This window comes from Marmota flaviventris, chromosome 2 (assembly GCF_047511675.1).
Source record: "Marmota flaviventris isolate mMarFla1 chromosome 2, mMarFla1.hap1, whole genome shotgun sequence".
Lineage (NCBI taxonomy): Eukaryota > Metazoa > Chordata > Mammalia > Rodentia > Sciuridae > Marmota > Marmota flaviventris.
This window is the reverse complement of record NC_092499.1, coordinates 178,789,821-178,859,565: the sequence shown is the minus strand read 5'-3', so window position 1 is coordinate 178,859,565 and position 69,745 is coordinate 178,789,821. Positions and strand designations below refer to the sequence as shown.

At 47.4% G+C, this 69,745-nt stretch overlaps 2 protein-coding genes and 1 long non-coding RNA gene across 7 annotated transcripts in view; 2 read left to right on the top strand and 1 right to left on the bottom strand.

Annotated features, from left to right (window-relative positions):
* Nucleotides 1–15,895, bottom strand: part of Dnmt3b (DNA methyltransferase 3 beta) — a 23,452-nt gene extending 7,557 nt beyond the window's left edge. For all 3 annotated transcript variants that reach the window (XM_027945299.2, XM_071608841.1, XM_027945300.2), the window contains exons 1-15: nucleotides 15,736–15,895; nucleotides 14,650–14,711; nucleotides 13,076–13,180; nucleotides 11,705–11,833; nucleotides 11,003–11,209; nucleotides 9,401–9,559; nucleotides 6,655–6,762; nucleotides 5,626–5,770; nucleotides 3,606–3,731; nucleotides 3,424–3,468; nucleotides 2,250–2,329; nucleotides 1,880–1,992; nucleotides 1,253–1,436; nucleotides 705–789; nucleotides 131–276 (exon numbers count right to left, since the gene is read on the bottom strand). In XM_027945299.2, the coding sequence (XP_027801100.1) occupies nucleotides 131–276; nucleotides 705–789; nucleotides 1,253–1,436; nucleotides 1,880–1,992; nucleotides 2,250–2,329; nucleotides 3,424–3,468; nucleotides 3,606–3,731; nucleotides 5,626–5,770; nucleotides 6,655–6,762; nucleotides 9,401–9,559; nucleotides 11,003–11,209; nucleotides 11,705–11,833; nucleotides 13,076–13,180; nucleotides 14,650–14,711; nucleotides 15,736–15,895 (1,854 nt within the window). The remainder of the gene's footprint in view (nucleotides 1–130; nucleotides 277–704; nucleotides 790–1,252; nucleotides 1,437–1,879; nucleotides 1,993–2,249; nucleotides 2,330–3,423; nucleotides 3,469–3,605; nucleotides 3,732–5,625; nucleotides 5,771–6,654; nucleotides 6,763–9,400; nucleotides 9,560–11,002; nucleotides 11,210–11,704; nucleotides 11,834–13,075; nucleotides 13,181–14,649; nucleotides 14,712–15,735) is intronic.
* A 14,346-nt stretch (nucleotides 15,896–30,241) lies between these two features.
* On the top strand, nucleotides 30,242–38,561 carry LOC114100562 (uncharacterized). The gene is made up of 3 exons (XR_003584093.2): nucleotides 30,242–30,492; nucleotides 37,163–37,470; nucleotides 38,332–38,561. It is a non-coding gene; the product is annotated as an uncharacterized lncRNA (long non-coding RNA).
* A 5,396-nt stretch (nucleotides 38,562–43,957) lies between these two features.
* Commd7 (COMM domain containing 7) lies at nucleotides 43,958–64,126 on the top strand. Of its 3 annotated transcripts, XR_011706754.1 has the most exons (12): nucleotides 43,958–44,085; nucleotides 51,053–51,106; nucleotides 51,195–51,297; nucleotides 51,887–51,915; nucleotides 52,032–52,101; nucleotides 59,346–59,402; nucleotides 59,479–59,516; nucleotides 60,282–60,372; nucleotides 60,548–60,597; nucleotides 61,230–61,353; nucleotides 61,677–61,725; nucleotides 62,565–62,604. XR_011706754.1 is itself a non-coding variant. In XM_071608840.1 (11 exons), the coding sequence occupies exons 1-11, from the start codon at nucleotides 44,002–44,004 to the stop codon at nucleotides 62,639–62,641; spliced, it is 702 nt and encodes a 233-aa protein (XP_071464941.1). In that variant the 5' UTR covers nucleotides 43,961–44,001; the 3' UTR covers nucleotides 62,642–64,126. The 3 variants fall into 3 exon arrangements, 2 of the variants coding, with proteins under 2 accessions (XP_071464941.1, XP_027801057.1); XM_071608840.1 differs by lacking the exon at nucleotides 61,230–61,353 and having other exon boundaries at nucleotides 43,961–44,085; nucleotides 62,565–64,126; XM_027945256.2 differs by lacking the exons at nucleotides 51,887–51,915; nucleotides 52,032–52,101; nucleotides 61,230–61,353 and having other exon boundaries at nucleotides 43,964–44,085; nucleotides 62,565–64,126.
* The last annotated feature ends 5,619 nt before the right edge of the window (nucleotides 64,127–69,745 follow it).

The window sequence follows — 69,745 nt, the reverse complement described above, 5'->3', positions numbered from 1 at the left end:
TGTGGTAAGTAAAAGACACAGGCTCTCTTCTACCCGAAACCCCGAGGCTCACATGGGAGTAGGGGACATTCAGGGTATAGGGGGCAAACAAGAACAGAGACAAGCCCACCCGGGGAGAGGTGACCCTCACATTTTTCTTTGTGATGTTCCTGACGTCATTCACATATTTGATGTTTCCCTCGTGCTTCACGGTTCCAACGGCGATGGATTCCTCGCACACTTCTGAGGCGACATACTTTTCCACTTTAATGCCCAAGTCTTTGAGGACCAAGTAACCTGCACGGGGAGAGGCGGGCACTTGAACACAATGAGAGCAAGGGCAGAGCAGCTGGCTGGCCACGGCTTCCTGCCCTGGCAGAACAAGGACACTCCTCGCTACAGTAACTGGCAGTGTAAGAGTCAGCGCAGGCGAAGGCCACGGGGCACCAGGCAGAGGCTGTGTCTACTCCATCTGTTGGAACTGAAAATTGGAAAGAGCCAAGACGGTGGTAACTGTCACCTGACTGATGGACAGTATATTTGTGCAGGTGGATTGAAAAATTAGATGCCTGCATAGAATTAAAAAACACTAAAACAGGACTCAGAATGAGGGAGAAGGTAGAATAGTAAGAGAAGCCACGGGCAGGGCCCCTGAGGACATCCGAGGCCTTGAGACTCCCTGGCTGCTCACCCTTGTGGAAGCAGAGCCTCCCTAGTGAACTTACCTGTGGCAATTCCATCGAATAGTGACAGGACTCTAATGGGCCGCCTTTTGGCTGCGGGAATCGCAGGGTACAACTTGGGGGCCTCCTGCCAGATAAGGAAGGAGGGTCACAGAGGTGAAGGAGCAGGGGGAAGACTCAACCTCTGAGGAAGGGAAGGGATGACTTTCAGAGGGTTCAAAGCCGGCTGTGGCTGCCACAGAAGCTTTGATGAGAACTGGCAAGGGAAGACACCATGTGCCACCATGCCCGGGGCAGGGAGTGGCCGCTCTATTCCCAGGTAGGAGGCCCGGCCAAGCACTAAAGGACAGACCCTCAACAGCAATTATCTAGGTGCTCTGGCTAAGAACAGGAAAAAACTATAAAGAAAAAAATAATTGAGATGTCCCAGGATTCCAGGTCCACACTGAGAAGCCAGGGACAAAGAGGCCTCCTTCAGAGCAGGCTGCCTGAGGCCCTGAGAGGCCACTTTTACATGATCTGATTCCCTTAACACCTGCATTCTTTTGAAGGCTATCTTCAGACCAGTGGCCCTGGGGCCTGTGGCTTACGTATTCGAGCCCCATGTCGCTGGTGAAGAAGGTCTGCAGGCGGACATTCCAGTCCTTCCGGCGCCGCAGGACTCCGTGGCAGCGCTGGGGGAGACACATGTAGCAGCTCCAGGGCTCCTGCAGCTTGGCGTCCTCCGCTGTGCCCTTGCCCACCAGCACCTCCAGACACTCCACACAGAAGCACCTGTACCCAGTGGCCAGGGAGAAGCTCTGTGACCAGGACGCCTTCCCTAGGTAGATGGCAACTCACTGCCTAACAACTTCAGCATGAACTGCAAGGTCCCGCATGATGTGGGCCCTTGATTCAAAAAAGGACGAGTATGCTCGGCACTTCTTATAATTCCTACCAATGGACAAAGCTCCAGAGAGGGAGTCTTCCCTGAAGCCCCCTGACCCACTCTTCCCCATGGGGCAGAGCACATCCCTGTTTATCCATTTCTAGTCCTAGGACAACTACAATCAGCATGGCACACGATGGCTGTGCTCACGACTTCCACTTCACCTTAGCTCTCGGGGTGCAGGCCTGAGATTGCAAAAACAGGCAGCTGTCCCAAGACTGCAGGAACTGCAGGGTACAACTCGGGAGCCCCGGGGCCTGAGGATGTGCCCATAGGGCCCAGTGCTCACCGGCAACAGCTTGTGTTGCTGCAGAGAAGCAGCTCACGGCCCTCACAGCACACGGTGCAGTAGGACTGATAACCATCGTCGTCGTACATGTAGAACAACTCAAGGAAGCGATCCTGCAGTCATGGAGAAAAGTCCGTGAACAAGTCAGAGGTGGCCTGGTATCCTTTAGGGGACAAAGGCTCTGGTTTGCAAGCCATTATAGATGAAGCTCTCTACTGGGCCACCCTCCCCTCCAAAAGGAAGACTGCAGGGCGCTGGAGACCTGCGAGACTTTCACTAATGCCTGTGCAAGTACCATCTGCAGAGAAAGGACCTGGAAGATTCTGGAGACAGGAAGAGGCAAGTGCAGGGCAAGGGGAGGAGGACTTACCCGGCACGTCTGGCAAAGCCCCCCCTCAAAGAGCGGGTGGAAGGACACGGGGTTTTTTCTACCACAGGACAAACAGCTATCTGTAAGAAAGACAGGGCCACAGGTTATGGCAATTACAGCTGCAAGGCCAGTTTGAGCAATCACTGCAAACTTGCAGTGTGCCCATCCCAGACCCTGGGCACGCCAGGCTCACACACACAAAGGGCAGGCCAAACTGGATAACAATAGCAGCCCCTCCCACAGAGGAATATGTTTTGAGGACCTGGTGGGACAAGTTGGCCATGGTATGGCAGCAATTTGGGAGGCTGAGATAATCAAGGCCAGGCTAAAAATTACCCCTATACAAGGGCAGAAATTTGGTGCAATAGCACTCCTGGGTTAATCCCTTTTTCAGGGAGGGGGGGTAATAACACTGAAGCATTTGTAACTCCAAATAGCTTTTGATGGCTGAGGATAGGAATTGCCCGTGGCATTTCCTATACAACACAGAGCTGTAATCTCTGAGCCCAAGTCCCCACCAATATGCTATTTTTGTCCTGGTGTCCTATCAGTAGGTCTGAAGTGTTTCAGTGACTTCTTGCCACAAACCAATCCTTCTACAGTAAAAGGGTCTCAGGTTATATGGATAACTATAGGTTGAAGGTTCCAGAGTGTCCAGGGATGCTCCAAAACCGGGCTTTCCCTGGGCTAGGGACTATCTTTTTCCTACTCAACACACATCTGTGGACTAAAGGCCACCGGGCTGAGGAAGAAGGGGCTTGCAGGTACTTCCTCCCGTTCATTAGGTCTGTATCATTAGGTCTGTTCTGTGTCTTGAATCCAGAGGAAGTTCCCAGCTAGCACATGCTGAACAGAGTCACTAGAGAGTGACAATGACAGTGTGTGCCCACCATTCACCTAAAAGCTAGTTCCTGGAGGAACTTGGTTTCAGGCTGTCTTGGCTCAAGTGCCTGCAGTTGCATTCTCTCATCACACCTCCCTGCTCGCTCAATTAAAAATATTTCTCAATTTAAAAAATTTTTTTAAATTATCCTACTCAGTCTGTACAATGTTCCAAAAGGGACACAAAGGAGGACAAGGAAGCCCAGATTTGAGCCCAGAGCTGTGGGAGAACCCAGGCAGGCCTTGGGTAGTACCCAGAGGGGAGGTAGATGGGGGGGGGGGTCAATGTTACCTTCCAGATTGTTCTTGTTGTTGGTAACATCAGAAACCATTTGTTCTGTTGAGGAGAGAGGGAGAACGTGTAAGGAGGTGAGCTCAGGGACAACAGGGTTGTGTTCTCATCTGCACCCTCCTTACAGGGTGGTCCTCACACCTGCCAGTGCAGACCGTCACCTCCCCTTCCCCAACAATCACCTCGGCTCTGATCTTCCTCTCCACGGTCCTTGCCATTGTTATAGCAGTTTGTCTTGAGGCGCTTGTTTGGGGGACAGTGGTCAGAGGCAGCTGAATCATCAGTTGTGCGTCTTCGACTCTTGTTTTCTGTGAAAGGCAAGCAAATAGCAGCCGTGGCTTGATTGGAGGAGGATACAGGATAGGTGGGCCCCCAGGCAGACCACACTGTGCTGAAAACCATCTACACCTAGGGCATCACAGGGGACTTAACACTGGGTTGACATGTCCATGACAGGCCACCAGAAGAGGAGCCAATCTAAAACCCTACCCCAGGTTGCAGGATCTTTCCTATGTGGGGGGTGAAAGAGCATGTCCTCTTGGACTCGCAAGAGGAAGTATAAAATGCAATCCACAGCTAAACCCTGACACATCTACAAGTGCTGTCCAACACGCTGCCCAGCAGTCACATGTGGTAACCAAGCATTTGAAATGCAACCAAGTGACTGAAGAATTTCCTTTGTCTTTGAATATCAACTGAAAATCTGGTAACTCATTTAAAAAAAAGTTCATTTGATATTAATTTGACATCTAAATCTACATTGGAAATGATTTGGTTAAACTGCATTCAATTGACAATTGATATTTGTATTTAATTCATCTATACTGCATCAACATTTAGCATCAGAATCAAGATGATATATACTGTATGCATGCCTACAATCCCAGCTTCTCAGGAGGCTGAGGCAGATGATCACAAATTCAATGTCAGGCTAGGCTACATAACCCTGACTCATAAATAAAAATATAAGGAGTTGGAGTTGTTGCAGCTCAGTAGTAGAGAACCCCTGGGTTCACTTCTCACCACCAAAAAAGAAAAAAAAAATCTTAGAATGTAGCTCAGTGGTAAACAACCTTTGGTTCAATCCCAGAATTAAGGTATATAGGAAAATCTATAAAAATACTTAATTTTTAAGAAAGTACTAAACAAAGGTGAAAAATCAATTTTTATATTACACTACCATTAATACTACAAACGTTATGTTAAAATGTATGAGTACTAAATTTTACATGTCCCCTTTCAATGAAAACTACTAGAAAATAATATGGTGGCTCCTTTGTTTAAATCCCATTCAGTTTTCTATTGAAACATAAAACCCCATTCATTTAACCATCAGGGTTAACTTTGACTCTGCCCTTGAGAAAGAAAATTATATAGCCATCAAAATCATAAGTACTCTTTTAGTGACAAAAATCACAATTGATAAGTGCTTAGACAATGAAAATTGAGAAATAAAGGGAAGGGAGTAGGAATCCAAAAGGGTTCAGAAAAGGCTAAGGATGTGCAACCCAACAAGATAACCTGGGGGAGGGAGTGAGGGGGGAGTGAGGGGGTTCAGATTGAAATTTGATTCTTTTCCAGTGACCATTGCATATGCCAAGAAATTGAAAGAGCAAAGAAAATAGAATATAGATGGGAAGGGAATACCGTGTTTCCTTGATTCTAAGTTCCTACTGCCTGCACGACGCACCTTCGATTTATTAACCACTTTGTAGGGGAAACAAAACAAAACAGAAAACATTAAATGTATGGATTGTTAAGACACATCCTGCATTTCAGGAAACCATGGGTATAATGGAGGAAATATGGTTATTGGAAAAAATGTTTAGGGTGTCACATTTAAGGTTTTCTCCAATGACCAATTTAATAATTTTTTTTCCTTTAAAAAAAGAAAGGATGCTTCCTGCTTATTCAACTTTTTATGAGATTCAATCTCGGTTTTATGTATATGACATTAATTTAGCATGAAAGTGTCTGAGGAGGCCAAGAAAGCCTGGAATGGCCTTCATCTGCGCTAGATGTTTCTCACAGGCCTGGGTTCACAGGACACAGTTCACAGGCCACGGAGGTGGGACTCTGAGGAGTCTGGCTGCAGATCAGCTGGGTGGGGCATGGGCGGGTGGGGTGGCACGGTCTCTCAAGGGCTTCTCCCACCAGCAGAGGCAGCTGGCAGTGGGCGCTGCCTCAGGGACTCATTCCCACCTGGTTGGTTGTTGTTGGGTTTGAGGCCCTCGATCCCAGTGGGCTTGAAGCCCCCGTGGGCCCACTCCAACATGGGCTTCAGCTGGTCCTCCAAAGAGTCTCCAGGGCTGCTGGGGAAGGTCTTGCCAGCTCGTACCCTGGCTTTCTGCCAAGATATAAAGGCAGAGTCTGTGGTGAATGGGGGCGGAGATACTGCTCACCAGGGCGCACCCAGGGACTCCCCCTGCCAAGGCCAACATTCCCCTTGACACTGGACCCCATTCATAGCAGGACAGCTGTCCTGGGCTGCAGCACGTGACCTGGGAAGGAAGAATAGCCTGGGCAGGGAGACAGGCAAGAAATCATGGAACTCGGGGTGGGAGATGGTTAGTATTGTATCTTGCCCTACGGAAACAAAGTATGATCTCTTTCCTGTAGGGAATGAGCTTTCTTTTAACCAGTGGAATCAGAAAAGCTCTGCCACTTTGTGACAGTGGAAGTCTCTGTCAGCTCTACCTTAACACCTCTGTACCTCGTTCAAGATGGATAATGAAATGAAAATGAGAATGCAGTCAAGCATCCTTTATTACGTGGACCATTAGACTTTGCAGGTGTTATTCAGAGAAACTAGCTGGCTCAGGAATGCCACATGAACCAAAACAATGTCAAGGCAAGGTAGGAGAAGGGAGAGCACTTAACAGTTCACATGTGATACCATGGCCCACAGACAAAGTGGCCTGAGGTGCTCTCCAATCTTGGCCTTGAACCACTCCACAATCATGGAGCCAGGGGGAGCTTTGAGGTCTCTGGAGAAATATACTGACATGAATCAACCTCCCACATACACACCCTTCCTGATTCAGACACTAATAATGACAAGCAGCAGGTGGGAGACCTCCCAATTAGGACACCAACACTGGTGATGTTCACCTCCTCTCTGATGGCACTGTGCCCTCCAAGCCATACTTGGCCTCTCAGTGACCTGAGCTAGCTCTCAGTAGACCTCGTTTCCTCCAGGATGAGGACCTCACTCCCCACTCCCCATGTTACCTCCAGGGCCTGGTACATGGCCTTCCTGTATGACACCAGTTTATTGAAGGTGGCCTGGTTAAAATGCTGACTGAACAGCCCTAAGGCCACCAGTTTGTCTGCAGAGACCTAGAAGAGAAAGACATCATCAACATCTACCTAACATCTGTAACTTCAGGAAGGAAGATTTTCACACACTTTATGTGATAGCCCATTCCTGGGGACAAAATTCACAGATGTCAGTCAATCCAGAAAGGAAAGAAAAAATATATATATATAAGAGAAATGGTACACAGAGTCCTGAATCAAATAGAGGCAGCAATGGCACATTCCCCTCCAGAGGTGGGGAACAAGATACTCAGAAGGACAAACCAGGTATATATGTTGAGGTGTGAGGGGCGAGATCATTTTCCCAGGAACAACCCTGAGGCTTGGGTCTGTAATTCACTGTGCATACATTTTGTGTGAGATGTTTTGCTTCCCTCATTCCTGAATATAAGCCTGGTAGTTTTCTCTTCAGCTTTGGATTAAATAATTTCAGATATAATCAATTTGATCATTTAGTTATTTGATTTTAGGTATTGCAACTTGACATGCCAAGTCCCCAGGCCAAGTGGGAAATGAAAGTGTCCCAGGCAGCTGATCAGAGGTACAGGACGCATGTGCAGTGCCGTGGTCCTGAGAGTGCACTCCAAGGCTCTCCTCCGTTTTGTACACAGACTGATCTCCATGAAGAGGTGCGTCCACCATTCCTGTAGAAATGGCCAACTGCTACCAGCTGGAGCCACCCACAGGCATGCACTGTGCAGGATCTCATCCCACAATTCCAACAGTCCCATAATGACTCTTTTTGGCATCAGACCGTATCATGAAAACCATTTTCAATGTCACTGGGTCAAGACAATTCTAAGGAAGTAACCCTCTCTGGACCAGGCACTGCACAGGTGTCCTGTACATGTACATACAATCAGGGGCTTCGAGGCTAAAATAAGCCCAGGACACTTGTCCTTCTGCTCCCTCTGCTGGTCAGAGAGGACATCTTCATGCAGTGTCACCAGGCAGTCACATGTCTGTGATCCGCCTTGGGGAATCTCAGTGTCTATGAGAAGTGGCAGGAAAGAGGCCAATTCATGGAAAAACTAGAAGCTAGAAACCAGGAACAAATTAGATGATAACTCATTCCCACATTTGCTTTCATCTCGCCCAGCTTGTTAAATAGGAACCTCATAAAACCTGCTGGGAATTAAAGGTTGGACCGACTTTTTGGTTGTTTTTGAAAGAATACTGAAGATTGAACCCAGGGCCACATTGTTGGCCTATTTTTTTTTTTTTTTTTTTTTTTTTTTGGGTAACCCATCTCCCTTCTTATTGAACAGAGGCATTTAACCACTAAACTACATCCCAGCCTTTTTTTTTATTTTAACAAAGGTTTTGCTAAGTAAATGCTTACAGCATCACTAAATTGCTGAGGCTGGCTTTGAATTTGTAATCCTTCTGCCCCAGCCTCCTGGGCCACTGGGATTGCAGGCATGCGCCACCAAGACAAGATATTCCTAATTTGAGATAGAGTCTCACTAAGTTGACCAGCCTGGCTTCATACTATAAAATTATAATATTAGAAATATAGGCCCACCAACAGGTAAGCACACAGGTGTTGACTGACATTCCTAAGAGACCATGTCAGAAAAGGTCTTCTTCCTGCACTACTCAAACCAAAATTTTTTGCAGATCTCTTAACTGCACCGCAGGGCAGCGCGGGTGGGTATGGAGGATTGAAGTCAGGGGCACTTGACCACTGATCCACATCCCCAGACCCATTTTGTACTTTATTTAGAGACAAGGTGTCTCACTGAGTTGCTTAGAACTTTGCTTTTGCTGAGGCTGGCTCTGAACTTGCTATCCTCCTACCTCAACCTCCCAATCTGCTGGAATTACAGGCGTGTGCCACGACTCCCGGGTTGCTCAGGCTTTCTACAGGAGATAAAAACGTAATATAGCCCCAGTTGATACAGCATAAATGAGGCCCTGGACCCAGCAGTATTAACTATTGAGGCCCAGCACCTCAATAGTTAAAAATAAACAGAGAATTCCAGCAGAATTCATGGTCAAGGAAAAATTTTTTAAATGGTTCATATCAATCACCAAGAGGCTCTGAACTATAAATTTTTCCTAACTTGCCTCAAGGCAACATAAACCCACCTATAGGGGTGAGGCAGGGGTGCCCACCACACCCCCATTGCAGGCCTATATGAACAGATGGTGACCATCCCTTCTGACCTTTCTATTGAGTACATTTGGGTGCCAACCCAGGAAGATACCCCCTAAAATCTCAGATAGGTATATGATCTGCCCCAGAGAAATAAATCCAATAAGTAAATATAGCCTGGTGAATCCAGGACTTTCCACCCCTTGCTTATCCCCTTTGAAAGTGCAATGAGCTCTCTTGCCATAAACTCAAGTATCTGCTTAGCAGGTGAATACAGGTAAGCAGGGAGTACAGGTAAGCAGGGGTATACAGGTAAGCAGGGAGTACAGGTAAGCAGGTGAATACAGGTAAGCAGGGGAGTACAGGTAAGCAGGGAGTACAGGAGGTAAGCATGGATTACAGGTAAGGAGGGAGTACAGGTAAGCAGAGAGTATAGGAAGATTCTGTCCTTACAGAAGACTGCTGCATCCTTCTGCAGAAAGATCGCAAATTAACTGCCTAAGGAAGGAACTAACACTTCAGATCTACACGACTTGAGATTATGCCTTGCGCTGGACTCACCTCAGAGAACTTGCCATCACCAAACCACTGGACCCATCGCATGCCGGACATGGCCTGGCGCTTGGAGGTAGCCTTCCAAGAAACCACCATGGCTGGCCACCAGGAGAAGCCCTTGATCTTGCCCCATACCAGGTCCCCTATTCCAAACTCTTTCCCATCCTGGAAGAGAAACCACATAGAATAAAAACATTTGTGAAGACATGTCAACCTGGCCAGCTCCTCCTGCCCCTCCACTGACCCCCTCAGCAAAACAAGCTTGGTGCACAGATGTGAGATGTCACTGGTGGGGAGCTCAGACGGCATGCCTAGCATGTGAGCAACCCCGGGCGCATACCCAGCCACAAGGAAAGAAAGGAACTCATCAAGTGTATCCACAGTACAATGTCCTCTGACATAATGCACAGAGTACATCCTGTACCATAAGTACCTCCATGGGAAGGGAGGCTTCACTCAGCAACACTCAATTAAACCATCGTCCAGATCCCTGCATGCATTAAGAAGATGAAAGTAAGCAGTGCTGGCAATCTGGCATATAGCCAGATATAACTCTTGCGATTATAAACATAACTAATAATAGGGCATAACTAAAGCAATTATAGCCGGGCTACAATCAAATGCACAAACAGAAACCACATTATGTACTGTGTGTTAAACACAGTACTTACATCTACGTACAAATAAGTGATGTTCAGAGAATCACAATTCACACAGTAACTCTGGTGCCTGACTTAAAATGTCTCGGGGGAAATGGGAAGGACCATGTTGTATGTAGAAAATTTAGAATTCAAAAATGGTAAAAATGACAAATTGTAGTACCACTGGGTAGTCTTTAAAATTTATCAACAATAGGTCAGGTGTGGCGATACACCTGTAAACCAGCAATTTGAGGTTGAAGCTGGAGGATAAAAGCCTAAACAACTTAGTGTCTCAGCCCAGTGAGAAAGAACCCCACGTAACCCCCCCAAAAAAAATTATCAACAGTACACAGGCGTGGTGGTGACACATGTCTATAATTCCAGTGATTTGGGAGGCTGAGGCAGGAGAATTACAAGTTCCAGGTGAGATTTAGCAGTCGCCCAAGACCTTGACTCAAAAATAAAAACTGGGAATGCCTGAGTGTCGTGTGACTGCCTGTAATCCAGGGGCTCAGTAGGCTGAGGCAGGAGGATCCCAAGTTCAAAGCCAGCCTCAGCCACTTAGCGAGACTGTCTCAAATAGAAAAAATAAAATAAGAGCCTGTGGATCTAATCCCTGGTGCTAAAAAATTAAAAATGTTTAAAAATAAAACCACTGGGGATGAGCTGGGGATGGTGGTGCATGCCTGTAACCCCAGCAACTCGGGAGGCTGAGGCAGAAGGATGGAAAGTTGAAAGTCAGCCTCAGCAACTTAGCAAAGCACTTAGCAACTCAGTGAGACCCTGTCTCTAAATAAAATACAAAAAAAAGGACTGGGGATGTGCGACTCAGTGGTTAGTGCCCCTGGGTTCAATCCCAGGTACAAAAAAAACACTGGGGATGAATGTGGCTCAGCGGTAGCAAAGCCACCAGTGGCTGGTGCCTGTTCTTACATTCGGCATCCTGGGGCACCCGCAGGAGGAGTACCTGGTACTCAGTGTTGTCGGAGTCTCTCCCCTCTGCGTCCACCTGGGAGGTCTCCGAGTTCTCCTGCTGGCTCTCAGCTAGGCTGGCACAGGGGGTACTGCTGCTCTGTGGTGTCACATCGTCCTCCGTGAGGTCGATGGTGAGGTAAGGAGTGGACGGGGATGGCCACGGCGTACCTGGCGAGGCTGTTGACCGCCGCCTTAGGGACTGTGGATGGAAGGACACAGTTTGCGTCACAGCAAAGCAAACCAGGTGATTGGAGACCAGTGATTCCCCCTGTGGCTTCCCAAGTAGCAGAAAGAGGGAAGAAAGAAATTGAGGAGGTTCAAAATCACCCAGGACAGTTTTCAAAGGAAGAAGTGTCATTTAAGTGGTGAAAGTCATCACGACCAGAGAAAGGACAATGACGGGTAAGTGCCAAGAGGCCCCATCTGAGAAGGGGGATCCTGTAACCACCTATTGTGTCCCCACTGGAAAGAGCAGTGGAGTTTTCTGGAACAGAAGACACTGAGGCGACAGGACAGTTCTGGAAGTTCCACCCAAGAGCAGGCCAGGAGAGAAGCCATTCACCCGAGGAGAAGCTTTCCAAAACCCAGGAGAGAAAAGGAAAATCAAGATCCTGAAAAAGAGCCGTGAAGAGAGGACACGGGTCCTGCACCAGCCATGGGTTCTCCCCGTGAACGGCTGGGCAGGGGCACCAACCCTGGTAGCCGGGAACTCCACGGGAGACTCGTCCACGTGACTGCGGCCCTGGCGGCCTCGGGTGGGATGTGGGAAGGACTTGTACCTCTCCCGACTGGAGGCACTGTTGTTGCTATTTCGGGTTCGGACCTGGAAGCAAGACAGGATAGGCACCAGGCCTTAGGTGACTGGAGGTATGGGGACTGGGACTCGGGGCCGCACGACAACCGAGGACACCTAGTGGTTGGAAGGCAGTAAGGAAGTTGATGTGTTTTGCTAGTCACAGCACACAAACCTGGCCAGAGAACAGCAAATGAGGATAAATGCACAATTACCAAAACCACACTTTTTTCCCCCCAAAAGGAGCATAAAGCCAATTATTGTTTTTCTCAGGAAGGCCAAGGCTCTCATCCAGGAAGGAAAGGCCATTATACTACACTTTCTCAAAATGGTATGAGTTTGAGTGTTGCAGCCCAATTCCAATTCTATAAGACTTGATGTTTGGGGCTGGAGATGTGGCTCAAGCGGTAGCACGCTCGCCTGGCATGCGTGCGGCCCGGATTCGATCCTCAGCACCACATACAAAAGATGTTGTGTCTGCCGAGAACTAAAGAAGAAATAAATATTAAAATCACTCTCTCTCTCTAAAAAAAAAAAAAAATTAAAAAAAAAAAAAGACTTGATGTTTAAATCCTGGAAAGTTACTGGAATCTTTGTGTGTCTAGAATGGGGACATAGCTCAGTGGGTAGAATGCTTGCCTCATATGCACAATCCCAGCACCACAAAAAAAATAAAACTGGGATAATTAGCCAAGCAGGCCTTTAATCTCTACAATGAAGTTAAAGGAGGCAGGAAGGCAGCCTCACAACTTAGGGAAACCCTGTCTCAAAATAAAAAGGGCTGGGAATGTAGCCCAGTGTTCCTGGGTTCAATCCCCCGTACCAAAACCAAAACTAAATTAAATACACATATTAAACTGGAAAAATGAGACTATAATCCATGTCTGGAAGTCAGTCAGTCAGTAAGTGTCTGCCTAGTCTCTAGGGGCTGGGGGATCATGAGTGCTAATTGACATCCCATCCTCAGACGTTAAATTCTGAGGTAGAGCCACAGCATCTATCTCCAGAAATGACAAGGGCCCCGGAAGTGACTTGACAGCTGAGCAAGCTGTCTACTCTGAAAATTCTATATCACCCTACCATTTTCAAGAGAGGGCCAAAAAAAGATCTTGAAATCTGCCATAGAAAAGATACCTCCAAACTATGATAATTCGTGAGTCTGGCTGTGATTTCCTGAATTTTCAATACATTTGTTCACCTGTCTTCCATGTCCCCCCAGGGGGATCGACCCATCCCTGGTGGGAATCCCTGGGCTCTGCACATGGGACTTACTGCTGGGCTTGCAGAGCGGGTCCTGGTTTCCCGGAATAGTCTTGGCATCACAGGAGCCTCAGAGCTGTCTCCATCTTCTTCACCATCTGCTTCCCCTGTCAGATCCTTTTGAAGGAATAAGATCAATTTTTCAATGTTAAATCACACAGGCAAAGTAGCTAAAGACTGGATCCCCGGAAACCCTTCATAAAATTAAGCAAAGACACCAAGAAATATTGTCTAAAGGCTTTTGCATTAGTTCGCCACAGGATCACAGGAATCATCAAGTCACAGGAATAAGACTTGATAAGGAAAATGAGTCCCAGAGCTCACCATGATGAGCAAGGGACACCAGGACAGTTTCCACCACTCGAAGCACATGGGGGAAAATGCACGGAAACTGCTCACTGGAGACACTTCTTGATATAATGACAAGAAGCAATGCCACCAACCCAGGATTGTGTCATGAAGACGCTAGTGCAGGCTCCAGCCGCACCCAACATGCACAGAGCACAAAAATTGAAACCAAGAGTAGCCAGATGTGGCTAAAGCTTTCAAAAGTCTCATTTTTTGAAAGAGCCCATTCCCCTTATTTTAGAATTGGAATAATGTTTACACACAGCACAACAGGGTTATCACAAGCCTCAAATAACACAGGCTTAGCTTAGACACAGGAAATCCTCAGATGGATTTCATTACTTTTACTGATAACTAACTGGATAACACAGTAGCATTCCTGAGGCTGTGATCCAGTCTGTCTTAACCCTCCACAGCCTTTGGACACCACCTGGATCCCTTATCTGGTGGACCACCACTAAAACACAACAGATGCCGCAGAAAGATGTATGTGTGCTCACTGTCTGACTTCTGCTCATGACTGTCCCCAGGGCTTGCCATGGGCTTGCCATAGCTCAGCGGTAGAGCGCTTGCCTCTCAGCACCACATAAAAATAAAGATATTGTGTCCATCTTTTACAAAAAAAATCCTAAACTAAGACTAATTATAAAAGGACATAAATAAACAAACATGATGGAAAAAAATGATGTTGGTAAAACTGAAGAAGTAAAATCTTTAATATTACAGCAGTTCTAACAATTCTTTAAAATCTTGTTAAAAATTTTCTTGAGGCCAGATAACCTGATATCAAAACCACAGATGTGAAAACTCACATCTTCTATTCATTCTATTCATGAGTAAATGAATTTCAAAACAAAATCTGCCAGGCTCAGTGGGGCATGCCTGTAATTTCAGTGACTTAAGAAGCTGAGGCAGGAGGATGGAAAGTTTGAGGCCAATCTTAGCAACTTAGGAAGGACCCCATCTCACTAAGGGCTGGGAATACAACTCACCCCAGGCTCAATCCCTAGTAACACAAACACACACACAAAAGAAGAATTATGAATTATGTCATAGCTGTCCAGGTTAAGAAATAATTTCATACACAGGAAGCATTCAGGAAAACAAAACTTCTCAATTTAGTTTGGGGAAAAAAAAAGATTAGCTTCACTTGTCAGTAGCAATTTGAGCCTCAGAGACCTACTGGATGGATAAAAATATTATAGCTAATGTCCTGGAAGGGGAACATGGGAAACTACCTGAGTGTAGCTGATTAGGCTGGAGACCTCCCTCTTGGACAGGCGAGAGCTGGATCTGCGGCCTAGGGAGCAGAGCAGAGTTTAGGAGCAGAGTTTCGGAGCAGGCCCCCGCCCGGAGCACAGCCTTGCTGATGGCTGTGGCTTGAGATCTTGCGGACCATGTTGCCTCTGGAATGAACTCTCAGGCCCTCGGTACTCTTGTCCCTACCATGGACTCATAAGCAACAAGGCACAGAAACAAAATCAGATCCAAAACAGTTCTGAGGGGAGCCATCTAAGTCTGTGACCAAGAACTGCATTTAAATGAGGAAGTCAGGTCCCTTGCTGGTAGGACACTAGCTTAGCATCCGCACCAGGCCCTGGGATCAGATTCCAGGTATCACTAAAATCCATCAATAAAGGCTGGGACAGGAGGATTGCCAGTTCAAAGCCAGCCTCAGCAATGAGGAGGCACTAAGCAACTCAGTGAGACCCTGCTTCTAAATAAAATACAAAATAGGGCTGGGGATGTGGCTCAGTGATGGAGTGCCCAAGTTCAATCCCTGGTACAAAAAAAATAATAAGTCAACAATTCTGCATCTGCCCTTTCAGCCACATGTCCAAAACACAGACATGTGGCTATTAGGGTTAACAATGCAGAAAAAGGCCACTGTCACTCTTGCATTAACAGAAAGTTCTAGAGGACAGCACAGAACAGGAAGGGATGGGGGTGGGTGGTGTGAAAACCAAGACAGGCAGAAGGCCTAGTGAGGTGGTCTGGAAGTGCCACAGGGAGGGTGCTGCAAAAGCAAGCCTCAGTCCCAACCACAGGCCTGGGAGAGGGGCTGGGTCCCACTGTAGGAGGGCCAGAATCTTGGCTTGTGGAGGCAGGATCACCCTATGACTAGTGGCAAAGGACAGGAGAAGATGCTAAGTGTCCCTCCCCTCAGAGTCCCAGCTGAGGGGAGGAATGGGAGGGGCTGAGGCAGGGAGAAGGAGGGGCTTTGGCTGGCCACATCCTCCCTGGGCGGTGATAGAGGGGAGGTCTGTCTGCAGCGCCCACCCAAGGTATCACCTGACCCCCCCGACTCCCATCTGGCTGGCCACCTCTGATCTCAGGTGAGCGGATAGCCTCCAGGATGGGGGGCGAAGGGGCGTCCTTGGAGTCGGAGGACTGGTCACTGCTGGCCCCGTTGATGAGAATGATGGAGTCCTCCCTCCCGCTGGCGCCCTCCTCTTCACTGAGGTGTCTGGTATCCCCCTTCATCGTTTCCTGTGGGAGAAGGCCAGAATGGGTAGTGGAAGGGAGGCAGGGGCACGGATTAGCACAGCCCCCATCTTCCTGCCAGTGGCTTGATGTCCTCAGGCCAAGGGAGGACCCATGACCCAATCTGAGGATGACATCCTACCCCAGGACCCCACCCAGATGGCCCCCCATAGTCTGCCCCCTCACCAAACTCGGAGGCTCAGGACTTGGTTCCATGTGGCCAGGCGGCCCCGAAGGCTCAGATGCCAGCACCCCGGACAGAGGAGTGGACTGGGGCTGGGGTTTGAGGCTCAGGCTGCTCTGTACAAATAGCTGGCCCCTTCAGACAATGCCATTTAGGACCTAGCTGGCCAGGCCTGCCTGCCGCCAGCCTCAGGTCCCTCTGCCCCTGGCCCCTTCTCCCTGCCCAGCCTCTGCAGGGCCTCAGGAAGCCAGAGCATTATTTTCCCTCCTGACCCCTTTGTTTGCTCTCTCCCTTCCCCTCAATCTCCAGGTCCTCTTCCCACCGCCCCCTCCTCCCCCACAGAACCGCTTCTCTCCTCTCCATGGCAGCACAAGCCCCGCCTAACCCCATCCTCAGGGGCCCATTGGTCTGCTGGACTGTCACTCACTCCCCTCCTCCCTCACCAGCTGGGGCTTGGAGTCCCAAGTTCCCAAGAAGAGAAGGATGGAGGAGGCTCAGGAGCAGAGCCTGGGCAGTTACAGGAGAGGAATGCCCCACACCCCCACCCAGGCTTGGCCTCCCCACTCTGTCCCTTCTGTCACCGCAGTATCACCAGGTCAATCAGCTAAGACACCACTTATGGAATGTGGAAGCTGAAGTGTGGCCCATTCCACAGAGCCAGCACTAATTAGACATTTGTTGGACACAAGAGTCTGCACCTTTCTCCCAGGGAGACTGTGGGCTCATTTTATGCAAAAAGAAAACTGGTAAATGAAGTTCATCTCCAGAGTCAAAATTCACATCCAAGCATCAATGGTAGATCGCACCCCGCTCAGTGGTGAAGCACTCTTGCCTAGCATGCATGAGGCCCTGCATTTGATCCCCAGCAACACAAAAAAGAATTTTATCCAAGGACTAGAAATGTGCCTCAGTAGTAGAGCAGTTGCCTAGCATGTGGGAGTCCCTGGGTTCAATAAATAAACAAATAAGAGGGATGGGAGAGGGGTGCCTGGAGTTGTGGCTCAGTGTTAAAGCCTAGCATGCATGAGGCACTGGGGTCAATCTCCAGTACTACATAAAAAAAAAGGGGGCCACTATTGGGTACAGACCATATTTAAAGTCTCAGGGCATGGCGCCTAAATCATTAATTTCCAGGTGGGCACAGTAGCACATGCTTATAAATCCCCAGATTAATTGGAGAGATTCAGGCAGGAGGATCACAAGTTAGAGACTAGTCTCAGCAACTTAGCTAGAACCTCAACATTTTAGTAAGAAAAAATAAAAAGGGCTGGGTGAGGCTCAGTGGTAAAGTGTCCCTGGGTTTAAACACTAATACCAAAAAAATTAATTAATAATTAATTAATTTCAACAAGTCACTGGAGGCCCTGGGGCTGTAGCTCAGTGGCAGAGTGCTTGCCTAGCCAAGTGTGAGGCACTGGGTTTGATCCTTAGCACTGCATAAAAATAAAATATAGGCATGTGGACCAACTACAAGAATAAAAAAAATTTTTAAAAACCCACTGGAGCTGGGTGCAGTGACAAACGCCTATAATCCCAGAGGCTTGGGAGGCTGAGGCAGGAGGATCAAGAGTCTAAACCCCAGCCTCAGCACTTTGGCTACCCTGAGCAACTCAGCAAGACCCTGTCTCCAAAAAAAAAAATACAAAAAAAAAAAAAAAAAGCCGGGAAGCTTGGGGTGTACTCAGTGGTTAAGCGTCTTTGGGTAAAATCCCCAATGCCCAAACTCACTGGCTTTTGTTCTTTTTCATCCACCTTCAGTTTGCAAAAATAGAGCCTAGGAGCCGGGTCTAGGCACTGGGCAAATGGCGCATGCCTGTAATCCCCGATTCAGGAGACTGTCGCAGGAGGATCTCAAGTTTGAGGCCAATCTGGTAAGATTCTGTCTCAAAATAAAATATAAAATGGCTGGAGATATATCTCAGTGGTAGAGTGTCCCTGGGTTCAATTCCCAATACTACAAAAATAAATTAATAAATAATGTTAAAAATTAATGCCTCGGTACAGAGCAAGGCTCTGACTCCCCGATTCCCATCAACAGCTCTAGAGGCTGTTTGAGCCATTCAGCTCCTTCCCTAGAGGCCTGTCTTGGAGAAGCATCCAGATAAGGTCTCACCTGGCCCTACCTGATAACCCAAGCAAGCTCCCTGCCCAGAGTACCTTCTAGAAATAACACCTGGGGCAGCCTGGCTGCGGGCTGTATGGACCCCACTTCCACCAGGGGGCGCTATGAAAGTCAGTAAGAAGAGGTCCGTGGCGTCCCCAGGTGGATTTGCATAAATTCCATTCTTTAGACCTGCCCACTCCCCAAGCTTGGGCTCTGGGCAACTAGACCTCTGGGATTCCCCAGGTGCCCCCAGGAACCACGCCCTTGAAACAGCTGCACTGGCATTACCTGGTTACTGTTTACAACCAAGGAATTTTAAGACAGAGTCCTACACCTGCTGATCAGGATTTTAAGTAGACTTTACCAAGGTCCCTGGGTCATAAGTACACTAGACAAGCGTAGTTCTGATTAGAGATACTGATACACAGCACTTGGGCTCACTCTGCCCTGTGTGGCCCATGAGTCTATATATATAGATCAGTTTCTGGGCTCTGGCTTTCCCCCACACAGGTAACCTCCTCCCCTACCCACCCCAAAACAGGCCTGACCCAGACCCACCAGCTGCTACTCAGCCCTTCTCCCCCACCCCGACCTGAAAGAGAACAGGCTGGCTGACCTATGGCCAGGTCTAGGGAGACCAATTAACCAGAATCTCAGAAAAGCTGCGGGAATGTAATTCGGAATTGTAATTAATTTTAAGCATTTCACCTCAGGCCAAACCAGTGAACTAAGTAAGTAAACTTGAGTGGTCTGGCATGGCTGGTGGGTGGACCCATCTACCACTTCAAGGAGCTCTCTGGGGAGAAGGAGAGCACACAGGTTGCCTTCAGGAGCTGGAGGGTGACAGAGGCTTCAACTGAAGGACATGACTTCTGGTTCCAGGGTCCAGGGTCAGGATGGGTTTCTCAGGCAGTCCCAGCCCCTAACTGACTCTACAAGAAGTCAACAAAAAGTGTCCCTCTTCTTAGGCCTAGGTGGACTAGGCCTAGGAGAGTTCCTCTCCCCCATTTGCCTTCTCCAGGTATATTGCTGCTGTCCCTGTCCCTGCAGCCTGGAAGCAGGGTTCTCCAGTCTCCTCATTTCTCAGACTTTTAAAACCAAAAATGTTGCCCAGGGTCTCTCCTCCAAAAGTCACCTTAGAGACAGAGACATACCAACCTGCTCATCTGGTGTTTTTCAGCACTATGTGTTGGACTATCCTGTGCTTTACTAACTTTATCCTATTTGGCATGGGGAAACTGAGGCACACAACATGGCTGGGGTGTAGCTCAGTAGCAGGTTAACCTTAAGAAACATGGAGTTCTAGGTTAACCTCTAACCCCCAAGAGAGAAATCAGACATAATCAACGTCCAGGGATGTTAAATAAGAACATACAAATTTGATCAAATGCTCTTAGAAACAGGGACACAAGAAATGAGCAGCAGAAATAGCATTTGTGAGCTGGGCACCATGGCGCCCGCCTGTGATTTCAGCAACTTTGGAGGCTGCGCATCACATGGTCAAGACCAGCCTCAGCAATTTAGAGAGACTCAGCAACTTAGTGAGATCTTGTCTCAAAATACGTAACAAAAAGGGCTGGGGATTCGGCACCACTGAGTTCAATCCCCAGTTACCCACCCCCACCCCCCCCAAAAAATAGTATTTGTGCCAGGTGTGGAGGTGAATCCCTACAATCACAGATTTAGGAGGCTGAAGCAAGAGGATTACAGATTTGAGGCCAGCCTTAGCAACATAGAGAGGCCTTAAGCAACTTAGTGAGACCCTGTCTCAAAAAGGGGGGGGGGGGAATAGCTGGGAGTGGCTCAGTGGTTTTATGTGCTCCTGGTTTAATCCCAGAAAAGAAATAACATTTTATCTAATGCTAGATATAAATCTCTCCCTCTCTTCCCTTGTTCCTCACCTTGGCCTCCAACAACTCAAGGTTGGCATTTCCCAGATAATGTGACCAGCCAGCATCACAAGCCACCAGCTTTATCTGATATGAACATCCTGGAGGATAAGCTGAGGATTATACTTTCTGGAAGGAGGTGGTATCTCCCTAAGGGATTTTTCCAGAGTGGTAGACTTGCTGGCTTTAGGACATTGCTGTGCCCTTCAGCCATTATTCACATGAATAATGATTAAGAGATCCCAAAAGGTCCCTGTAGGCAGAAAATCATGCTACAAACATCTTTTTACCCCCACCTCCTCCCCCAAGGCAGGTTCCATTGTCAAACTGCTTTCAACAGACTGAGGAGTTAAGTCACCCAGCAAAGTGGCAGTGCCAAGTCTCATGCCCAGGCAGCCCAGGGCACTTGCCTAACTGCACCCTGACACAAAGCAGACAGGAATTATGAAAGTGATGAGCGCCAGAGGCGGGGTCCACCAGCTGAGTGTTTACTTTCACAGTAGGGGGCTGCCTGACCTAGAGAGGAAATGTGAACTTTGACCCTTTCCCAGAGGCTGGGGTCCAGCATGTGATTCAGTGGTGGGCAGTGGCATTGGATCAGGTCAGACATGCTCAAATGCAATGTGGCAGACAGGGGGAGTAAGTGGCTCCCAATTAGGCTCAACATGGGGAGACCCAGGGACGCCCCCTCCAACCCTGCAATAAAGCTGATGTCATTCATTTCCCATGGGCTGGCACCACAGCAGAGCTAGCTCAGAGCACCTTGTAAATGTTAATTGAATTAAGCCTCACAATGCAGGATGGAGGGTGTCCTTGGGCCTGAAGGGGAGCCTTTGGGATATCTGCCTCACCTCCAGCCACCGCCCCCACCAAGGCAAAGCAAGATCCCCACAGCCCCTAATTCCAACATCCCTTTGCCTGCAGGGCCTGGGCAAGGGAGAGCGGATTCCCAAGTGAAATGAGGGGACTGTCACTCAGGATAGGGGTTAAAACCCTACACCCTGGAGATTCTTCCCCTCTTGCCATTCCTCCAGCTCTGTCTCAGAGGGATAAGCTCTTGGCTGCTGCAGAGGGTGGAGTACATTACCCAGGAGGCCCTTAGCTCGTGCCCCCCAAAATTTGCCAAAGCAGCAGGGCTTCACCCTGCCAGCCTCAGGAGGTGTCTGGGGATTGCTCAGCGCCCCTAGGGCATGATCACAAGCACCCTGTCATCCTATAGCAAAAGGTAGGCCTCAGCATGCTAATTGGAATTCCCAAAGAATTTGCCAATATGGGAAAACTTACAAAATTTGGCTATGAGGATGCTCCTAGCAGCCTTGTGCAGAATAGAGTTGACACCAAAATATAACCAAATGTTGTCATTGACCTAAGTTATAATATTACCTTTCATGAAATTCACAGGGAAAAAAAATAATAATCCCAAGAACACAGACTGAAAAGCTAAGACAAACTAGACTAGAGTCCACTCCTCCCGCCATCTGCCCTTTGCCAAACCAGAGCCTACGACCCTCTGCCTTGCTTTCCCCTGGTCTAAGCACAGCAAAGAGGCCAATATTCTGGAAGGCCAGCTCGAGGCCTCTGACCTTGCAATGTGATGCACCCATTGCTACAGATACCCGTGCAGTGAAGACAACCATTCAGCCTGTGTGAGGGCAACCTTGAGATTGTCCACGGCCAAGCATCCCTGTCCTGTTACACAGGATTCTACACCGCTGGGAATCCACCCTGCCCAAAGCTCTCACCAAGATCCACAAAGTCCTGCTTGTCCCAGCAAAGTCCACAAATGGTCATCAACAGGGAAGTGACACTGGGCAGTGGTGCATACCTGTATTTCCCCAAAGGCAGGAGACTAAAGCAAGGCAAGGCCAATTGGAGGCCAAGTTCAGCCACTAGATCCTGTCTCAAAAGAAAAGGGGCTGGGGATGTAGATTAGTAGTAGAAGTAGTAGTAGAAGCACCCCTGGGTTCAATCCACAGAAAAAAAATAGGAGAGGCAGGCATGGTGGTGCACACCTGAAATCCCAGTGACTGAAAAAGGAGGATCTCAAATTTGAGGTCAGCTTCAGCAACTTAGAGAGACCCTATCTCCAAAATAAAATAACCTGCTACTGGGAGGGGCTATTTTTAGAAAAAGAAATCTGCATAATACAACCCATTTATTAATGGGCCATGTTCTTCTGGACAAATTTTTTTAAAGGATTTAACCTTTATTTTATTTAGTTATTTTGTTTTTTTTTTTTTTTTTTTTTAAATAGTATTTATTTTTTGGCATTTGGCAGACACAACATCTTTGTTTGTATGTGGTGCTGAGGATCGAACCCGGGCCCCACGCATGCCAGGCGAGCGCGCTACCACTTGAGCCACATCCCCAGCCCCAAGTTATTTTGGAGGGGGTTGCTTAGGCCCTTGCTGTTGCTGAGGCTGTCTTTGAACTTCTGTCTCAGCCTCCTACTCAGCTGGGATTACTGATGTGCCTGGCTCCTCTTGTTTTTATGTGGTTCTCACCTGGGCTAGGCAAGGGCTACAACCCAGCCCCTTCCCTTCTGGACAATTTTTCTTCCCATAAAAAATCATGGCTCCGGAGGGTGACTTGTGGGGAAACCCACTGCCCTAAGCCAGATAACTCACATCCAAGAAATATTTCTTCCTTTGAATAATCAACCTAATTATTTGTACCCGGCATGAGGTAGGAATCTACTTCTCTTCCTGAAAGAAAATCAGACCCGTAGAAGGCCTATGTGCACTCCATGAATGTGGACTCACTCCTGTTGTGTTGGTCCTTGCATCTTTTCCTGAGGTGTCGTTATGCGGCTCTCCCTGCTCTGGACTAAAGTGGCCTTCCTGCCTCAGTCTCCCATGCAGATGGTACCACGGAATGTACCACCACACTTGGCTCTGAGCTACTGCCTTCTGCAATGCTGGGGACAGAGTCCAGGGCCTCAGGCATGCTGGCCAATGCTGGGTCACCAGATCTGGTCCTCCTTGCTACCACTTTCAGTCACTCGCAGGAGAGTGACAGGAGAGTGAGTGCTCCCACCTTCCAGGGAAGCCTGTCAACCTTATTGCAGGTTGTTTTTTCCTTAAAGGCGCCTGGGACACCCCTTCCTTTGTGGTTTTTTGTTGTAGCTGGGGACAGAACCAAGGGCCCCTTACCACTGAGCCACATCCGCAATCCTTTTTATTTTTTGAGACAGGGTCTTGGTAAGTTGCTGAGGACCTCTCTAAGTCACTCAGGCTGGCCTTGAACTTGCCATCCTCCTGCCTCAGCTGGGATTAGGGGTGTTCACTCCTGCCCTTGGCTGAGGAAATCTCAGCTTTACAGATAAATGTAACACTTGTAGCTGTTGGTGGGCTTTTTTATATCCGCCCCCCCCCAACAAGAAAGGTCCTGTACATTAAATACTGAAAGGACAAATTTTTTCACAATACAAAAACTAGACAAGTTATATTCAAAGAAAAAAAATAGCAAAATAAAGGTGGACAGATGAGTGAATGGTTTCCACAATCAGCTGACCAAGGAACCCATGGCATCTCACATAAACTTTTTAAAAACTGACCAAATTCCCTGGGGAGGGGTTGAATCTGCCCACCTCAACCTAGCTGTCATTCAGGCCTATATCACTGGCACTGACCTTCTCAGGAGCACAGTAGCCCACACACTCTGTGTCCTGCCAGTTTAGCAGATTCCAACCAGCGGGAGGAAGAGGTCTGTTTTGTGAGGGGCGCAGTGGCCCCTGCCTGTAATGCCAGGGCAGAGGGAGGTTGAGGCAGGAGGACTGCAAAGTTGAGGCCAGGCTGCAAAGTGAGACCCTGCTCAAATTAAAAAATAAAGTGCTGGAATGTGGTTCAGTGGCTAGGCACTCCTGGGTTCAATCCCTTGTGCCAGAAGAAAAAAAAAAAAGCATTTGCAACAGTATTTCACTCTGATAGTTACATAGTCTCAGGTCATAGAGACCAACATATTTAATACCGCCCAGTTACTCTAAACTCCATTCTACTCACAGGTCTATGCAGAACACCCCAAGACCCTCGGGAGCTGGTTTCTTTCTGCTTACCTTCAGGGTCTCCTGTGGAGTGCTGCAACTTCATGATGCTCACAAGGTAACGCTCACTGTTCTGGCTTCCACTGTCACACAGCCCAGATTCAGAGAGCCAGGGCTGCTAGCAATACCACCCCTCAGGAACAGGTGTGTGTGTGGGGGGGGGGTCCCTAGTGAAAGCCTAGACTGGAGCCCCAGCTGTTGTCCAGCTCGCCTACACCAGGAAGCAACTGCTGATCTGCTGAAGCTTACCTGAGAAGGTGGGGCTGCTTGGGGGATGGAAAGGACGAAGGCCCCTCCCCCTCCTCTCCCAGTGCCCTTCCCCAGACTTTTCTGCAGACAACCTCCAACCCTGCTGCCCTTTCCTTGGGATTGGGCCTAGGGAGGATGGCAGCCTGAGAACTCTACTCCCCAGGATTGGCTCTACCCCTGCTGCCAGGCCTAAGTCTCCTAGAAGATTCCTAGCCCTGAGCTGGGCAGGGTGGTACCTGCCTGTAATCCCAGTGGATTGGGAGGCTGAGGCAGGAGTTCAAAGCCAGCCTCAACAAAAGCCAGGTTCTAAGCAACTCAGTGAGACCCTGTCCCTAAACAAAATACAAAATAGGGCTGGGGATGTGGCTCAGTGGTTGAGTGCCCCAGAGTTCAATCCCTGGTATCCCCCCCCCCCAAAAAAAAAAAAAAATTCCTAGCTCTAGAAATAAGACTCAACAGTGGATACCTTTCAAAGGGAAACCCAAAGACAAGTTCCATTTATAGCCCCACAAAAATGTTCACCCTGTATGTTGTTTCTGTGGTTGTTTTGGAGTGGTGCTAGGATTGGAACACAGGGACACCTCCATGCCAGTCTACCAATGAGCTAGATCCTCAGCCCAAATTCGCCAGTTTCTAAGTCCCATAGACAATAGATGGGAATTCTCAGTAAATGTTCAACAATTAAACATTAAAAATAAAAACAAGGGCTGGGATTGTGGCTGTGGTAGAGCATTTGCCTAGCTTGTGTGAGACACACACTCAAAAAAAGTTTGAGTCCATCTACAAGATTAAAAAAAAAAAAAATGAAAACAGGCCCCAGCATGGTGGCACATGCCTAATATCCCAGTGATCTGGGAGGCTAAGGCAGGAAGTTCAAATATCAAGGCCAGCCTCAGCAACTTAGCAAGGCCCTAAGCAATTTAGCAAGACCCCATCTCAAAAAATAAAACAAGCTGGGGATGAAGCTCCTTGGTTAAGCACCTCCTGGGTTCAATCCCCATTACAAAAAAAAAAAAAAAAAAAAGGAAAGAAAATGGGACTGGAAGTGTAGCTCAGTAGTATAATGCTGACCCCACCCAATACCAACACGTGATAAAAATGAAAACAAAAAAATATACTGAAAGCGTAATGGAGACAGGCATGATGGCACACATCTATAGCCCAGTGACTTGAGGGCAGGGGCAAAGGCAGGAGAGCATTGGAAATTAGAGGCCAGGCTAGGAAAGTCAGCAAGACCCTGAAAAAGAATTAAAGTTTTAGAAAGGGTGGGGACATAGGTCCCAGGTAGAACACTTGCCTAGCATGTGTGAGGCCTTGGGTTCAACACCCAGTGCCACCACACATAGGAGATGTAGCTCAGTGGCACAGCATTTACAGACCATGTGGGAGGCCCTAGGCTCAGTTCCCAGCACTAGGGGGGGGGGAATGGAATTTTTTAAGAGACAATTTCAAATAGAGGTGTTGGAAGCTTAGGATATCACCCAGAAAGTATAATATAAGGACGAAGTTCCAAGAAACCTCTCTCAAGTCAGGGGATTCAACATCTGATGGAGAACTGTTATGAGCACAGAAATCTTCAGGGAGATGGTGATCAAGGAATTTCTCCCCTGCCATAGGGAAGGGAGATACACCTCTATACCACCAAGACTTATTCTCCAAACTTGAGATGGAAATTACAACCCTCTTCTGACCCCCTCAGACAAACACCTGGTCAGCAGCAACCTCTCCCCTCTCCCAAAAGGAAACTTTTCCCCTCCAACTTCCCTTTCTCACTGAATTGTTCTACCCCCATCAACCTTTTTTTTTTTTTTTTTTGTACTGGGGATGGAACTCAAGGGTACTTAACTACTAAACCACATCCCAGCCTTTTTTATTTGAAACTTAGCAAGTTTCCTTGCTAAGTTGCTGAGGCTGGCCTCTTAACTTGGAATCCCCCTACTTCAGCCTCTCAATTGCTGGGATAACAGGTGTGCACCACCACACCCAGCTATCAGTCTTTTTTTTTTTTAATGGATACAACACAATGCCTTTATTTTTATGTGGTGCTGAGAATTGAACCTGGGTCCTACTCCTGCTAGGGGAGAGCTCTACCACTGAGCCACAAGCCCAGCCCCCCAGCTATCAGTCTTAAGAACTGCATTTCTAATTTCCTGCTCACAATCCCAAAGGCTGCTCATTGCTCTCACAATTTTCAAAGGCTGTAAAAGACAATTTTATGGAAAATTTAGTTTTGAGTAGGAGGAATAAAAGACAAAGAGCTAGGTTCAGTGGCGCATGTATGTAATCCCAGTGACTGAGTGGGGAGACCAAGCCATGATTGCAAGTCACTCCAAACTTTGAGGGAGACCCTGTTACAAAACTGTATAATAAGGCCGGGCAGGGTGGCGCATGCCTGTAATCCCTGAGGCCCCAAGCAACTTAGTGAGACCTGTCTCTAAATAAAATACAAAAAATAGGGCTGGGGATGTGGCTCACTGGTTAAGATTCTGAGTTTAATTTCAGGTACAAAAAGATTGTGTAATAAAACAAAAAAAATGGGCTGGGGATGTTGCTCAGTGGTAGAGCATCCGAGTTCAATTCCTAATACTATTAAAAAAAAAAAAAAAAGCAAGCAGGGCTGGAGTTGTCACTCAGGGGTAGAGCACTTGCCTGGCCATGTGAGGCCCTGGGTTCAATCCTCAGCACCGCATAAGAAAGGGGAGAACAGTGAAAGTGGGTGAGGAAGGAGGAGAGCACAGCCCATACTGTTGGAATGAATGAATGAAAAAAATCTGTGAGTGAAGTAATGAGACCAGGCCAGGCGCAAGCCAAGCAGGTAAGAAGGGAGGGAAGCCAACTAAATCTCTCTTCTTTAAGAGTGACCTGTCTGCCCTGAAGCCAAACCCAATGGTGACTGCTGGGCCCTAAAATCCAATTGAGATTAAGTCGCTTGCCACTCTGCATTCCTTACAACCTGTCCCTTTGCTTAGGCAAGGCTTACCTGGGTCCTGGCTTTCAGGTGGGATGGTGAGATTATAGGCCATATCCAAATGTCTAATGACTATAAATGACTTTTATTCATATCAAAAAATTCAGGGGTGAGGGGGTAGTGACTAAGGTACAGCCCTTGCCTAGCATGCTCAAGATTCTGTGTTCAATTCCCAGCACCAAACAGCACACACACACACACACACACACACACACACACAAAGTGAATGTTGCTTGATGGAGGGAGGGGTACACAGGTAGAGACAGAGGTAATGAACTCAAGGCCCCATGCTATTAGGCAAGTGCCCTACCACTGAGCGGGAACCGGGTCCCTCAAGGTTTATTGAACCCTGAGCTTCTGACCCTACAGACAATGGGCTTTAAATAATACTAACAATACTTAGCCCCCCTCCCCAAGTAATTTAGTGAATGAGCAACTAAAAGCAAGCTCTAAGATGGGCCTGGTGGCACACACCTGTAATTCTAGCTACTCAGGAGGCTGAAGCAGGAGGATTGCCAAGTTGTAGGAAAGCCTCAGCAACTTTGTAAGACTTTGTCCCCAAAATTAAAAAAGGGGCTGGGGAAACCAGGAGCTACACCTTAGTAGTGGAGTATCACTAGCTTCAATCCCCAGTACTGGGAAAAAAAAAAGCTAAAAGGCCCTTGAATTCCACTTAATCCTCCTGGCAGCCATGCTGGGTAGGAGCAAATTTGTATCCACTTCCCAAGTGGGAAGGGCTCCCATGAAAGGCAATTTACAGTAACAGCCTTGCTGAGTGGGGTCCTTCTGCATGCACCAGGCCACTTTCTCCAGTCAGCCAGCCTCATCTGCATTAGGCTTCTATCCTCTGAAAAACCTTTACTGGATGGGGGTAGGTAGGGAAGTGTCATCACCATGATGCTGAAGCAACTGGTTATTCCCCACAGCCTCAGTTCCTTCACCTGCAAAAGGCACCCAGTGAGAGCATTAGCCCCACCCAAATCCAGTCCAGTCCCCTTGCAAAGGAAGAGTGGCCTGCAAAAGAAATGAGGAATTCCATCCTTCAGCATGTAACCAGAAACCACCCTGAATTCATAACATTTAACAATTTAGAAAAACAAAGCTGATCCCTGATACTGATAAAGGTTGCACCCAGAGAGCTTCAGGTTTAGCAGGTACAATCAGCAGGTAAAATCGATAAGATGTCTGCAACTGGAAGTAGTATGGTCAGCATGGGAGCTTGTCTGGGACAAAGGAATCCCAAGGTAAGTTTTCCTGGAAAAACTTGTCAAACCTCCACTGTAGCAGGTCCCTGGGGCTGCAGTGATGAAGGAGACAGGCTTCTGTGTGTCACAGGGCCCACGTGGCTGCAGGAAGAGAAGGAAGCAGCCTTCCCCACCCCATCTCCCTTGCCCCTCCCTCCTCTTGCCAGCACCCAGCTCCCAATTCTCTCTTCCCATCCCCCAACCTCAGCAAGGGCTGGAGGTTAAGCTATGGCTTTAGAGGATGTGGCTGGCCCCCCAACCTGGTTCCTTTGTCTCAGCTCTCTCCAACCCAGGAGGAAAGGTAAAGATCTCATGGACTCTGCAATTACACCTTCACAGTTGGCCCCAAGCTTGGAAGGGGCGGAGTTAAAAAGGGTCCCAACTCATAAAAAACCATGGCTCTTTCAAATGGGAACAAAGGCGGGCCTTCCTGCCAACTCCCCCCACCATGGACAACGATGATGATTTGGAATAGCTCGCAGAGCTAAGAAAGGCTTGGGGCACCTCCAGGAAGACAGGAAAAGGAAGGCCTGGCAAGGGGTGCCTCCTTCCATCCCCAATTCTCCACTCATACCAACCTAAAGAGAGGGGTTACTGGTCAATAGCACAAACATTAAACTCCCTCATGCGCTGACCCTTTGCCAGGTACTGACTTTTTCCAGTTTCTCAAAGGAAACTGGAGGACTAAAGAGGTTAAATTACACATGAAACTGGCTTCACCTTCACACAATCTGAGATTGGAGTGTTCCTATTTCACAGATGTAAAAGCTGAGGCACAGAGAGGGTGATGGCCTCGCTGAATGAAACAGGATTTGAACACGTGCTCAAAACCTATGGCTCCTTAGGGAAGCCTGCTTAGCCCATGTGCTAGTTAATTATGCCTTATAGCAAACATTTATTGAGTGCTTGACAGATATGGTAGGACTGGGGGTATACCACAGTGGTAGGCCCCTTTTCCTAGCATGCACAAGATCCCAGCATTAAATAAAGAAATATACATTTCAATACGGTGGCAGGAGGCTCAAATCTGCTACCAGGTTCCCTAGGGCCAAAAAGAAGCACCAAAGGCTAGCCTGATGAAGGAGGGCTGAGTAAGGTCAACGTCCTGGGACAAGCAGGAGCTACCTCCGAAAACAATTGCTAGCCAGTCTGCCCAAACCAACATTCTGAACTCAGAGAGGGCAGTTCAAAGTTCGTAGTCTGCGCTGGATTCCCTTTAATCCATGCATCCCTCAGCCTGTGGGCCTGGGCGGTGGAGAAGGTGCAGGAGCTCTGCAAGCCTGGCTCCCAGCGCAGAGGACCGGATGGAGGAAGGCTGAGGGCCCGGCACTCCGGCCACAGGTGAGGCTTCAGCAGGAAAGCCTGCGCCCAATGGTAACTTTCTCTCTCGGTGCTCAACCTCGGCTCTTTGCTGGCTTCCACTTTCTCCTCTAGAACAATAGGGGAGAAAAACTACCCCCAAACGATCACACGGGCACTTAGCTTTGGCGGGGGGGGGGGGGGGGGTGAAAGTTGAGGCCTCAGTGTGCGAGTTTGGAAAGTGGGGCCAGATTCACCCCGGAAGAAGGCTAAGAATGGAAAGTGAGCCCCTGAGGCAGGCGGCGCGGCAGGAGGCACCGCCCCCCGCGGCTGCTCCGGGACCAGGTGTGCGCAGGAAGGCGCGTCCCGGCGGCTGCGCATCGCCTGTCGTGGCTCAGCTCCGGAGGACTGAGGACGCCCCTCTGGCTCACGCCCGGGACCCGCGAGGACACCGTGACCCACCTTGGTGCCTGGACACACAAGCACCACCCTAGCCCTTAGGCAGCGGGACGGCCCCTCTCCTGAATGCCCAAGCCGGACCCACGCCCACCTCCACAGCACAACTCCCTCTTCCTCCTCCCCAGACTCCGAAGGGGTCTCCCCTAAGGCCAAGTCCAGGTAAGGACCCCCCGCCCGGGTAAGATCCCTTCTGGCTCCACTCCCGGGGAGGGCACCTCTTCCCTAGATTCTAGACCCCAGAGAGGCTGCAGCCGCTCCCTGGGGTCGGAACTCTCCCTCCCGGCTCTCGGGGTACCAGGGTAGCCCTCTATGCGTGTCCCCTCCTGGTAAGACAAGCTCCCGTGTCCCGCTTGCACACCACCCCGCGTGGGGTCAGGGGACCCTTCCCCACGCCCCACCCCTCAAGCCAGGTCCGCGGAGCGGCGGGGATCCCTCCCCAGGAGGTCCCGGGAGTCCCCGCGCCGTCCGGAGCCCCGAGCTCGCCCCCACGAGCCGTCCGCGCGGGGTCGCGAGCCTCGGGGGCCGGGACGCTCACCTGCCGCGGGGTTGGCTCGGGCGCGGCTCGGTGGTCGCTCCGCGGGTCGGGACCGGCTGGCGGGAGGCGGCGGGCGGCCGCGCAGGGCGCTGGGCTAGCGAATCTCCGGCGCCGATCGCCGAGCTACGTTTACTTGGGCCACTTAACCCCCGCGGTGCCGGCGGGCGCGGCCGCCCGCTCGCCCGCCTGCCAGGGGGCCGGTGCCGTCGTCGGGGGGCGCCCGGGGCGTCCACGCGGGCCGAGGCGGCGGGGCTGGGGGCGGCTGCTGCGTGGGAGCGGCGCGGGCCGGGCCGGGCAGCTGCTGAGGGTGGGCAGGGGGCGGCGCCGACTCCCCTTGTAGCCCCGGCCCGGCCCTCGCCCCGCCCCCACCCGGGGCCGCCCCCGCCGCAGCCACTCAGAGCCCGGCCGCGGCGCGGGGGGGAGCGGACGAGGGAAATTTGAAATCACTCCGGGAGCCTCCCTCGGCCCCTCCTCCGCGGGCGCCGCCTCTCGTCCCCAAAGGCCTGTTAAATCACCGACGGGGATAACCAGCCTGAAGGGGACTGCAGATACCCAACTCTCCTCCTTATCCAGCCCCCCCACCCCACCCCAGACAGATCTGGATGCGGGGCCCAGAGACGGAAAGGCCCCCTCTGAAGTCACACAGCAAGCAGTCTCCGCTTCACCCTCACCTCCAGTCATTCGCAGTGCCACTGGGGCGCTGCTATGCCTCTGCAGGTCACCCCGCTATGGACCCTCTAACTAGCCCTTCCTCCCTTCCACTCAGCTAGGTCTTTGTCAGCCATCTTTAGCGGAGGGGAGGGGAACGGAGAGAAGAGGCCATCAGGTCTCTGGCTGCCTGGGTTCCCAGGCTCTGCACACATCCTCTCCCTGAGGAAGAAGCCCGACTCCATGAGCACGTCTTGTTGCCTCTGCCGTTAAATGGACATTGTATTATCTGAAAATGGTGCTTCCTAATATTACCGTTCCTAGTATTTATATTTATTTATTTCCTTTATCTGCTAATTGTCTCCATGTATTAGACTGAGGACAGGATCAAAGTAGACGCTCAATAAATAAGTCTTAAACCAGACATGGTGGCACATGCCTGTAATCCCAGGGTCTCCAGAAGCTGAATTAGGAGAACTGCAAGTCAAGGCTAGCTTCAGCAACTTAGTGAGGCCCTAAGCAACTTAGTGAGACCCAATCTCAAAATTAAAAATAAATAAATAAATAAAAAGGGCTCGGGATGTGGCTCAGTGGTTAAGTGCCCTGGGTTCAAGCCCCCATATTAAAAATAAATGTGTTGAGTGAATACAGGAATGATTGACAGGAGAGTCTACAAGACCCTGTAATGAGCTAATGCTGCCTACCTCTTCAGGTATCTCCTGCCCTCTCCCCTCGCTGACTCCATTCCAATCTTCCCTCCTCTTTGCTGTTTGCAGTTTGGACTTGCGCGGCTGTTCCTTCTACCTGGACATTCTTTTCCCAGAGCACTGCATGACAAACTTCTCACCACTCAGTTCTCTCCCAAAAGGTCACCTTCCGGAGAAGCTCTTCCCGACTGCCCCACCGAACCACCTCCCCTCTCCATCACTACTTTTCTATTTCATTCTGATCAGGTAGCTCTTAGAGCTGGCTGAAATTGATTTGCATATTTCTTGTTTACATGGTTCTACATACACATTGTAAAGTTCATTCTAAAAAGGCAGGAACTACATCTGTCTATCTTGGGTTGATGCAAATTTTCTTTCTAGTAATGATGGGGGGAGGGGAAGCCCAGTACCAAAAGGAGCTGGATACAAGTTTGTTGAATGAATGAAGGAACACAGGTTTCCTGCCTTTGGGGCTCTAGGTCTGAGTAAACCCAGCTTTCTCCTTGCCGTGTGTGTGTGTGTGTGTGTGTGTGTGTGTGTGTGTGTGTCTTTCTGTCTGGGGCTTGAACCCAGGGCTCACTCGTGCAGGGCAAGCTCTCTACCACTGAAGTATGTGCCCAGCTCAGCCCTTTTATAAATTTGACTTTTTGGCAGTATTTCACTAAATTGCCCTGGGCTGGCCTCAAATTTGTAATCCTCCTGATTTCAGCCTCCAGAGTACCTGGGATTACTGGCAAATGCTGTTCCTAGCACCTTGGCCTCCATGCATCTCTTGCCAGTTAGTGATTAAATGAGCAAATGGCAAAGACTTTAAGAGTTGCTAAAGTGTCTAAACTCACTGGATATTTCTCTACCTAAGAGCCCAGGAAAAGGCTAAGGAGACTTGAGGAAGGAACTGCCTCAGCACCTGCCTTGTTCCCTGCAGGGCCTGAGGGGGAGGAGCAGCAGGAAATTCTTGGTGTTGGGGACAAACACCCAAAAGTATGTTCCCGCCAGGCTTGGTGGCATCTGCCTATAATCCCAGTGATTCAAGAGGCTGAAACAAGAGAATGGCAAATTGGTTGTCAGTGTGGGCAATTTAGTGAGACTCTGTCTCAAAATAAAAATAAAAATTTCTGGGTTTATAGATTAATGGTAGAGCACTGTGGATTCAATCCCCAGTACAAAAATAAAATAAAATAAAGTAAATAAAAGTGTATTATTCTGGTCAGTTGCTACAGGAAGACCAATAAAGATGATCTCTTCTCTCTAGCTTGCACTCTCTCTCTCTGGTTTTTTTTTTTTTTTTGGTTCTAGAGATTGACATCAGGGGCACTTTACCACTGAGTTATACCCCCAGTCACTTTTTTTTTTAATTTCTGTATGAGGGTTTGAACCCAGGGGTGCTTAACTACATCCCCAGCCCTGTTTGTTTATTTATTTATTTTTGGTGCCAAAACCTGGGAACAAATTATTTTTTATTTTGAGACAGGGTCTCATTAAGTTGCTTAGGGCCTCTCTGAGTGGCTAAGGCTGGCCTTGAACTTGCAATGCTCCTGCCTCAGTCTCCTAAGCCACTGCAATTATAAGCATCCAACGTTTTTTATTTTTTAATTTTAAGACAGGATCTCGCTAAATTGCTAAGACTGGCCTCACTTGCAATCCTCCTACTTCATCCTCCACAGTTGCTGGGATTACAGGGGTGTGCCATCACACCCAGCAAGAAGGGGATCTCTTGGGAGGACTTATGGTTTAGCCCCACCATCTAGGGAAGGTCTATGTGGAAAAAAATCTCTGTGAACTTGGGAGGCCTGGTGGACCTCTGCTTTCTGAACATTAAGCCAAGACCTGCCACCTGGCACAGGATGTCTGTGCCACCAAGGAGAATGCTGGTTCAGATGGCAAGGGGCTGGGTGAGCTGAAACAAGGCAGGCACTTCTGGGGACAGCATAGCCCTAAATCCAGGAAGAGCAAGTATCTGAATGACAGGTGGTCTTGGTCCTGGCACTCAGAAAGGATCATAACCATCAGGAGAATGGGTGGAAGGAAAAATGGCCTGTGGCCTCCCCAGGGCACAGAACTTCAGTTTGCAAAGGCCTTTGGTTGTATTTGCCATCTTATCTGAGCCTCACATCCACCCCACTGGGAGGCAGGGGAAGGGTGTTTGGGGGCCCCATTTCAGGTAAGGGGACTAAAGCACAGAGGACAGAGGGACATATACAAGGTTAATCAGGGGTGAAGCCAGACTTTGAGTGAGAAGCTGCTCTGTGTGGTCACCTCAGCATTTACTTTAAAACATATCCCATCAGATCACAATCATTATAATCAAAAAGGTGATCAATGTGCATTAAGGAGATAAAAATTCTGTGATCTGGACTGAGGGCGTGGCTCAGTGATAGAAGGATTGACTTCCTAGCAAGCATGTGATCCTGGGTCCCATCCCCAGCACCACCAAGAGAGAGAGAAAAAAAAAAAATCATGAATTCTTGGGGCTGGGATTGTAGCTCAGTGGTAGAGAACTTGCCTAACGTGCATGAGGCCCTGGGTTCCATCCTCAGCACCACATAAAAATAAATAAATAAGAATAAAGATATTGTGTCCATCTACAACTTAAAAATATTTTTTAAAAATCATGAGTTCTCTGTACCAGCTTTGAAACCTTGAAACTCTTCTATAATTTAGAAATTATGACCGGGCACATTGGCACACGACTGTAATCCCAGCGATTTGGGAGGCTGAAGCAGGAGGATTGCGAGTTCAAAGCCAGTCTCAGCAAATTATCAAGGCAGTGAGACCCCGTCTCAAAATAAAATACAAAGTAGTGCTGGTTCAATATTGCATTTGTCTTGAATTATACTATCATCTTTTAGGTTTTTATAGCCCCAAGGGCAGGTTAACAGGTTTTTAATATCTATGAAGTGATTAGCACAGTAGATCATAGGTGCTTAATATAGGGCAGGAAGTTTATTTTGGGCAGGATGGTACCAGGGATTGAACTCAGCTGCACAAGACCAATGCGCCACTTCTCCGGTTCTATGTTGAGACAGGGTCTCACTGATTTGCTTAGCACCTAGTTTTTGCTGAGGCTGGCTTTGAACTCAGGATCCTCCTGCCTCAGTCTTCTGAGCTGCTGGGATTACAGGCTTTCACCACAGTGCCCGGCAGATAGGTAGTTTTAATGAGCACAAGACCACAAGACTTGTCTCAATTTCTTCATCATTAAAATGAAGATAATAATTTTACCTACTTCAAAGGGTTATAATGGGAATTATACGACCATTTATATATATAAATGGTCGTATAATTATATATATATGGTCGTATAATTCTCATTATATATATATAATTATATATATAAATAATTTCAGACAGTGCCTAGCTCACTGGAAAATACCATGAAATTGCTGATTAAATAAAAAACTATATTGTTATCAATAGTGAACACATGCTGTTCCCCACTGGGATAGAGTTGAATGTTCTCTTTGCCTCCTCCGGGTGGAGATAGCTCTGTCTGTCCCTTGAGCTCCCTGCTACTAAGGTGAGCCCAGTTCACCTCTAGGTCTACAGGCAGTGTTGGGGACCCTGAACTGTTTTCTAGTTGAGGAAATTGAGGCTCAGCAAGTGGAGGCAGTTTGTCCTAGAGCCACCTCTGTTTGGTGGCAGAGCAGGGAGTGCCAGCTGGAGCCACCCCCCTCTGTCACGTGTGACCCCCCCCCACCTTATGTACTATGCAAAGGAGCTTGCCCTCAGTCCTCTGGCCACTCTAATTGGAATAATAATAAAATTAGTAAGGCTGATTCCAGGGACTGTGGGGCCTGGGGCTTGTATGTGAAAGAGCCCATTGTGAAGTGCCAGGGTCTTAATTGTGGTGTCATTAGCAGCCACCTTCATTTGCAAAGTGGGTTTCTCACCTTTCCTTTTCAACAGGAACACCCAAACCTCTTGTTTTCTCCTTTTTTTAAAAATCCCAAAATGGGTCATTGAACTATTTTATATAAATGTACCTCACTAGACAAGAGCACAGAAGAATATGGTCAGGTAGCATTCATCAGTGTCTTCTTTTCCTTTCTCTGTGTGTGTGTGTGTGTGTTTTGGGGGGGAAGTGCTGGGGATGGGACTCAGGTCCTGGCCCTTGGTAGGCAAGTTTCTAGCCCTGAGTTATACCCCCAGGCTCCTGCAGTAACATTGACATTGACTCATCCACACTGAGGTTCCTGAGAGCAAGGACACTTGTACCCCATACTGGGCATTCACTAAATGTTCCTTCCCTCCCTGGAAGCTCTCTGTCATCATCTCCTTACCCTGCCCTCAGGCAAACCAGCAAGTCACCTGGACTTGGCTTCCCTTAACTTTGGAAGTTCAGACTTGACCTCTGGAGGGAAAGTATGGCTGAGGAGAGGTTCCCAGCCTTGATTCTGTTCTCCTGCTACCTCTGCTACCCCGCTGAAGGAACATGGGCAAGTGTCTTGCCCTCTTTGGGGACCTGCTGACTCTACTGTCAAAAAAAAAAAAGAGGCAGATTGTGTAGCAGGGAATAAGCCCAAAATTCATAGTGCCATCCTTGACTCCTCTCCTGTTACCAGGATTTTGCTTCCTGGATTTGCTCCACGTTCAGGCTTCATCAGCTCTGCACTGATGGGTTGACTGGATACTGACTCCTCCTTTATTTTCCAGTGCTGGAGATCAAACCCTTGGTAGAGGAGCTACACCCCCGCCCCTCCTGCTCTGTTTGAGAATAAACACAGAGGGGATGTGTTCAAACCTCTTTTATAAAACTGTCCTTATTTTCTTTGGGTAATTCCTTTCCCTTCAAGCTTCATGAATTTCATAAACCCAGCATGATGCTGCAAACCAGGCTTGGGTGAGATGCCCAGGACCCTGGGTCTTCCCTGTGTGTGTCCTTGTCTAGAGCCTGGTGATAGTTGACACTCTGTCTGCTGAGCTGCTGTTCATCTTTCAGGCTCAAGTCTGCCTCCTTCCTCCACTTCTCCCCTGAATGTCTTCAACTGAGGCTTCAAGTAAGGTGTTTCTCCCTCAGAAGACCAGACCGTGGGCAGCAGAAGGGAGGAGCAACAGTCTGTCGTGTTCACTGCCCTGTAGCCAGCACCTAGCACAGGGCCTGGCATACAGGAAGTGCTTATTGAAGGTCTAGGGCCTGAATGAAGGAACAGACCCCTCCATCTTTCAAATGATGCAAAAAGAAGAGAAAGTTCTCCAAGTAACAGCTCCCAGGTTACACCCAGTTGTGTTCACAAGCACCCAGCAGAGGTATGCATAGCAGGCCTTGACGGGGGGCTTGGCCAGGCATTCACTTTATAATTGTTCTATAGAGAAAAACAAAGCCAACAATAGAGATCCCAGGCCTCATTTTCTCAGGCAAAGGGATCTCTACCATGAATTTGTAATGAAGGGTGAGATTTCCGAAAAGTGGAGCATTATTATCCCTGCCCTCCACCTTTTTAAAGGGCCCTTTAAAAAATAGATTTCTAGAGGTGACAGTTTTAATGTCCTTTTCCCCAGGAATACCACTTTGAAAATGTATCTCAACAACAACAATCTTGAGATTGAGACAGGGATCTTTGAACCAGCAAACAATTTCATCACCAAATTCTATACAGAAATCAGAGAATTCCAACTTCCCTTGAAGTCCAACAATAGAGGATTATTTTCATTAATTTACCTGTTTAAGGATTAAAAACTAGAAGTGGAATTGACTCCCCCACCCCCACTCCGGCTTCCAGCAAATTCAGAGCCAATTTCTACACTAAGCCACTCAGTAGGACTGCGGCCAGGGCCCTACTTTTGGTCAGTGTCCATCCTACCTGGGCCTGGTTGACTTTATTGATAGAATAAATTTTTTCCAGGTGCTAAAAATTGGACTCAAGGCCTCACGCGCATGCTCAGCGAGCGAAGGCTCTACCACTTAGCCACACCCCTGTCCCTATCTTTTTTAGTTTCTTTGAATCTGGAACAATCGCAGCATTTCCTTATCAATGACTTTTGTGACATAGATGTCAAAAGTCCAAACCAATTGTGTTTTTAATTTGTTATGTGATTTTCTAATTAGGGGACTAAAGATCATAATGAGAACCGAAACGTAAAAATATCCAATGGAATTTTTTGTTCTAGATGTTGATAGAAAGAAGCCCTGGAGCTGGTCAGTGAAATTATCGCCCTAGGCGAGGTGAGATCCTGGCTTCCTGGGAATGTTCGGAATCTTGGACGTCAATATCCTGGTCCCTCCACCTTTGGATCTGAGCATCCAGAGAAACTGGGTCAGAATACTATAGCGCCTAGAGTATTTCTTACAACTATGAATCTACAATTGTCTCAAAATTAAAAGTTGAATTTTTAAAACATGCCCTTTGGCATTTGGATTGTGCAGGGCAGACCTTTCACCTAGGAAAACCTGGCCCTTTGGTGAAATTCCCAGCGGGAGTCCTCGGGGCCTGAAATCTGCTTCTTAATGAACTCCTTTCACTTGCGGGGCGGGGGAGGGGTGGGGAGGTGGGGACTCGGTTGCCCTCCACAGGGACATTTTAAATTGAATGGAGGGAGCAGGGTCCCTCATTAAGTCTCAAATGGGGGCGGGAGGAGGCTCTCTGGAAGGGAGGCCTGGCCCAGGCCTGCATTTCCTGTTGCAGACTTAAGGCATTAACAGTAATCACCTCTTCTTCCTTCCTCTGGCAGTGCATTCTGAAGAACATCAGAACTAGTTTCTTATCTACAGGGGTCCCCCTGTATTCCAGGAGGCCAGGGTTCCAGACCCTCCAGGGGACGCCTGAAGCTGCAGCTCCTACCCAATCTGACATAGACTAGGCTTTTCCTGCACATACACACCTAGCGAAAGTTAATTCATTAATTAGGCACAGTAAGAGATCCACAGCAGTAAAATGATGAGAACAATACTAAGTTATATGAATGTGATCTATCTACCCCTCTCTCTCTCTCTTCCTCTCCCTCTCTGTCTCTCTGTACTCCCTAGAGTCTAAATGTCCTGCCTGTTTTATGCCCTGGTACCTTCATTACATTGTTGTGAAAGTTAAGTTCTACAGGGAATCTTCTAGAAGTGCTTGGTGTCAAGACCTTTGAACCCTTGCTCTTTTTTTTTTATTTTTATTTTTTAGTTGTAGATGGATGCAGCAGTACCTTTTATTTTATTTGTTTATTTTTATGTGATGCCAGGGATCAAACCCAGTGTCTCATGCATACTAGGCAAGTGCTCTACCACTGAGCCAAAACCCCGGCCCCTGAACCCTTGCTCTTTTAAATTTTTTTTTTTTTTTGTACTGGGGATTGAACCCAAGGGCACTTTGCCACTGAGCCACAGCCCCAGTCCTTTTTGTTTTGAGACAGGTTCTTGCTAAGTCACTTAGGGCCTCCCTAATTTGATGAGGCTCGCCTCCAAGTTGAGTTTCTCCTACCTTAGCCTCCAGAGTGGCCAGGATTACAGGCATGCACCTGGCCAGGATTACACTGCACCTGCCTGGCTGCCAGGCTTTTTTTTTTTTGGTGCTGAGGATGGAACCCAGGGCCTTGTGCATGCAAGGCAAGTATTCTACCAACTGAGCTATATCCCCAGCCCTGCCATGCTCTTTTTATAAGACTGAAAACTTAGAATAAGGAGCATATATTGAGCATTTTCCAAGAATCATTTTGTTGTGCTAAGTGCTCCTTAAGCCTTGATTTGATCTTTTCAAGTAGATTCCATTATTGTTTCATTCTATAAGGGAAAAAAGAAATAGAGACCCAGAAAGATTAGCAATTTGTCCAAAGCAATATCATTAGTGTGTCAGGGGGACAGATGTATAAAGGACAGCAGTAACACAATGTGATAGAGTTCAAAATACAAACAATGGTTCATTCTGGGTTTTGATACCAAAAAAAGAAAAGAAGAATATAAGCAATAATAGGTAGGCAATTCAAACATATTATGGTCATTATACATGACATGTATTTAGGTGCTTAAAGCACGAAGCATAGTAGGCACTTAAAATGTTTATTATTAAATATGATCATTATTATTAGAACCTTAAATTTTAATGGGCCCAAGATTGCCTGGGGATCTTATTAAAATGCAGATCCTGAGGCCTGATAGTCTACAGTCTAGTTTTAGTGGTAGAAAGATTGCTTAACATCTGTGAGGTCTGGAGTTGGAGACCAAACACAGGAAAAAAAAAAAAATTTTAAGTGGATCCTAAATAGCAAGTCTGGCAGGCCTGAGATTCTGCATGTCTCCTAAATTGTTAGCTCCTAGGTGATATCCATGCTGGTCCAAAAATCAGAGTAGTGCTAGACTGGGGATATAGCTCAGTTGATAGAGTGCTTGCCTTACATGTACAAGGCTCTGGGTTCAATACCCAGCTCCACATTATATAAATAAATAGATAGATAGATAGATGGCATGGTGCAAGGGAAGAATCCCAAATGTGGAAAAACAAATCACAGAATCCCAGTGACTGCAATGGTAGAAAACAACTGGCAGAGAAGTAGAAGGGTGGTGGTGGTGGTGGTGGTGGGGAGGATAGGAATTCAATCCCCAGCTATAAAGAAAAAGAACAAGAAAAGGACTGGCAGGCAAGAGGGTACCTTGTAACCAGTGTTGGGTGAATACTTCCCTTTTCTTAATTTCCTTCAATTTGATTCCACACATTTATTGAGTATCTCAGCACCTGCCACTATGAGAACAGAAATTAGAGAAATCTAGTGGTTTCCTTAAGGATGTGTTTTTTGTTTTTGTTTTTGTTTTTGGTACTGGGTATTGAGTACAGGGGTCCCTAACCACTGAAAACATCCCCAGCCCTTTTTTTTTTTTTTTAAAGATATTTTTAGTCGGGCTGGGGATGTGGCTCAAGCAGTAGTGCGCTCCTCTGGCGTGCGTGCGGCCGGGGTTCGATCCTCAGCACCACATACAAAGATGTTGTATCCACCGAGAACTAAAATATAAATATTAAAATTCTCTCTCTCTCTCTCTCTCTCCCTTTCTCTCTCTCTCTCTCTTTCTTAAAAAAAAAAAAAAGATATTTTTAGTTATACATGGACACACAATATCTTTATTTTGTTTATTTATTTTTATGTGGTGCTGAGGATCAAACCCAGTGCCTCACACTTAGGAGGCAAGTGCTCTGCCACTGAGCTACAGCCCCAGCTCCTTTAAAAATTTTTTTTTTAAAAATTGAACCCTGGGGGCTGGGGATGTGGCTCAAGCCTGGCATGCATGCGGCCCGGGTTCCATCCTCAGCACCACATACAAACAAAGATGTTGTATCCACCGAGAACTAAAAAATAAATAAATATTTAAAAAAAAAATTCTCTCTCTCTCTCTCTCTGTCTCTCTCTCTTTAAAAAAAAATTGAACCCAGGAGTGCTTAACCATTGAGCTACATCCCCACCCCTTTTTAACATTTTTAGAGACAGGCTTTTGCTGAGTTGCTTAGGGCTTAAGTTTTTGAGGCTGCTTTGAACTTGCAATTCTCCTGCTTCAGCCTCCCAAGATGCTGGGATTACATGCATGCACCATCAGGCCCAGCCTATTTTTTATTTGAGACAGGTTCTCACCAAGTTGCTTAGGGCCTCCCTAAATTGCCAAGACTGGCCTTGAACTTGTGATCTTCTTGTCTCAACCTCCAGAGTAGCTGGGATAACAGGTTTGCACCACCCTGTGTACATTCTGAAAGCACCCTGCTTCTTGGCATCTGTTAATAATTTCCAATGTGCCAGGTGTGGTGGCACACACCTGTAATCCCAGGGACCCCTGAGCCTGAGGCAGGAGGATCACAAGTTTGAGGACAGTCTTGATAACTTACAGAGATCCTGTCTCAAAATAAATATAGCTAGAAATGTAGCTCATGGGTTCAATTCCCAGTATCAAAAAGTAAAATTTTTGGTCACTTGTGCATGGGATTCATTTGTGCTTGTCTGTCTCCCCGAATGAACTGTGACTCCTCAGAGGCCAGGAACTGCATCTAATTTTGTCACTATGGGCTTAATATAGGCTCAATCAACCCCTATCATGGAATCTGGCTCAGGACAGGTGTCAATATTTGTTGAATGAATGATACATGAATTGAAATGAAGACTGAACACAGATTTGACCTCAGGGCAGAAACCTTCTGTTCCTACCCTTCCAGAAGGGACTTTCAGGCAAGAAGAGAGGAGGTCTGTTGGAGAAAGCCAGTCACTCCTTCTGCCCCATCACCCCTGCAGGATTCTAGTGCTGCCTCCAAGCCCTCAAGATGGACTCAAGGCTAGATGAAGCTCTTGGGTTTGGGGGTCAGGTCCCAAAATTCAGGTAGCAAACTTTTGTTTTCTCATATGTAAGAGGTCAATCAGGTCAATACTCAGTTGAGGGCAGGGAGGGATCCCTAAGAAGAGAGAACATAGGCTTTGAAGAGTTTGAGAGCCAGGCCTGGTGGCGTCTGCCTGTGATCCCAGAGGCTGAGGCAACAGGATCAAGAATTCAAAGCCAGCCTCAGCAATTTAGTGAGGTCCTAAGCAACTCAGCTAGAACCTATCTCTAAATAAAACATAAAAAAACGGCTGGGGATGAGGCTCAGTGGTTAAGCGCCCATGGGTTTGATTCCTGGTACCCGACCACACACACACACACAAAAACAGAGTTTGAGGGCTGATTGTGTATGGTGGCTCACTCCTGTAATCCCAGCTGCTTGAGAAGCTGAAGAAGGAACACCTTAAGGCAAGGCCAGCCTCAGCAATTTAGAGTCCCAGTCTAAAAGTAAAAATAGGCTGGAGATGTATAGCTCAGTTGTAGAGCAACTCTAGGTTCAATTCCCAGTGTCCATCTGCCAAAATTAAAATATATATATGGGCTGGGGATGTGCTCAAGCGGTAGCGCGCTCGCCTGGCATGCGTGTGGCCCGGGTTCAATCCTCAGCACCACGTACAAACAAAGATGTTGTGTCCGCCGAAAACTAAAAAAAATAAATATTAAAAAAATTCTCTCTCTCTCTCCCTCTCTCTTAAAAAAAAAAAAATGGTTTGAGGGCTACAAAGATGCTGTTTCAATAACCTCGCTCCCACCTGACCACCGCCAGCCCACACAATCACAGTCCTTCTGAGTAACCTTTGATGGGTCAGATGCCTCTACTCTGCAGGTTCTCAAGTGGTTCCAAGGGAATTCGTTAGAAATGCAAATTCTCAGGCTTCACCTGGGGCCTCCCAGTTTAGACTGGGGGAGGCCCAGCACTTGCCTTAGGCCATGCCCTCCAAGACTCTGATGCCCTGCAGAGTTTGGGAGCTGTGGCTTTCCTCCCTGAGGGCCATGCCTGCTGTGGTCGTTCCCACCTCTAGTCCCAGGGCCTGGCGTCGGGTGGGCATGCAATCCAGGCTGAGGGCTGTTCACGCTAAGTCAGCGGTAGAGCACTTTAGCAGGATTGAGACCCTGGGTTCAATCCTCAGCACTGCAAGAAATAAAAGTTTTGTGAATGATTAATAACAAAGGTGATGACACTGAGAGCAACGAGCCACGATGGAAGACCTCCTGGAGGCGAAGCTCTCAGCTTTCTGGCAGAATGGGCGCCTTTAAGCAGCCACCCGTGTCCTTTTACAGACAGTAAAGAGAGGCCAGGCGCCTTATCCAGGGTCCTGGCGGGGACTCCCGCGCGTGACCGCGCCGCTGCGCAGGGCCCTCCTCCGAGCCGCGGGAGACCGGGGGCGCGCGCGGCCGTGGCGAAAGTGCGGCTGCGGAAGCGCGGCGAGGCCGCCGGAGGAGGAAGCGCGGCGGGGCGGCGGCGGCGGCGGGGCGGCGGCGGCGGCGGGGCCTGCGGGGCGGCCGGGGCCATGGGTCGCCTGCACTGCACGCAGGACGCGGTGCCCGAGGCCGTGGGCGGCGACATGCAGCAGCTGAACCAGCTGGGCGCGCAGGTGGGCGCCGCGGGGCGGCGGGGGCGGGGGCGCGGGGCGCGGGGCCGGCTGCGGCCAGCTCGGGGCCTTTCAGGGCTGAGCCGAGGGATCTCGGGGCTGCGGGGCGCAGAGGTGCGGCGGGAGACTTCTCGGGCGGCCTGCGACCCCGGGAGTGTGGGGTCCTCGGAGGACGACACAGCGCAGGCGCTGATGAGCTGTCCCTCGGGAAACCGAGGGAGGTCAGGGAGCGCGGGACTACAGCACGCATTGGGGACGAGGGGTCTGAGCAGCTGGAGGCCCCGGTCTCCAAAATGTCCAAGGCGAGGCCGAGGTGGAGGCCCCGGTCCTGGAGGTGGAACCGGAAAAGCCTTCTTCTCCCTCTTCTGCAGCTGCCAGCAAAGTCTGGACGCCCTGGTGGCATCTGTTCCCCTGCTTATTAGTATGCCCCTTTCAAACCGCCCAGGCAGCCGAGTTAAAGAGGATAAAATGACATTTCTCACCACTCAGTCTCCGACTGGGTTATAGCTTCCCAGGATGTGGGGCCCTTGTCTTTCCTCTCCTTTCCTTTCCAGGGCTTCCTAACACCCCCTTTGGTGGATCAAAATGGCACTTCCTCTGTTTTCATGGTGACCTGGATTGTAAAGCCAAGCATGGTCTAAGCCTGCATTGTCCAGCAGGAGTAAGTTGGAGGGGTTGGGGAGATAGTTCAGTGGTAGGACACTTGCCCAGCCTGTGCAAGGCCTCTAGCTTCAGTCCCCAGCACCACAAAGGAAAAAGAAAGAAAGAAATTGTAAACCACAGATCTAATACTATGTTTTCTAGTGGCCACAAATATTTATTAGTGTTATTAATACTGGGGATTGAACCAGGGTCAGGGGTTACCAGGGACCCACATCCACAGTCTGCTAAATTGCTCAGGCTGGCCTCCAATTTAATCCTCCTGCCTCAGTCTCCCAAATGACTGGGATTACAAGAATGCCTCACCACAAACCAGGAAAACAAACAAACCCACCCACCCTATTTTTAGATTGGTTATGAGAATAAATTCAGAAAATTATCAAGGAAAAAAGGGGTGGAGTGTGGTAGCACACACCTGTAATCCCAATGATTTGGGAGGCTGAGGCAGAATACCAAATTCAGGGGCAGCCCCAGTAATTTGTCAAGGTCCAACAAAGCAGTTTAGGGAGACCCTGTCTCAAAATTTAAAAAAGTAAATGAATAAATAAAGGGGAAAAAATGGTCCACAGTCACTTTATGTAGGTAGAAATGAAAGCAGTACACACAAAAAATTTGAGCAGTATACAAAGGTATAAGTAAAATGTGTATTTTTCTCATGCCCAGAAATAGTCATTTTAATAAGTTTCTGGTGGGTTTTTTGTTTGGTTCGTTGGTTTTGGCACTTGATAAAGACTGGCCTCCATGGTGCTATCCTCCTGTCTCAGCTTCTCAAATCACTGAAATTACAGTGTGCCTAGCTTAATGATATGGTGTTTGGGGTTTTTTGTTTGTTTGGTGCTGGGGATTGAACCCAGGGCCTTGTGCATGTGAGTCAAGCACTCTACCAGCTGAGCTATATCCCCAGTCCATGGTTGGGTTTTTTGTTTTTTTTTTTTTATACCAGGGATTGAACTTGGGGCACTCGACCACTGAGCCACATCCCAGCCCTATTTTTTATTTTATTTAGAGACAGGGTCTCACTGAGTTGCTCAGTGCCTCGCCTTTGCTGAGTCTGGCTTAGAACTCATGATCCTCCTGCCTCACAGGCATGCATGCTCCTCCTCACCGGATTTTGTTTTGTTTTTGTACTGGGGGTTGAACCAGGGCTGCTAACCACTGAGTCACATCCTCAGCCATTTTTATTTTTTATTTTCAGATAGGCCTTGCTAAGTTGCTGAGGCTGGCTTTTGAGCTTGTGATCCTCCTTTATGGTCCTCCCAAGTTGCTGGGATCACTGGTGTGTGTCACGGTGCCCAGCTGAACAGTGCTTTGAAGGAGGAGACAGCGTTGTGTTAGCATGTCTGGAACATACCTGAAGCATATGTTCCTTGAAGTGAGATATGATCACTTAAAAATTAGTTACTGCTGGGGCTGGGGTTGTGGCTCAGTGGTAGAATGCTTGCCTTCCATGCATAAGACACTAGGTTCAATCCTCAGCACCAAATAAAAATAAAATAAAGGTATTGTGTCTACTTACAACTAAAGAAAAAAAAGACAGTTATGGCAAGGCATGGTGGTGCATACCTGTAATCCCGATGCTCCTGAGGTTGAGGCAGGAGGATTGCAAGTTTGAGACCATCCTTAGCAATTAAGGGAGGCCCAAAGCAGCTTAGTAAGACCCTGTCTTTTTTTTTGGTTTTACTTTTTAAATACATGACAGCAGAATGCATCACAATTCCTATATTACACATACAGAACAGTAAGACCCTGACTTAAAATAAAAAAATAAAAATGGCTGGGGATGTGGCTCTGTAGTTACGTGCTCCCCCATTCAGTCACCAGTATCAAAAGAAAAAAAAGAAAAAGAAAAAGATACATACTATAAAATGGCTCTCTAGAAAATTCACCCCAGTGTGTCTTCTCAACAGTGTGTGGACCTGTCTCCTTCCTTGTCCTTTTGCCCACATGGTGTCCTCCTCAAACTTTTGTGTTTGCATATCTGATAAATGAGAAATGGTTATCTCCTTGTTTTGCATTTCTCGGTCTAGAATGAACTTTCTCTTTCCCCTGTTTACTGGCCCTGGATACTAGTTAAGATTTTGATATGCATGGATAGTCCTGGGTGGAACATTCCAGGGAGAGGCAACTATGCAAGAAATCCTTACTGTGCACTTTGCAATATTTACAGTGTTGTGACTAGGCAAAACTATACAAGGAACTTTCTTGCTGCTAAGTTTCTGTTCCTCATTGAGGTTGCAAATTCTAGGTGCCCCAGGCCGCTTCTAAGAGGGAGCCTGAGAAGTTGAGAATCAGAGAAGGTCCCTTTTTCTTTTGTCCACCCCACCCCCCCCCCCCCCCCCCCCGCAGTACTGGGGATTCCACCTGCTACCTTTGGCTTGCTAGGCAAACTCTCCACCATTCAGCTCCATCCTGAGCCCTTTTTACAATTTTATTTTCAGACAGGGGCTGAGTTGCTGAGGCTGGCCTCAAACTTGGAATCCTCCTGCCTTAGCCTCCCTAGTAGCTGGGATTATAGGCATGTGCCACCCCACTCAGCCTGATTGAAACCAGGGGTGATTAACCACTGAGCCACATCCACAGAACTTTCTATTTTTTATTTTGAGACAGGGTCTTGCTAAACTGCTGAGCTTGGCCTCAAACTGACAATTCTCAATTCTCTTCCACATCACTGGGATTACAGATATATGCCACCATGCCCAGCTGTTTTGCCCATTTTTGATTTAGGTTATTTGTTTTCTTGCTATGGAGTTGTTTGAGTTCCTTATGATTTCTGGTTTGGGGTTTTGTTGTTGTTGTTGTTTGGTACCAGGGATTGAACCCAGGGGTGCTCAACCAGTGAGCCACATCTCCAGCCCTTTTTATGTTTTGAGACAGGATTTCATTAAGTTTCTGAGGCCTTACTAAGTTGCCGAGACTGTCTTGGAACTTGTGATCCTCCTTCCTCAGCTTCTAGAGCACAGGGATTACATGTGAGCACCTCTGTGCCTGGCTGGATTCTGATTATTAACCCCTTATCAGATGATTTGTTTGCAGGTATTTTCTCCTATTCTCTAGGTTGTCTTGCTTCATCCTGTGGTTTCCTCTTATAGATCCCTTTCTTTCTGGGGGATCATGATATCTTGGTAGGGTTTTGAAAGATAAGGAAGATTTGGGAAAGCAGAACTAGGGATGGAAGTCTGAGCAGGCAACACAGCAGATTAGCAGGAAGCTCCTCTTGGGACCACACTGGAGGATGAGACCCAATGGGGAAAGTAGGATTTAGCCTCAGTATCGGGCTGGGTCTAGAAGTGGAAGAGTGCTTGGCATTCTAATTAGCTGACCCAATTTTCACAAAGCTCTGAGTGACATAGGATATTCAGCCAAAGAGCTGACAGTTCCACTTTTTTTTTTTTTTTTTAATTAAAAAGATTTTTTTTTTTTTTTTTGGTGACTACATCCCCAGCCCTTTTTGGTTTTTATTTTTTAGTACTATTATTATTTTTAAGATGTTGATGGTTCTTTATTTTATTCATTTATTTATATGGGGTGCTGAGAATTAAACCCAGTGCCTCACACATGCTAGGCAAGCGCTCTACCACTGAGCCACAACCCCAGCCCCCTTGTTTTTTATTTTGAGACAGAGTTTCACTTTTTGCTTAGGCCTTGCTAAATTGCTAAGGCTGGCCTTGAATTTGCAATCCTCCTGACTCTGGAGCTGCTGGGATTCATATGCCACCATGTCCTGCCAGTTTTACATATTTGCAGGAAAAAAATATTAAAGAAATAAAGGAGGGCTGGGGATGTGGCTCAAGCGGTAGCGCGCTTGCCTGGCATGCATGTGGCCCGGGTTCGATCCTCAGCACCACATACACACAAAGATGTTGTGTCCGCCGATAATTAAAAAATATTAAAAATTCTCTCTCTCTCCCTCTCTCTTTATAAAAAAAAAAAAAAGAAATAAAGGAGTTGGACATAGGGGCTCACACCTGTAATCCCTGCAGTTTGTAATCCCTGCAGCTTGGAACGCTGAGGCAGGAGGATCAAGAGTTCCATGCCAACACTCAGCAACTTAGCAAGAACCTGTCTCAAAAATAAAATGTTTGGGGCTGGGGATGTGGCTCAAGCGGTAGCACGCTCGACTGGCATGCGTGCAGCCCAGGTTCAATCCTCAGCACCACATACAAACAAGGATATTGTGTCTGCCGAAAACTAAAAAAATAAATATTAAAATTCTTTCTTTAAAAAAACATAAAAATAAAATAAAATGTTTGCTAGGCAAGGTGGCGCACACCTGTAATCCCAGCACTCTCGAGGCTGAGATGGGAGGATCACGAGTTCAAAGCCAGCCTCAGCAATGGCAAAGTGCTAAGCAACTCAATGAGACCCTGTCTCTAAATAAAATACAAAATAGGGCTGAGGGTGTGGGTCAGTGGTTGAGTGCCCCCGGAGTTCAATCCCTGGTATCCCAAAAAATTTAAAAAAATAAAACGGTAAAAGCTCAGGTATAGGTTTGGGGATATAGCTCAGTTGGTAGAGTGCTTGCCTTGTATGCATAAAGCCTCTCAGGGCTGGAGTCCTGCTCTTGTGACCTCATTTAACCTCCATCACCTCATAGTCCCCAATTCCCCCCCCCAAAAAAAAAATCACACTGGGCGTTAGGGCTTCAACATAAGAATTTATGGGAAACACAAGTGTTCACCTTAACCAAATAGCACTAGAAAAAAGATTTGCAAGCACAAAACAGCAAGAGACTATTCCAAAACAGCATTATAATAAAGTGTTAGAATTCACTGTTGTTCATTTCTGTATTGGGAGTTGAACCCAGGGGTGCTCTACCACTGAGCCACATCCCCACTCCTTTTTATTTATTTTGAGACAGGGTCTCGCTAAGTTGCTTAAGGCCTCATCAAGTTGCTGAGGCCAGTCCCGAACTTGTGACCCTCCTGCCTCAGCGTCCCGAGTTGCTGGGATTACTGGTACGTGACACTGTACCTGGGAAAATTTACTATTTTGTTATATAAATAAGAAGGTGTTTATTGTGAGCAGTAGTGCTAGGGGTACCCAGAAAATATGGATAGGCAAACAGAAAGTAAAAATTATCCTGTTGGGCACAGTGGCGCATATCTGTAATTCCAGTTGCTCAGTAGGCAGGAGGATGACAAGTTTGAGGCCAACCTTGGCAAGCCTGACCCCAAGTAAAAATTTTTCAAAGGCAACAGCAACTTGGAGAGATGCCTTGGCCAAAGTGCCCCAAACCATGCCTGGTTGCAAAGTGTCTCAGAAGTAGAACACTCCTGGGATCAACCCCCAAATCAGCAAAGATATAGTGTGGAGTAGACCAGAAGAGAGGGAAGCAAAGCAGGGCTGGGCACGTGGCTAAGTCCCATAGCCCCAGCTACGTAGAAGGCTGAGGCAGGAGGATGGCAAGTTCAAGGCCAGCCTCAGCAACTAGCTAGACCCTGTCTCAAAATAAAAAAATATAAATGGCCTGAGATGCAGTTCAGCGGTAAAGTGCCCCAGTACAAAAAAAAAAAAAAAAGAATAGAATATCCAGAGCTGGGTTTACAGGTGTGCAGTAGTGGATATCAGCTCTGGATTCATTCAATTCTCAGCATTGCAAAAAATTAAAAGAAGTATCTTACCACACATAAATGCATTCTCCCCATGGCCCTGGCCATGCTGAAAGTTGAACCCAGGCCTCTACACGTTAGGCAAGTTTGTCACCCTGAACTGTGTTCCCAACCCTTAAGTAACTGCTCTTACTGTTCTGGTGATTTCCCCTTTCAGATCTTTTCTCACTGTGTGTTTGTGTATTTGAACCCCAGAGATCTATGTGTGTCCCTGCACGGGTGCATGCACACAGTTTAGCTCTCTATGTCTCCTGACTATCTCAATAAAACATCTGTGCTTTACCAACAATATGGTGGTGCACTGGGTTCGAGTCTCAGCACCACATATAAATAAAGGTCCATTAACAACTAAAAAGTATTTTGAAAAAATATATATATAGTGGTGCAGATACCTAGATGCTGGTGGTGAGTATTTTGATTGTTTGTAACTTTAAGATGATCAAAGCAGGACTGGGGATATAGCTCAGTTGGTAGAGTGCTTGCCTCAAATGTACAAGGCCCTGGGTTCAATTCCCAGCACCACACATAAAAAAAATAATAAAAAATAATCAAATCAGGTCTTTGGCCAGGTGCGGTAGTGCACACCTGTAATCCCAGAGGCTTTTCTGCTGCTGGTCCTTTCCCTGAAGGGGTTGGATGGGATGTGGCACACTGACCCATAGTAAAGATGGCACTGATGTTCTGTGTTGTTCTCTTTACAGCAGTTCTCAGCCCTGACAGAAGTAATTTTCCACTTCCTAATCGAGCCCAAAGAGGTAAGTATTTTGTGATAAGGACAGTTGCGAAGCACAGGTCAGTAGGTCTGAGGAACTTCGAAAGTGAACTCCTGGTCCCTCTTTTCAGGTGGAAAGGTTTCTGGCTCAACTGTCTGAATTTGCCACCACCAATCAGATCAGTCTGGGCCCTCTCAGAAGCATCGTGAAAAGCCTCCTCCTGGTTCCCAATGGTGAGTAGCTCCATTGGCAGTTGTGGCTGGAGATGTTACCCAACATGCTTTTTTGAGGGGTGGGGGTACCAGGGATTGAACTCAGGGGCACTTGACCACTGAACCACATCCTCAGCCCTATTTTGTATTTTATTTAGAGAGAGGGTCTCACTGAGTTGCTTGGAACCTCACCTTTGCTGAGGCTGGCTTAGAACTCATGATCCTCCTATCTCAGTCTCCCTAGCCCTGTGATTACAGACCTGTGCCACCACCGCGCCCAGCACCTGAGCATTCTTGAGTCCAGAGAGTCATCCAAGTATGCTCATGATCCTCCTGTCTCAGCGTCTCAGCTCCTGGGATTAGAGGTGTACACCACCATACCTGGACCTTTTTATTTTTAATTTTTAAATTTTTTTTAAAACATTTTTAAATATTTATTTATTTATTTATTTGGTGGACACAACATCTTTGTTTGTATGTGGTGCTGAGGATCGAACCCGGGCCGCACACATGCCAGGTGAGCGCGCTATCGCTTGAGCTACATCTCCAGCCCTAATTTTTAAATTTTTAATAATTTTTTTTTTTGTGTGTGTGTGTGTGTGGTGCTGAGGATCAAACCCAGGGCCTTATGCCTACAAGGTAAGCACTCTACCAACTGAGCTATATCCCCAGCCCTTTTTTTTAATTTAATTTTATTTTTTTATTTATTTTTTTTTTAAAGAGAGAGAGAGGGAATTTTAATATTTATTTTTTAGTTTTCGGCGGACACAACATCTTTGTTTGTATGTGGTGCTGAGGATCGAACCTGGGCCGCACGCATGCCAGGCGAGCGCGCTACCGCTTGAGCCACATCCCCAGCCCCTTTTTTTTTTTTAATTTTGAGGTGGGTTTCTCTAAATTACCCAGGCTGGTCTTGAACTTGTGATTGTCCTGCCTCAGCCTCCCAAATTACTGGGATTATAGGCTTGTGTCAGCTTGCTCAAGTATACTACAGATGTTTTGAGGAACAGAGTTTGCCTAGAACAATCAGTAAATGTTCCCAGTGGAAGGGAGGAGGTCAGGAACAGGAACTTTCAGCTGTAGGGATGTTCATTGTAGTACTGTTTATGGTGGAGCAAAATTAGAAACCATCAGATTGCCTGGCAGCAAGGGATTGTTTTAACAAGCCGTAGTCATTCTTTATAGGGAAACATGGTGGTCAAAAACATATACTTCTGGGCTGGGGCTAGGGCTGGGGCTGGGACTGGGACTGGGCTCAGTGTAGAGTGCTTACCTAGTGTGTGTGAGGCACTGGGTTGGATTCTAAGCACCACATAAAAATAAATCAAATAAAGGTATTGGTTCATCTACAACTAATTGTATACTTCTGCCAGGCACGGTGGCACATGCCGGTAATCCCAGTGGTTTGGAGGCTGAAACGGGAGGATTGCAAATTTGAAGCCAAAAGTCTCAGCAAGAAGTGAGGAGCTAAGCAATTCAGTGAGACCCTGTCTCTAAATAAAATACAAAAGGGGGCTGGGGATCTGGCTCAGTGGTCAAGTGTCCCTGAGTTCAATCCCTGCTATCAAAAAAAAAAAAAAGGTATACTTCTGCCAGGCATGGTGGCCCACGCCTGTAGTTCAGCAGCCTAGGAGGCTGAGGCAGGAGAGTCCAAAGTTCAAAGCCAGCCTCAGCAATTTAGCAAGGTCCTAAGCAACTTAGTGAGATCCTGTCTCAAAATAAAAAATAAGGGCTGGGGATGTGGCTCAGTTGGTAAGTGCCCTAGTTCAGTCCCTGCTACAAAAAAAAAAAAAAAAAAAAAAATATATATATATATATATATATATATACACACACACACTTCTGAGTCAGCCAGGTGCCTGATCTCTCCACACCCCTAGAAGTGGCCCTCCAGAACAGTGATCTTCCCTCCAACTAAGCAATTTTTTTTTTAAAGAGAGGGAACATGTACAGATTGAGACCATGTAAATAAAATACTTAGCCCTAATAAAAAGTGGGGTTTTTTTCTATTATTCACTAATTTAAAAGATGCTATTGAGGAAAATGTAATAATATGGAAAACTTTCACAATATATGATTTGTTTTTTCCCTGGTACTGGGAATTGAACCCAAAAGCACTTAACCATGAAGCCACATCCCAGCCCTTTCTATTTTTATCTTGAAACACCATCTTACTAAGTTACTTAGGGCCTCACTAAATTGCCAAGACTGGCCTCAAACTTGCAATCCTCCTGCCTCGGTATCAGGAGTCACTGGGATTTCAGGAATGTACCACCATGCCTGGTTTTATTTCCTATTTTGATAGAGCATCTTGTTAAGTTGAAGGTGCTGGACTCAAATTTGTGATCCTCCTGCCGTGGCCTTGGCACACACCTTGCTGGTGTGTGCTAGGAGTACAGGCACACACCAGCAAGCCTGGCCACTGATCATAAAAATAACAGTTTAAGAACGGAAGGTGTATGTAGCTCAGCGGTAGAGTGTGTGCTTAGCATATTTGATTTGAGACACTGGGTTGGATTCCTCAGCATGGGGGCAAAAAACAAAGTTAGCTGTGGCCATATCTAGAAGGTAGGATTCCAAGTTGGTCTAATTGTTTGGTTTTTGGCTATGTATTGTCTACCAGGTTGCTACTGTTAATATGGAAAATTAACTAATAGTTTATTTAAAGACAGATGTGAGGGCTGGGGATGGAGCTTGGTAGTAGAGCACTTACTGGCCTACCATGCACAGGGGTCCTGGTTTCAGTACTGCAAAGGGGGGGAGGGAAGAAGGGGGAGAGAGAGGAGGAAAGAAGGGGAGGGTGTGGAGGGAAGAAGGGGGAGAGAGAAGGGTAACTTTGAGCCTAGTTTTGAAGAGTGAGTAATTTTGACCAGGCTGAGAGGAATTAGGCCAGCATCCTGAGCCAAACACTGGTGCACACCTGCAACCCCAGCTGCTCAGGAGGTGAGGCAGAAGGATTCCAAGTTCAAGGCCAGCCTGGGCAACTAAGTGAGACCCTGTCTCTAATAAATTTTATTTTTAAAAAGGACTGGGAAAGTAGCTTAGTGGTAGAACATCCCTGGGTTCAATCCCCAGGACCAAAAAAAAAAAAAAAAAAAAAAGGAAGAAGAAACTGGGGGCTTAATTTGTTTGTCCCTGTGGTGGTACCTTCCCTTCCCTTCCCCCCACTTTTTTTCCTGTACCAGGGATTGAACCCAGGGGTGCTTAACCATGAACCAAGACCCTTTTGAGACAGGGTCTTGCTAAGTCATCTAGGGCTTCACTAAGTTGCTGAGGCTGGCCTTGAACTTGTGATCCTCCTGCCTCAGTCTCCCGAGTCACTGGGGTGACAGGCATGCACTACTGCACCAAACTGAAAATCCCTTCTTTGCTTTGTATTATGCTCCTTAGATTCTATGGGGTGAAACCAGAACAGTCTAGAGGTTTCCAATTGCAAAATTTTCTGATCTATTTCTGTGATTCTTGCATTTTTTTTGTCCTCTTGGTTGAATGAGAAATTGAAGTTTCTTTTAATACAGGAACACGTTTTTATTACAAACTTTTTAAATAATGCAGAGCTATGGAGGAGTCAAAAGTGAAAATCCCAGGCTGGGGAGGTTCTCAGTGGTTGAGCACTAACAGAGCACCTTGTTCGAGGCCCTGGGTTCAACCCCCTGTACCTAAAAAAAATTTTTTTTAAATAAATGTTTTTAGTTGTAGATAGAGCTTCATTTTACTTATTTTTACGTGGGTCTGAGGTTCAAACTTAGTGCCTCACATGGGCCAGGCAAGCACTCTACCATTGAGCCCCAGCCCCCGCCCCTAAAAAACATTTTAAAGTAGGATGAGCGTAAATGAGGGGTGTATGTGTGTGTGTGTGTGTCGCTGAAGATCAAACCCAGGCCTTTGCCCATGCTGAACAGGTGCCCAGCACTGAGTCCTGAGCTGCACTCTCAGACCTCAAGCCTTTATTGGTTGACTGACCAACCAGCTTTCGGCCCTGTGTCTCACTGTCAGACTATGACATCAAGTTTCCATCACCTGCTGATGGGGACCTGAACTTGCCTCTTGACTGGTCCAGAGCTTTGCCAGTTCTGGGTGGAGCGCTCTCGGGTTTGATCTGCTGAACCTCTGAGTCCACTGTCAGCTTCTCTTCCTTTTACACTCTGTCCTGCGGGGCCTTCCTGCCTGATCATCTGTTTCTTCTAGAACATCCCTGAAGCATCTGAGATTGTAGCTTGGCCCCTTCTTCTGCCTTGTCCTCTGATGTCTGTCTTTCCAGTCCCAAAGGCGCCATCCCAGGACAAGTTCTCAGCCTTGGGGCTTAGGTAGGGCATTAAGGGTCCCAGCATGGTTCCTGTTGCTGCTCCCAGCTCCTTACCATCTGTAATGGAGTCTTTAGTTTGGCACCCAAGACCTTTTACCGTTTAATCCACAAAGTAAGAGCCTTTGGGTCCCATCCCCTTCTCTTCCGGAACCCTGGTTGTGCTTACCTGGTGAGATGCCATTGCAACAGTGCCGCTTGTCACAGCTGAGGGGCCCTCACAGGGACTCTCCCCCAGTGGGCATGTCATGTCCACCAATACAAGGCTTCAGTGGCCACACAGAGCCAGGACTTCCTTGTTCCCCAGCCCTAGCCTTGAAACCTTGGAGACCCACACACACTGCCACGTCTCAGCCTCCGAAAAGTCCTATAGGGAAGAAGCTGCTGAACCAGTGTCTGTTCACTGGGAACTGTGCAGCCCTCCTTTTTGGGAGGTGGGGACAGAAGGGATCTCAAGTAAAAGCTTTGAAAAGTGCTTTTTTTTTGTTAAGAGACAGGGTCCCACTTAAGTTGCCTAGGCTGGTTTCAAACTCCTGGGCTCAAGTGATCCTCCTGCCTCAGCCTCCTGAGTTACTAGAATTATAGGTGTGCACCACCCACACCTGGCAAGTATGTAATTCATAAGAGGACCCCACTTTCACAGCTGTCCACCCCTGGCCAAATTGTTTCATCTGCACCCACCCCTTTTTTATTGCTCTCCAAACTGAGTTATTTTAAAGTAAATGTCAGTTGTACCATTTTACTGCTAAGTACTATCTCTAAAAGATAACCACAATGTCATTATCATCTGAAAGGAAACTATGCAATCAGTGCTCAGATGTCCCCATTGTCTAGTGCAGTGAGTGTGTGGGTGGTTGGTTGCTCCCATCTGGATCCACATAAGGGCTCCACCTTGCATTTGGTTGCTGGGTGGCCTTCCAGAAAGTTCTGGCTTACTCCCTGTGGCTGCATAAGACCTTGAGCCAAGTGACTGAACCTGTCTAAGAATCAGTTTCATCAAGGATGAAATGGAGCTTGAGGGCACCTCAAGCTGCTTGCTGGAAAGGTGAGAAAGCTAATGAATGTAAAGTGCTGACCAGAATGCACGATGGCTGGCTCTGCTGCTTTAATTATGACTGTCATTATGGTTATGTCATCTTTTAGGACTACAGATAACTTGGCAGTAGAGACTCTATTTAAGCCTGGGTTTTTCTGGTATTTTTGTGTTTTTTAGTACTAGGGATTGAGCTTAGGGGTGCTCTACCACTGAGCTAAGTCCCTAGCCCTGCCTCGCCCTGCATTTTGAGACAGGGTCTCCCTAAGTTTCTCAGGCTGCAATCCTGATTGCATAAGCGTCACATTAGGCTGTCTCAGGAGTTTTCCCCAAGGCCTCCTTAGGTCCAGGGCTGCAGGCCTGCCTTGGCTGGCATTTGCTCAGAACAAAGAATCACCAAAGGAAGAAACTGAAGAAGTTGAGATCCTGAGGCCTCCCAGGAGGCAGATGCATGTTTAAGTCTGGCTCCTGCCTCCTGCCTGCGGGAGACCAGAGTCTGCTGCTGGGCCTGGAGCTCAGTGAGCCTTCCTGTCCTCACTGTGGAGGCACGGCCAGGACAGCCTGTCAGGATGACTGGAGCAGGAAGAATTAGGGTTTGGTGCCACTCTGGCCTGAAAGCCACTTGGCTCTGCCACTGACTGGCTGTTGTGGCCTTGCCCAAAAAGTAACTTTTTTTTTCTTAATAAAAATGTACAACCAGGCGCAGTGGCACGTGCCTGTAATCCCAGTGGCTTGGGAGGCTGAGGCAGGAGGATCATGGGTTCAAAGCCAGCCTCAGCAGCAGTGAGGCACTAAGCCACTCAGTGAGACCCTGTCTCTAAATAAAATACAAAACAGGGCTGGGGATGTGGCTCAGTGGTAGAGAGCCCCTGAGTTCAATCCCTGGTAGCCCCCACCCTGAAAAAAATGCTCACAATTTTACCACTTTCACATTAAAACGACAACAACCTACTTCTACATGATTAGACTTTTCTTTAATGTATTTTTTTTTAGTTGTCAATGAACCTTTATTTATGTATTTTAAAAAATTTTTTGTTGGTGCTTGGTATTGAACCCAGGGCCTTGTGCCTGCTAGGCAAGCACTCTGCCATCTGAGCTATACCCTCGGACCCATTTATTTATTTATCAGATGGACACAAAATTTTTATTTTATTTATTTATTTATGTGGTGCTGAGGATGGAACCTAGTGCCTCACACATGCCAAGCAGCACTCTGCCACAGAGCCACACACAATCCCAGCCCCCATTAGAGAATTTTTAAACAACAGAAAGGAAGAAAATAAAAGGAGCTGGAGGGAGATTTCAGTGGTAGTGTATTTGCAAAAAAAAAGATCTGCTCTGGCCATAAACCAGGGAGCTGTCCCCTTGGTGGTCATGAGTGCGTCTCATGACTGGGAAGTCTCCCCTCTCAAGAGCCTATGGCTGGGGTTTCCTGGGGTCTTGCGTTTTTATTTCCCCGTGGTTTCCTTGCCCAGTCTGATCTTGGAGATAAAAGATTTCCTCTCTTTGTTTATGTGGTGGATTTTTACCGGCACCACAGCCTTTGGGATTGTTTTCCTGGAGCGGGGTGGGGGTGGGCACTTGGACTCAGGGTGTAGGCTCAGGGCCCTGCCTTAGCCCTGGGTGTCTTTTTATCCTTTATTTAATTATTTTTTGGTGATTGAGAAGTGGATAGTCACAGAGCTCTTGTCCGGTTGTGACTCTAGGCTGCCCTCTGAAGTTGAAACCTTGAGAAGCCCAGACTGCTGGCCACAGTCTGTCTTCAGGAATTACAGCTGAAAAAGCAACCCCTGGAGGGGTGTTCTAGGGCTTCTGGAGGGAAGCTGAGACAGCCCCCTGCAAGTCACTTGTGAGCTGTAGAGGCCAGATGGCACTGTCTAGTAGAATTGTCTCTTTTATTAGTTATTTTTTAAAAATTTGAGACATTGTATCTAATTAAAACAAATTTTTAAAAAAATTGAGACAAGTGTCTTGCTAAGTTTCCCAGCCTGGACTCAAAGTTGTGATCCTTCTGCCTCAGCCTCCCCAAGTAGCTGGAATTACAGGCATGTGCATCCCATGGAGCTCCAGTACAACCCAGAGATGCTTTCCCACGGAGCCATCACCCACTCTGGCTATTTCTTATGTTGAGACAGGGTCTCACTAACTTGCTTAGGGCCTCACTGAGTTGCTGAGGCTGGCCTCAGGCTGCCAAATCACTGGCCTCCCATAGAACTTTCTAGGCAAATGGGAATGGCCTATAATCTGCACTGTCCAGTGCAGCGGTCTCTGACCCTGTGTAGCTACTGAGCATTTGAAACAGCGCAACAGTAGGCTTTTAAATTTTACTTAAAATGGTAGTGACAGCCAGGCACTGTGGTACACATTTTGTAATCCCAGAGACTCAGCAGAGGCTTAGACAGGAGGATGGCAAGTTTGAGGCCAGCCTCAGCAACTAAGACCCTGTGTTTAAATAAATAAAAATAAATCAATGTAAGTGACCAGAATGACCATAAATATAGGTAGATATTTCAAGTTTTGTCTCCAGCTTCTCCCACCCTCCCTGGAGGGCCGCTCGGTACTTGTACAGTGACCAGCATTGTTTCTGAAGTGTGTCTCCCCTCCCCCTGCTGGGTTGCAATCTTCCTGGTGCATAAGCCTTTTGTCCTCTGCATCCCCCAGGTTATGCCGGTCAAATACTTGTTGCAGCAGATTCATTCTCGCCCTGTCTCCCCTGTCTCCCCTGCCTCACAGGTGCCTTGAAGAGGAGTCTCACAGCTGAGCAGGTCCGGGCGGATTTCGTAACTCTGGGTAGGTCACGCCCAGGGCTGCTGGGGGAGGGCCTCTGGGCTGTTTATTATGCTGATGAGCCCCCTTTCTCTTGCAGGCCTCAGTGAGGAGAAAGCCACTTACTTTTCTGAAAAGGTATAATTCTTGTCATCAAGGTTAAGATGGGTTGCTTTTATTTCAGTGAAAAGGAAAGAAAGGGGAAGTGCTGATGGGTGGGACCCTCAAGGCCTCATTTCTTTGGGTGCCACACCAACCAGTGACACAGGGCTTCTGATCCGCCTTGTTTAGTACATGTCATGCATGTCACATTTTTTCTTCTCTAATTTGATGGAATATAAAGTTTTTTGTTTGGTCGTGTTTTTTTTTGTTTGTTTGTTTTTTTGTTTTGTGGTGCTGGGGATTGAACCCAGGGCTTTGTGCATGGGAGGCAAGCACTCTACCAACTGAGCTATACCCCCAGCCCTGTTTTTTTGTTGTTGTTGTTGTTGTTTTTGTTTTTTTGGTACAGGGATTGAACTCGGGGTCACTCAATCCTTGAGCCCCATCCCCAGCCCTATTTTGTATTTGTTTGGAGACAGGGTCTCACTGAGTTGCTTAGGGCCTCCCTTTGGCTGAGGCTGGCTCTGAACTCACAGTCCTCCTGCTTCAGCGTCCTGAGCTTCTGGGTTTAATAAATATAGTTTTGGGGTCAACATGGGTTAAGTCTTGGAAGGGAAGAAAACAATCACCTCGGCTTCGCTGCTCCATACCTCTTGTACCCCCCATTTGTGTGAGTGGGGAGGAGCCCCTGGGTCTGTCTTCTCCCCACTCCCTGTAAATACTGAACTGCTGTTTGGGGTGGCATGGAGAGGGGGTGCGTTTTTCCCATGTTGTGACTCTGGCCTTTTGCTCTCCTCACAGTGGAAACAGAACGCCCCCACCCTTGCTCAGTGGGCCCTGGGGCAGACCCTGATGATTAACCAGCTTATTGACATGGAGTGGAAGTTTGGAGGTAACTGGTCAGAGCCAACTCCAGGATCCCAAGGGTTTGGGAGTCTTAGTCTCAAACACCATGGGGCCAGCAGCTTGCACTCACGTGGCTCCTGCTGACAACCTGTAAAATTGGGGTTTTCTGGGAAATCCTTCATCAGTCACTTCTTCATTTATTTTTCTCTTTTGTATCACAGTGACATCTGGAAGCAGTGAATTAGAAAAAGTGGGCAGTATTTTTTTACAAGTAAGTCTTCTCTTTATCTTTGAAAATGAGAAAAAAGGGCTAAGGTTGTGGCTCAGCCTTAGAGCACTCGCCTCTCATGTGCGAGGTCCTGGGTTCGATCCTCTGCACCACATAAAAATAAATAAATAAAGATATTGTGTCCAACTACAACTTAAAAAAAAAGAAAATGGGTAAAAAAAATTTATTGGTTAAAAAAACTATTAAGCCAGGAAATCCCAGGTATTCCATCCAGGGCAGGAGGATTGCAAATTCAAGGCTAGCCTCAGCAATTTAGTGAGACCTAATCTCAAAGTTAAGGAAAAAATAATAACTGGGGGCTTAGCACAGGGGTGAATTGACCCTGGGTTCTATACCCTATACCAAAAAAAAAGAAAAGAAAAAGAAGAAACTGGACTGGGGATATAGCTCAGTTGGTAGAGTGCTTGCCTTTCCTCACATGCACAAGGCCCTGGATTCAGTCCCCAAAGAAACTATGTTGGAGGGCTAGGAGTGTGGCTCAGTGGTAGAGCACTTGCCTAGCATGTGTGAGGCCTTGGGTTCAATGTTAAATGACTGTGTAAATACTTATTCCACTGAATTTAAATCAGAGCAGTGTGATCCAAGGGCATGGTCACTGACTTGCCTACTTCTAGATTCACAGATCCTAGCCCAGTGCAGTGGCACACTCCTGTGATCCCAGCAACTCGGGAGGCTGAGGCAGGAGGATCACAAGTTGAAGGCCAGCCTCAGCAACTTAATGAGACCCTAAGCAACTGAGTAAGACCCTATCTCAAAACAAAAAGGTCTGGCGATGTAGTTCATTTATAAAGTACCCCGGGTTCAATCCCCAGTATCAAAAAAAATTAAACAGATCTTAATTTTATTCCTGAAAGTTTGGTTTTTCCTGTGATCATGGGAAGTGTCAGAGCTCCTATGGGGGGTGATGGGGACCACTTCTGTGCATCCCTGTGATGATGGGCTGGGGCTCGGGAGCAGAGCCCTGGAGTGCTTTGACATTAAATTTGGATTAAAGGGTTTTGGAGAATTTCTTTGCCCAGTTGTCATCCTCTTAATTTACGTTTTTTTTTTTTTTTTTTTAGTTAAAGTTGGTGGTTAAAAAAGGAAATCAAACTGAAAATGTGTACCTAGGTGAGTCTGGATCCCTGTTGAGCCTTTCCCAGGTTCTCTTCTGTTGCTTAGGCTGGTGAGACCCACCACCAGCATGTCTCCAGGGAGAGAGTCTCCACCAGGCTGTGCAGGAGCCACCCCTGACCTTCCCCCTCAGGAAACCTGGTGCCAGAGCTTTGCTAAGCCACCAGCCTGTTGAAGACCCTGGCCTTGAAGCCCCTTTGTGAACAGGGAACTGTGGGGGCTGGGAGGCTCCAAGCATGATGAAGACCAGAGGCTCTGGCTGAGCCTCCCCACAGGCTTTCCTGACTCTGTGCTGTGGAGTGGTGCCATTTCTCACACTTCCCCATTTTTCTTAGGGAGCCAAGAACCTTCTGTGTTCAGGACTCTGTCCTTTACTGTGACCAATTTCCCATCTAGAGCTACTCAGATGTGCTAAGCCAAAAGAGAAAACAATCTGTGGTTGAGGATGTGGCTGAATGGTAGAGTGCTGCCTAGCATGCACTGGCCCTGGGATGGTTCCCCGAACTCAGCACACAAAAACAAGAACAGAACAAAAACAAAAAAATCCCTGACTGGGCGTCTTGGCCCACACCTGTAATCCCAGCAACCCAGGAGGTTGAGGCAGCAGGATCACAAATTCAAAGCCAGCCTCAGCAGCTTCAACTTAGCGAGGCCCTAAAGAATTTGGGGAGACCCTGTCTTAAAATAAAATATAAAAAAAGGCTGGGAATGTGGCTCAGTGGTAAGCGCCCCTGGGTTCAATCCCTGGTACAGGGAAAAAAAAAAAAAACTCTGGGTTGTGTGGTTCTATAGAGTTGGAAACATTTACCTCAAACTGGATTTTTTTTTCTCCCCAGAATTAACCCTGCCCCAGTTCTACAGCTTCCTGCACGAGATGGAGCGAGCCAGGACCAGCATGGAGTGTTTGAGCTGATTTCTGTCTGCCTTCCCTTCCCTGGTGACTGCTTTCAAGGCACCTTCCTCTGGCCCTGGGCTCTCCAGGTGGCCCTGCTGGCTCTTGGGAGTGCAGGTGCACAAAGGCTTCTGAAAAACAATGGGATTAAGTACTTACAGAGCCCAGCCCTGAGAGTCGCCCAGAACAGCACCACCACCCATCTCCAGACAAGTTTTAGATACCAACAGGCTACTGACTACACCTCAGATTTGGGTGGGGGGCGGGGAGGCCTCATCTCCCCACCAAAGTTCCACAGTAAAGAAATGGTACCTGGGGGCCAGGGTTGTGGCTCAAGTGATACAGCACTTGCCTAGCACACATGAGGCACTGGGTTTGATCCTCAGCATCACATAAAAATAATATAGATATTGTGTCCACCTAAAACTAAAAAATAAAATATTTTAAAAATTGAAAAAAAGAAACGGTATCTGGGCTAAATAAAGACATGAAAAAAAAAAAAAAGAAATGATGCCATAACTTGAAATAAACACTCAACAGCAACTCAAGAGGCTGAGGCAGGAGGATCACAAGTTTAAGGCCAAACTCAGCAACTTAGTAAGACCCTATCTCAAAAAAAATTAAAAGCAGGGGGCTGGGGTTGTGGCTCAGTGGTAGAGCTCTTGCCTAGCATGTGTGAGGCACTGGGTTTGATTCTGCGCCACATATAAATAAATAAATAAAAGATCCATTGACAACTAAACTATTTTAAAAATAAAATGGGCTAGGGATGTAATTCAGTGGTAAAGCACCCCTGGCACCCCTGGGTTTAATCCCCCATACTTAAAAAAAAAAGGCAACATGCTAATTACCCTCCCCCCACCCAAAGCAGAAGCAGATTGCACAGGTGACTGACAGAGAGGGCTCTGTATGTCTTTGTTTATTTGGGATCTAGCTGACCACCTGTGTTGGTTAGATGATAAATAATACAGGTTCTGAAGAAAAGGTCTAAGTCCTATTTTTTTAAAGAATTTTTTTATATACATGTATTTTGTTTATTTTTATATGGTGCTGAGGATCAAACCCAGGGCCTCGCACGTGCTACCTAAGTTGGACTGCTTAGGTTCCTACACTGGCCCTTCTGCCTGAGCACTCTATCTCTGAGCCCCAGCCCTAAATCCAGTTTTCTTTGTGCATGGATTAAAAACTCATCTGCTTTGCAGAGAGCTAAGGCCTTCCCTAGCCAGGCAGAGTGGTTTATGCCTATGATCCCAGCCACTCCCGAGGCTGAGGCAGGAGGATGGCACGTTTGAAGGCAGCTTCCACAATGAAGCAAGGCCCTAAGCAGCTTAGTGAGACCTGTCTCAAAAACAAGGGGGCTGGGGCTGGGGCTCAGTGGCAGAGTACTTGCCTAGCATGTGTGAGGCACTGGGTCTGATCCCCAGCATCACATAAAAAATCTAAACAAAATAAATGTATTGTGTCCATCTACAACTAAAAAATAAAGAAAATAATAAAAAGGGCTAAGGACGTGGCTTGATGGTCAAACACCCCTGGGTTTAATCCCTGGGTGCCTAAAAATGGAGATCCTGAGAACTTGGGGGGACCTCAGCACATCCAGTGCTGCCGGTCTCTCAGGACACTGCAGCACTTGCTCTCAGCTGGCCACTGGACAGATTCTGGCCAGCAGCTCTTTGCCCTGCCCAGGTCAGATGGGTCACCACAGTGGCTTCCAGATGACCCCACCTGTCTTCAGCCTCAGCTTCTTCCACAGCCCTGCCCACTTCCTGCTGGTCTTATGTGAGCCCACAAATCCAGCTGCTCAGACTCAGCATGGCGTCCAGGATGAAGCCCAACCCCCAACAGTGTGGCCCTGCCCACCTCTTCCAACACTCCATCTCCACTGTCCCCTAGCGGGTCCCTGTACTGGATCTCAAGCCATGGGCTCTCTCCTCTTGTCCCCTTGGACCTACAGTGCTTCCACACACTTCAGAGGGTCTCACAGGACCTCTTGGGCCTTCATCCATCTGCTGCAGGGGCCAGGAGTGCAGCTCTGGAGTTGGACTGCTTAGGTTCCGGTACTGGCCCTTCTGCTGATTAACCTTGTGACCTCTGGCAACTCCTTCACCTCAAAACCACAGCTCCACCAGACGCCCTGTGGACACACTTGAAATCTAGATATTTAGAGCTGAGGCAGTAATACAAATTCAGACCAGCCACAGCAACTAAGCAAGACCCTGTCTCAAAAAAAAATAAGCCAGGCACGGTGGCACATGCCTAAAATCCTAGGGACCCAGGAGGCTGAGATAGGAGGATTGCGAGTTCAAAGCCAGCCTCAGCAATTTAGCAAGGGCTTAAGCACCTCAGTGAGACCCTGTCTCTAAATAAAGTACAAAATAGGACTGGGGATGCGACTCAGTGGTCAAGTGCCCCTGAGTTCAATCCTTAGTACCCAAAAATAGTAAGAAGGGCTGGGGATATAGCTCTGTGGTAAAGCACCCCTGGGTTCAATCCCCAGTACAGGTAGGAGGGGACTGTCCTAAAATGGGTGCAGTTCTCAACTGAGTTACCAAGTAGATCACTCTGCACCTCCTCCGCTAAGCTGGGAGCTACTCCTTTTCGATTTATTGTAATTTTTTATTTCCAGGGTTCTTTTCCTATGAGTGATTTTGTGTTTGTTTTACGGAAGTACTAGGGACTGAGCCCAGCGTACTCTACCACTGAGCCTCATTGCCCCTCCTTCTTATTTTTTATTTTAATACAGGATCCCACTAAGTTGCTTAGGACCTGGCTAAATTGCTGAGGCTGGCTTTGAACTTGTGATCCTCCTGCCTCAGCCTCCTGAGTCATGGGGATTACTGACATATGCCACCATGCCCAGCTCTTTTTTTTTTTTTTTTTTGGTACCAGAGACTGAACTCAGGGGCACTTGACCACTGCGCCACATCCCCAGCCCTATTTTGTATTTTATTTAGAGACAGGGTCTCAATGAATTCCTTAGCGCCTTGTCATTGCTGAGGCTGGCTTTGAACCCAGGATTCTCCTGGCTCAGCCTCCCAGCTCAGCTCTTTTTATTTTGAGGCCTGAACTCGCTGTGTTGCTGAAGCTGCCCTCCATTTGTGATCCTCCTCCTCAGCCTCTGCAGTTGCTGGTTTACAGGCCTGATCCACTATGTCCAGTGTAGCCTTCAGGCTTCTTGATAAGAAACTTGTTTTTCAGCTTGGTGAACCCTCTGCTGAGCATCTGCACCTCCACTCCTCCTCCTACCCGCACGTGTTCTTTGTTGAGATGAAATGAGGTTGGGCATAGATCCTCCATGCTAGGACCTCACAAACCTGCCTCGCTTTATAAGAATGAATCTGGGAAGGGCTGGGTTTGTGGCTTGGGGTTGTGGCTCGGTGGCAGAGCGCTTACCTGGCACGTGTGAGGCTCTGGGTTAGATCCTCAGCACCACATGTAAATAAATGAAAAAAATAGAAGTATAAAAGTATTATGTTCATCCACATCTAAAAATAAAAATTAAAAAAAGAATAAATCGGGCTGGGGATGTGGCTCAAGCGGTAGCGCGCTCGCCTGGCATGCGTGCAGCCCGGGTTCGATCCTCAGCACCACATACAAACAAAGATGTTGTGTCCGCCGAAAACTACAATGAATAAATAAATATTAAAAAAAATTCTCTCTCTCTCTCTCTAAAAAAAAAAGGAACTCTCTGTACCCTCCTTTCCTTCTCTACAAAATGGGGATAACAACTCAAATGAAAAAAAAAAAAAAGAATGAATCTGGGAAAATTGTTCTGATTGTTGGTCAGGGTTTGTTTGTTTTGTGTGTGTGTACCAGGGATTGAATCCAGGGGCACTTAACCACTGAGCCACATCCCCAGCATATATATATATAATTTTATTTATTTATTTATTTTTGAGACAGGGTATTGCTAAGTTGCTGAGTCTGGCTTTTAACTCATGATCCTCTTGCCTCAGCCTCCCAAGTTGCTGGGATTACAGGCAAGTGGCATTGGGCCCGGCTGTTGGTCAGTTTTAACATAGAGCAGAGATGGAACTGAAGGGTGAGGTGGCCAGGCTGGGTACCCATCTTCCGGAGCCATCTTCCACGAGCCAGCCAAGCCTTTGCTGCCTGATCCCACAGTCCTTGTTGGAGCTCCTGGGGCCCTGAGGAGGTAAAGATAAACCCTGGACACAGATAACAACAGTCTGTTTTCTATTCAAGTGCTCACTTCCTTTTGGATAGTGAGAGCCATTATGGACTCCTTAAACTCCTCCAGTCCCTTTGGGGTATTGGAATTTTGTCAGGAACATCATCTATTGGAGAAGGAGCACTGACCAGGAGCTGCAGGGGATTTCCTGCTGGGGATTCCAGCAGGATCCTCTGATGCAGGCACTTCATCGTCCTATTGATTCACTTGTTCCTGTCCTAGGCTTTAGTCTTTGGTTACAGTTCATTCTTTTTCTTTTTTGGTGCCAGGGATTGAACCCAGGGGCCCTTGTAACCACAGAGCCACATCCCAGCACTTCGAGCCTCACTAAATTGTTGAGGCTGGCTTTTTTTTTTTTTTTTTTTTTTTGAGAGAGAGGAGAGAGAGAATTTCAATATTTATTTTTCGGTTTTTCGGTGGACACAACATCTTTGTTTGTATTTGGTGCTGAGGATCGAACCCACACGCATGCCAGGCAAGCGGGCTACTGCTTGAGCCATATCCCCAGCCCGAGGCTAGCTTTCAACCTGCAGTCCTCCTGCTTCAGCCTCCCAAATTGCTGGGATTACAGGTGTGTGCCACCACACCCAGTCCTTTTCTTTTTGAGTTTTCTGGTTTTTGTTAAGATGATCTAGCCCCAGGGATGCACGCCTGTAATCCCAGCAATTTGAGAAGCCCTGAAGGGAGGATTGCAAGTTTGAGGTCAACCTCAACAAATTAGCTGAGGCTCTGTCTCATATAAAGTCCTGGGGGTGTATCTCAGTAGCAAAGCACCCTTGGGTTCAATCCCCAGAACCAAACCAAACCAAAGATGGTAAGGTTTTTTCCTGGGAAGCTGAGGCTGGAGGATCCAGAGGTCAAGCCCAGCTTGGGAAAAATAGCAAGACCTTGTCTTAAGAGAAAAATAAATAAATAAGTGATCAGACCAAGAGAAGATGAAACAGAAATGCCTGTCTTATTTCCCAGGAGGAAGGACTGTCCCTGCTGAAGTAGGGAGGCCCTGGAGGAGTGTAGTGGGGAGGGAGTGCTCATTATTCAGTTCTGACCTTGTGGTTTCTTCTTATGGTGATATTTTTTTTTAAATATTTATTTTTTTAGGTGTAGATGGACACAATACAATGCCTTTATTTTTATGTGGTGCTGAGAATTGAACCTGGGTCCTGCTTGTGCTAGGTGAGCTCTACCCTGAGCCAAATCCCAGCCCCTATAGTGATAATGTTTTTTAAAAAAAAAAAACAAACAAAAACCTGGGCCTGGTGGCACATACCTGTACTCCCAGGGGCTCCAGAGGCTGAGACAGGAGGATCAATAGTTCAAAGCAGCCTCAGCAATTTATGGAAACCCTATCTCAAAATAATAAAGAGCTGGGGATGTGGCTCAGTGGTCAGGTGACCCTGGGTTCAATCCCCCGTACAAAAAAAAAAAAAAATCAAGTGTATAGTTCAATAAGGTTTTTGGGAGTATTTTTTGTTTGTTTGTTTAAATTTTTTTTTTGAGAGAGAATGTTTAATATTTATTTTTTAGTTTTTGGCGGACACAACATCTTTGTTTGTATGTGGTGCTGAGGGTCCAACCCGGGCCGCACGCATGCCAGGCGAGCACGCTACCGCTTGAGTCACATCCCCAGCCCTGTTTGTTTAAATTTTAACATGGGATTTTGTTTTCGATACTGGGGATTTAACTCAAGGGGACTCTACCATGAGCTACACCCCCAGTCCTTTTTTTTTTGCTATATTCTTATGCTGTGACAGGGACTCACTAAATTGCTGAGGTTGGCCTCAAACTTTTGAGCTTCCTCTCTCAGCCTCATGAGTTGCTGGGATTGCAAACTTGTGCCACTGCAGCTGGCTTGAACCTACTCTCCTGGGGGGGGAAAAACATGTTTAAATAGCCACTCTGGAGACTGAAGCAGAAAGATAACAAGTGTGAGGCCAACCTGCACAATTTAGAGAGACCCTGTCTCAAAATAGCAAGATATTTTTAGAGGGGGGTACCAGGGATTGAACTCGGGGGCACTCGACCACTGAGCTACATCCCCAGCCCTATTTTGTATTTTTTACTTAGAGATAGACAGGGTCTCACTGAGTTGCTCAACACCTGGCCCTTGCTGAAGCTGGCTTTGAACTGGCAATCTTCCTGCCTAGGCCTCCTGAGCCACAGGAATTACAGGCATGCGCCACTGTGCCCGGCCTCAAAATAGCAATATTTTTAAAAATTCTAGAGGTGTAGTCATTGGTAGCATCCCCGTGGATTCAATCCCTGGCACCTCCAAATAAATAAATAAACAAACAAATAAATAAATAGCTGGGTGTGGTGGTACACATGAATAATCTCAGCAGTTTGCAAGGCTGAGATCAAAGAATTCCAAGTTTGAGGCCAGCCTCAGCAATTTAGTGAGACCATTCATCAAAATAAAAAACAAAGCCAGGCCGGGTGGCACAAGCCTGTAATCCCAGTAACTCAGGAGGCTGAGGCAGGAGGATCATGAATTCAAAGCCAGCCTCAGCAACTTAGGCCCTAAACAACTCAGGGAGACCCTGTCTCTAAATAAAATACAAAATAGTGCTGAGGATGTGGCTCAGTGGTCAAGTATCCCTGAGTTCAATCCCCTGTACCATAAATAAATAAATAAATAATAAAAAGGCCTGGGGATGTAGCTCAGTTGCAAAACACCCTGGTGTTCAATCCCCAGTATAAGAAAAAGTATAAAACAAAAAAAGTTCACATAGAAATAAACTAGGGCTGGGTGTGGTGGCGCACGCCTCCTGGAGGTTAAGACGGGAGAATCGGGAGTTCAGAGCCAGCCTCAGCAAAAGCAAGGCACTAGGCAACTCAGGGAGACCCTGTCTCTAAATAAAATACAAAATAGGGCTGGGGGTGTGGCTCAGTGGTCGAGGGTCCCTGAGTTGAATCCTTGGTACCTACCCCCAACAAAA

Coding starts and splice junctions, on each gene's coding strand:
- Commd7 (XM_071608840.1), top strand. CDS start 44,002: ATGGGTCGCCTGCACTGCACGCAGGACGCGGTGCCCGAGGCCGTGGGC. Junction 51,298..51,886: donor CCTCCTCCTGGTTCCCAATG/GTGAGTAGCTCC, acceptor TGTGGTGCTGAG/GATCAAACCCAGGGCCTTAT. Junction 51,916..52,031: donor CAGGGCCTTATGCCTACAAG/GTAAGCACTCTA, acceptor TTTATTTTTTAG/TTTTCGGCGGACACAACATC.